Below are 72,089 nucleotides of genomic sequence, written 5' to 3'. Positions count from 1 at the left end.
AAAAACTAAGTCTATTTTGTATTAAAAATTAAACACAGCATTCTGTGGTAGAACAAAAATTCATTCAACTCCTGACCTGCTTCCTCAAATTCTAACATTTGCTTTTAGCTCTTTAGCACATAGTAGCAGCAGACAACACTGCTTCCGTATGTCCAGTTACAAAATAAGGCTTGTGTTATGTCTTTCCCATCCACAAAGGTCTCATGGGACACACGAGTTACATGATTAATGACTGAAAGCTCTTGTGCAAACACAAAATGCTTATTCCAACCTTGTCCAAGTCTGAGCGTGAGTCTTAGAAACTCTAGGCAATGACTATAGGTCTAGGTTTATCTCCCCTGTGAGGGCGATCAGGGCTTTTGTCCTCCTGCCCCACTCCAACCACAAAAGTAACACGACATCTGCCTTCCGGCCAAAGAGGAGCCACCAGCCAGCAGTGTGATCACTGGAGTGTGGATATCATTTTCTACCTTCTGATGCTGAATAGATATTTCCCAAAAGAAGATACACAGAAGGGTCCACAAGTATAGGAAACTGATCAACCATCACAAACTGCTAGGTAAACTAAGTCAGCCTTGCAGAAGTGCTGCATGGAACAATGGTCACTAGAGAGGAGAATGGTCAAGAAGGAAGGGAAAGACAGAAATTAGGAGGGACTTCTAAGGATAGGGAAGAGTGCTGGCAGGGGAACTGGGAAGAAGGGAGATCAAGAATAGAAAAGAGAGCCAGGTGCTGGTGTTCCATGTCTATAATCCTAGCTGAGATCTGAGGATGTGGGTTCAAAGCCAGCCTGGGTGGGAAAGTCCATGGGATTCTTATCTCCAGTTAACCAGTACAAAGCCAGAAATGCAGCTGTGACTCAAGTGGTAGAGCCTTGAGAAAGAGTCAGTGCTCAGGCTCTGAGTTCAAGCCCCAGTACCACTATTATAAAACAAACAAACAAAAGTTAATCGGTTTAGTCAAAAGCATTCCCGATCCCAATCCCCCAGGCTTCTTTTTGGAGAAATCGACAAATCAATTCCATATGACAAAGCAAAGGTCTGAGAAGACTCAGAATCATTTTGGAAAAGCAGGCTCATGTTGAAGAACACACACTCTAGACCTTTTAAGACACGTGGTAAAGCTACAGTAACAGAGAGTGTAGTATTGGTGTTAAAAAAAAAAAAAAGGCCAATAGATCTTTGGAGCGTGTGAGTCTAGAAAAGGATACATGTGGTCAACTGACTTTGACAAAGGAGCGAAGATTATGAAGTACAAAAAAGATGGTGAGTAATTTACATTCATTTGCAAAAAAAAGTGAGCTTTAGTGCCTAACTCCACACCATATGCCAAAAATTAACTCAATATGGATTTTACATCTGCATGAAAATCCTAAAATTACAAAACATCAAGAGTTTGTTTGTTGAGCCATAATACGTAAGTTACAGATATCAGGACAGTTCAGCTCTAAGTACTTCAACGTGTGTTGGAAAAAATGATATTACTTTTTTGTGTCGCTGTTATCATACTCAAAGACCCATTCATGAACATTGTCTAACATGCTATCTGTACTGTAGTTTTCTTAATCCTTCTAGTACATTCTTTTTCTTGATATTTATTTCAATCATAAGGCATAAGTTCAGTTTCCATGTCTTTTTATTTCCTATAAGTGTGTGTGTGTGTGTGTGTGTGTGTGTGTGTGTGTGTGTGTGTGCTGGGACTTGGAGTCAGAGTCTCCAACTCTCACTTGGCTTTTTTTTTTTTTTGCTCAAGGCTGGAGCTCTATCACTTGAGTCACAGCTCCACTTTGGCTTCTTGCTGGTTCATTGGAGATAGTCTCATGGGCTTTTATGTTCAAGTTGCCTTTGAATCATGATCCTCAGATCTCAGCCTGAGTAGCTAGGACTACAGGTGTGAGTTATCAGGGCCCAGGAGGGCAATCTCAACAGTCAGGAAAATATGTAAGTTTGCAGGTACATTTTGGGTTTTCAAGTCTACCTAAAAAAAAGAATAGGAATTACATAATCTCTTTTAAAGAAAAACTTAAGTAGGAAGCACAGATTCTATCTTTAGAGTGGAGGAAAAAAGAATGAATTACAGCACTTCCTGGTCCTTGTCCCTTGTGCTATAGGTGCATCCTGTAAAATAAGCTCTCATTCAGGGATAGGACCCCTAAGGGGAGGCAGCGACATTGAGGGGAGTAAAATGGTCTCTGAGCCCTTATGATTTGATCCTGGAAAGCGAGCCTCTCTCTTCAGGGGCATACAGCTGAGCAGCCTGGCACAGCCAGCCCTCCCCCCTCACCATCAGCATGAGGTATTGCACCTCCCTTGAGGTGCATGGGTTTTTATTTTATGAATGAAATGTTCCTTTCAAAAACATATAAATCAAGTGCTGGTGACCCATACCTGTAATCCTAGCTACTCTGAAGGCTAAGATCTAAGGATCTCAGTTTGAAGCCAGCCCAGGCAGAAAAATCCAACAGACTCTTATCTCCAATTAACTAGCAAAAAGCTGGAAGTAGAGCGGTGGCTCATGTGGCAGATTAATAGTCTTCAATGAAAATGCTAAGAGACAGCACCCAGGGCTTGAGTATAAGCTCCAGTACCACCACCACCCCCCACAGAAATATGTCATTGTCACTTGCTTGACTTTTTTTTTTTTATCAGTTGTGGGTCTTAAACTCAAGGCCTGGGGGCTGTCCCTGAGTTTCCTTTTGTTCAAGGCTAGTGCTCTACCACTTGAGCTACAGCTCCACTTCTGGTTTTTGAGTGATTCTTTGGAGATAATAGCCTCACGGGGACTTCTCTGCTCAGGCTGGCTTCGAACCAAGATCCTCAAATTGCAGCCTCCTGAGTAGCTAGGATTACAAGCATGAGTCATTGGCACCCAGCACTTGACTTAATATCTAGCAGAAAATTAACAGTCACTATCCAAAATGGGTGCCTGAACAGTCTTACTACCCAAAAAGTTGTTGGAATCTTGCATTGTGGATGGTAGCCCTACTCTCCTGATCCATTTCAGAGTGGAAACACCCAAGTGCTCTGGCCTGCAATTACCTCCCCTACATCTCCCTGCCCACCCACCCAAACGCTCAGTCTACTCCAAGGTTTTCTGATGCACTTAACAACATTTCTTCTGGCCTATCAAAATCAAGCTGAAAATATCTCTGGTGAATATTTTATTTAACAACTACAGGGCTGGCAATGTAGCTTAGAGGTAGAGTGCTTGCCTAGTATGCATGAAGCCCTGGATTCGAGTCCTCAGTACCACATACACAGAAAAAGCTAGAAGTGGTGCTGTGGCTCAAGGGGTAGAGTGCTAGCCTTGAGCAAAAGCAGCTCCAGGACTGTGCCCAGGTCCTGAGTTCAAGCCCCAGGACTAGCAAAACAAACAAACAAAAAAGTACTACAGCAACATTTTCAGGGATTATTTTTAAAATAAAAACTCCAATTTTCTGCAGCTTTGCAAAATGAAAGCTGGGCTTCAGATGTTTCAAAATTTCCAATACTGGTGGCGATGGGCTTTCCCCTGTACTCAGTTCAATTCGACAATGATTTCCTGGGGTGAGTGGAAAGGCTCAGAGTTGGGGAGGAAAGATGGAAAGGTGGTTGCTGAGAGCTCTGGGAGAAGCCTGCATCTCAGATGGCTTAAGTTTTCCGGTTGGGTTGGAGGAGACACAGGAGTGTGAGAATTCTATGTAGGAAACGCCAATGCCACGTGCATCTTCTCTGCCTTTTGTTTGTGCCTATGGTGTTTTCTGCCCCATTTCTCCTCTTAGCTTCTCATGAACTAAACAGGATTCTGGCTCTAAATAGATTCCTGGGAAATGGATGACAGCGGCCGGTGTCATGCCAGGGCATGAGAGGCAGTGAGAGAAAGGGTCCGGGGCCTTAGGATGAGGGGAAAGGCTGATAACAGCTGGCTCTGGTTAGCGGCCCTCTGAGGGACCATGGAGCTGGTTCTTTGAGAGTCTTAACTCCTCTGCTCCACACTGTCCTCCAAGCAGTTGAAGCTTACTTCCCTTCCTGAACACATTTCTGGCCTGGGAATTGTCTGTTTCCTCCTCACCCTTGTCATGTGTAAGTGTGTGTAGTTCAAGACTTCTCTCTTATCTCCATGTCTGCCTCAAAACATTCCTGGTTGGATATCGGTGGCTCATGCCTGTAATCCTAACTACTTAGGAGGCTGAGCTCCTGATCATGGTTTGAAGTCAGCTCAAGCAGCCAAGTTCAAGTAACCACAAAGAAGCAGAAGATGTGGCTCGAGTGGTAGAGCACAAGGCTTGAGCCAAACAGCTGAGGTAGAGTCTGAAGCCCTGCGTTCAAGCCCCAGTCTAGCACATGTGCACACACACACACACACACACACACACACACACACACACAGAGACAGAGACAGAGGCAGAGAGAGGAAGAGAGAGAACTTGACAGTAAGTAGGCAGATGATGTAAGCATCAGGCGGAATCTAGAAATGAATTCTATTTTCTTGTTTACAGAAATTAGATTTCCAACCATTTCCATAGAAATGGTTTCTCTTCCCAGGAATGTTCTGTGCTCCCCAGAGGGATTCCGACAAACAGAAAACAAGAGAACATGGAGGAAGAGCAGTCACAGAGATTTATAGAGAAGCATTAGCTGGAACCCCAGGAATAGTCCCATGTAGCCAGAAGTTTATGCGCTCTGGCTTCTAGAGGAAAGAGCAAACCACAAGAAAGCAAGCATGTATCAGAGAATTGAGAAATGTTCCCAGGATTTATCTTAGGCTCACAAAAATCCCTCCACTTTCCCCTCCAATTCCCTACATTGTATATCTTTAAAATACCCACCTCACAATTCTCTCCTGCTCCTTCGCCTGTGTTTGTGTGTTCGTTTAATCATCTTCAACGTGACAGGTTCTCTCCCTAGTCTAAGATGATGAGCTTACCTTCCAGAAGGTGAGCGCCTGGTGAGAAGTTATCTCAGGAATCATCATTTCCCCCCACAGTTACATTGCAAGTTCTTTTCCACACTTGGGTCGTTACATTTCTAGTTCTGAGTTGCAAATTTCCATTAGACATTTCTTTCCCCTTCTATTGTGTTCTTCCTGTTTTGTGCTTTTGGTCAGGGATGGGGTGGAATGGGGGGGGGTGGGGGGTGGGGGGGAGGTTGACCTTTTTGCCAGATAAATTATATTCCATTAGCTGGAGTTGCAACACAGGAGACACACTATCAAACCCAGAGGGGTGAGAGGAGGGAGGATAATTACCTGGCCTCGCCCACATGCCCCACACTGGCACTGATTATCTCGTCAGCTCTTAGGCTAGCAGCTGCCACACACATCATAGCGATTGACAGTAACAGAATAATAGTATAGCTTTTACTCCCCCCACAAAAACAAAACCCCACAAGAACAGAAAGCAAAGTATTTTGGAACCCAAGTAGGCTGAGGCAGAAGAAGCACAATTTGAAGAAAGCTTGGGCCTCCTCGTGATACCTGGTCTCAAAACAAGCTAAAGTGGACTGGGAGTTTGGCTTAGTGGTAGAGTGCTTGCCTAGCATGCGTGAAGACCCAGACTCAATGCCTCGGTGCCACATACATAGAAAAAGCTGGAAGCGGTGTTGTGGCTCAAGTGGCACAAGAAAAGCCCAAGGACAGAGCTCAGGCCCTGAGTTCAAGCCCCACAACTAGCAAAAGAAAAAAAAAAGCTAAAGCATCTGTAGGCCAGGTACTGATGCCTCTCATTCCTGTAATCCTGGCTACTCAGGAGGCTGAAATCTGAGGATCATCATTTGAAGCCAGCCTGGGCAGGAAAGTCCATGAAACTGCTTTCCCCAATTAACCACCAAAAGCTGGACATGGAGCTGTGCCAGTTCAGGGACACGGCCTAGTTCAAGTCTCAAAAACTTTAAAAATATATATGTATATATCTAACCCAAGAATGAAGCTATCTGGGTGTTCTTCGTGCCCTCGGAAGAAGACCCTTGCGTAAGAGATTTGTAGATCAGTGTTTAGTGCTTTCCACTGGCTCACAGTTTCAATGTTGTCTCTCTTTCCTGATCCTAAATTTTCCAGGTACAGATAAATAAAGCAATTTTTTTTTGGCTGAGTACATCTGTCTGGAGTAGTTTTGAAAACAAAGCAAAACCTTGAGGCCCCTTCCCTGTATCTGTGTGTGAGTATCTTCATGGGCGTGGGGCTGCAAGTATGCATAACGTGTGAATGCTCAAATCCCTGTGTCTGTCCTTAATTATCTCCTTTGGGACTCATCATGACCCAGGGACAAGAGCGTGGTCAAGAATTCATGAAATTAAGTAAGGGAAGGTATAGGTTGAAGTGTGTTTGTGTGTGTGTGTGTGTGTGTGTGTGTGTGTGTGTATGGTGTGAGTGTGTGTGTGTGTTTGTATGAATACTGAAGGGGTGACGCAGAGGAAAATAAATTATATTCATAAACTGCTTTGTTAAATGGCAACTCCTTTGTACAACTACTTAGAGGTAATAAAAAATAAGAAATGATTAAGTAAGAAGCTGTAATAATCCTAAATTTGAAATACCAAATGACTTCAAACACACAATGTAGAAATTTTTAAAAAGAAGTACAAGAATTATAACATCAGGCTGGGAGTTTGGCCTGGTGGCAGAGAGCTTGCCTACCATGCACAAAGCTCTGGGTTCCATTCCTTGTTACCACATACACAGAAAAAGCCGGAAGTGGTGCTGTGGCTCAAGTGGTAGAGCACTAGCCATGAGAAAGCTCAAGGACAGTGCTCAAGCCCTGAGTTCAAGCCCCAGGACTGGAAAAAAAAACAAAGCAAAATAAAACTACAACATCACCTCTCTATCTACACTCACTACTGTGCAGGTAAGGAAAAAGAGGAAGCTCAGTGAGTTTCCTGAGACAGGTTATGGGGCTAGTTGAACATGTAGCTCTTCTCTAAGTTCATGCTAAGTTCTATTTATTCAGGGAGGAAAAAGTGAAAATAAAATAGCTGACGGTAATTCTCAGTGGATTTTGAGAAGCCCAAAGGATTGTGGCTGGCTGAAATGGAATTTACTGAGACAGTGAAATTAATATCCTATTTATAGCAGGATGAAAATATCGTTTGATCTTCTTTTGAGAAAGATAGAGATCTAAGCATTATGTATGACTTCCAGTAGTCACCGGCAGGCTGCTAGAACCACATCAGATAGGTACTTTGATAGAAGAAAGCCTAAATAAAAGTGACTCCAGGGAGCTAAGTTTTAGAGCCCTTGCTTAAGTCTTCTCTGTAAAACCTAAACTTGGAAGTAGAAAACCTGTGTATCTCAGTAATAAATTAGCTGGGAGCTGTTTTCTTATATTTAAAATTTTTGTCTTTAAGGAGTGTCCAAAGGGGTCTCAGTGGAACATGTCTGTTTACATAGACCACACATCTTGTTCCATGTCACCTCTTCCTTCGTTCTCCTAAGGAAGATTTAAAACTAGGATGTCTGCAAGGAATGTATAGATCTTGTCTTTAGGGCTGTGCGCACATCTGGAAGGAAAACTCCCCGTATGGGGAGACAAAAAAAAAAAGTGAAATAGTCTCTCAAAAGTTGAACTTTGCTAATTTCAAGAGTTCCTGCTCCTCCATGGAACCAAGACTGAAGAGGCCCCACTTGGAAATGTCCATAACCCTCCCAGGCCCCCAGCCCCAGTTATGGATGTAGTTCTCGATTGCCTTTGAAGACATGCCCTGCTTCTTGCTAACCCCAAACATGTTCGTTTGCAAGGCATTGGTGGCTCATGCCTCTAATTCTAGCTACTACTCAGGAGGATAAGATCTGAGGGTCCAAGTTCAAAGTCAGAGCAGGCAAAAAAAAAATGTCTAAGAGACTCTTACTTCCAATTAACTATTAAAAAACCAGAATTGGAGGCATAGTTCAAGTGGTAGAGCACCAACATTGAGTGAAAAAGCCAAATGAGTATGAGGCCCAGTTTAAATCCCAATACCGGCATGTGCGTGCACATGTGTGCAAGCGCGCACATCTTGTTGTAAAGGAGGAATCACAAATCCTTTAAAAATTATTAGCTTTTAATAGCTGTATAAAGGGATTCAATCCAGCATGTCCGTTTGTGAGTCCAATGCACGCTGATCCATGCCACCACTTTCCTCCTTCTCCCCAATCCTTCCCTACCTCACCCATCCAAGAATTCTTCATCCATGAGAACTATGGACTCACCCTTTCACTAAGAAATTTATTTGAGAACTCTGCATTTACTGTTCACATCCCTTAGCTTCTGCTTCTCCTCCAAGGGGAAGCAACCCTCCAAAGTACAAGCCCTGTCTTCTGAGCATGGTTCTTTCAATGAGATAACTTCCCCTGCTAACATCTTTCCATTTTAGGGATGAAGAGAACAGCACGGCTTGGAGTCCAGGCCAAGGATAAGACTTTATGTGAGACGTCATGCCACATGGTCACTCCCGAACTTGCCTGGCCTTCTTCAGCTTTGTAAAGATCCACTTTAAATGGAGTGCTCAGCCAGGAGTTTGTCTTAGTGGTAGAGTGCTTGCTTAGCAGGCACAAAGATCTGGGTTTGATTCCCCGGTACCGCAAACATAGAAAAAAAGCCAGAAGTGGTGCTGAGGCTCAAGTGGTAGAGCTCTAGCCTTGAGAAAGTCCAAGGACAGTGCTCAGGCCCTGAGCTCAAGCCCAGGACTGGCAAAAAATAAAAAGTAAAATAGAGTGCTCATCTGGAGATTGGACTTTGTTGTTGCTGTGTTACTGTTGTTACTGTTGCTCGTATTTATCATGTGGCTTTGGATAAGATACCATAGTTCCACTATCCATAGTTTCACTAGGAATAAAAAGTGATAAAAATCAAGGTAAGCCAGAGCTAAGAAGCATCACCAAGTCATTTTGCTAACTTTCTGCACATGTTGGGACTCCTAGATAATGTCTCACTCAAGGGCACGATGCCACTGGTAATGGTCTCATTGTGGATCCTTCCTTACTTATTGAGCCTAACATGGCATAGCCTAAGAACTGGAGCTAGGCTCCCATAATCATGCAGAGAAAGGTTTGCTTCTAGCATGGAATCTCTTTCTTGCCATTAGAAAACCCGGTCAGAGTGAACGGGTTGTGCTTCAAGAATATTTTAAACACAACTGCCATCTAGGTGGGGTTTTTTTTTTTTTGTAGCCTGCAAAATTCTTTAAGTGAATAAATGTGTAGGGTAACTCTCCATTACCTTGATCAGTGTCTAATACCAACCTGACACTTAGAATTAAATTAGAGAAACAAAATTGGATACTTTGAGACTTGAGGGCTAATTATCGTACTGGAGCTAAGGGTGGATTTAAACTCTTCCCTTATCTCATTTAAATCTAACTAGGTGTAAAGTCTCCATTACTGAGGAGCGGAGGTGTGTGCTCAGACAGGGAGGGTCCCCTTGATGTCCTCACACAGAGAAATCTAATCCTTTTTTTTTTTTTCTTTTGACACACATGGTTGCAATAGAAACCGTTCTTCAGCTGCCAGTCTGGTTTTAATCTGTTTCTTCTAGCCAGGGAGGATTTGCAGAGAATGTTAAGAAGAGAGCAAAATTACTTGAACTACTATAAAATAAAAGTGTTGATGAGGAATCATTTTGAACCAGTGCTCAGAATTGTAAGCACAGACATATGTTGGCACACAGTACAAGGTATTAAGTGAAGAACTATAAAAGTTTTGCATCTTCAATATAGGTAAAAACTGCTTTTACAATAATACTTCTATCTTGTTCAAGTTCTTTAGCTTACCCAGATGATAGTAAGGGTCAAATCTTGTTGTTGACCATGGTGATGTATCACTTAAACAATGCTGTTAAAGGATTTTATTTCATTGATGAATTTTTCCCAGAATCAAATATACCACTGTATAATATAAATTTTAAAACAGCAGCCACATTTCAAAACTGTATCATGGCTTCTGTTTTTTTGGTGTTTTTTTTTTTGTTGTTGTTGTTTTTTGCCGGTCCCAGGGCTTGAACTCAGGGGCTGAGCACTGTCCTTGGGCTTTCTCAAGGCTTAGTGCTCACCACTTGACCCATAACATCACTTCCAGCTTTTTCTATGTGGTACAAGGAATGAACCCAAGCCTTCGTGCATGCTAGGCAAACACTCTTATCACTAGGCCAAACTCCTAGCTGGCTTCTGCTCTTTAACAATGCAGATGAACATAATTTTTCAGAAGACTCATGGTTACTATTATTAAATAAAAAACAAGCGAAAGAACATGCAATAATGCCTGTTAGAAAATGCATAAGAAGACGGAGGCTTCTTTGCTGTGTTTCTCAATACTATTGTAAAAAAAAAATACAAAAGAAGCCGATTTTCAACAACTCCTGGTTTTCTCAGTTGCTATTTATTTGTTCTTAAAACGTATCAACCTCTAAGTTCCATCATCTGTTAAAATCAAATTTTGTTTTAATGGACGCACTCTGTGTGCAATGGGCTATTCTATACGCTGTGGGAAGTGTGCAGAATTATGTAATTTGTATACAACTGTAAAAAAGCTGCATGATCCTTCTCTAGGAAACAATTCAGCCAGGGAAAACTCAAGGGCAATTCAGTGACCACCATGGTGTGAAAAACAATCAGCATTTAATGAACCTTTTCTAGTGGAACTGTGTCTTGGAAATATCTCCTATGAAGATGATACTCGTGATGAGTCAGCAGAGAGCCAGCTGCTGCTTGAGGAAACCAAATGGACACTTCTGTTGACAGCTTCAGATGCACTGGTCCAGTCACATGTTAGTCACTCTGTTTTTCAGAACTGACACTTGAAATCAGGGCTTTGAGCTTGCTAGGCAGGCACTCTACCATTTGAGCCATGTCTCTAGCTTCATGTTAGATATTACCTTGCATTTTGGCTGTCATGTTATACTAACTCCTTGGGCTACAGAATTTGATTTAAAATGTACCTATAAATTGTTGTACATAAGAGCAATAAGCACTGCCTTTCACAATGGATCTTGCATTCCCCTTCCTCTGGCAAGGCCTCCTTCCTTGGCTTCAGGAATTGACATTCTTGGGACTCTAACTTATATTATTTCTTGTCTGTTTTACCCCCATCACCTGAGTACTTTTAACCCACAGCTTGTTTTTGGTGGTCCCAAAGGTTTCTGTGGCTTCAATTGCCATGTTTTGCAGTCCGAACCTCTCTTCACCTTCACTCAGGTTTATATCTAAATGGGTATCACATTTAGAAGCCACAAAACCAAAACCCAACTTGATTTCCTTAGCTTTCCCTTCTTACATATGATTCTACCTCTGATTACTTCTAATTCCATCACTTGAGCTCCAACATTGTCAATATTTTTACTCAGTTTTGTTTTATGTTAGGTCCACCTGGAAGAAATGACTTGTTCCCTTGGCTCTCTCCCCCTGCACCCTGGAAATCCCCACCCAGCACTTGTAACCCTGGCAACTGGCATACCTGGGGGCAGTGTGAGGTCCCCCAGTCTGAGGTATCTCCCCATCCTCTGAGATCACATCCACTTCCGCTGTCTATACCCCTCCCCCTATATAATCTCTCACTTCCCTCCATAAGCCCTCTTGCTCCACCCAACTCCATCTTGGGCAGCAGGAGGTCTGCTATCTCCTCACACAATAAACCCTTTTCTGCACTGTGTGGAGTTTCCTTCCAGCAGACCTTACATTTGGCGCCTGACTTGAATGGGGAGAGAGGGTTAGGAGTCACTGGATCCCCTCTGTTTCTGCCCCTGCTGGAATGGAGAAAGGAAACTTCAGGGCTGGATCTCTGCCTTTCCCAGGGCTGGCGGTGCATTCTTTACAGTGTTTCCTGTCTGCACCTGATGAGTGACTCCTGTCTACAGGACCTCTTTTTCTGTCTCATTTAACCCACCTCTGTCTAGGGCTCTTTTGGTGTGTCTAGTTTAAAGGCACCCCTAATCTGCTCTGGTGAGACGCCCCTCCCCCCTCCCCCCCTTTACATCCTTATTGACTCCGCCCCTTACGTTCTCACTGACTTCACACCTTGACATCCTCATCCTCACAGACTTCACTTCCTCTTAGTGTTTCTTATTACAATGGGGTCTCATCAGTCTCATCCAAGCCTGGACACCCCCTTGGGATGTCTTTTATGCTCTTTAGATGTTCTTTTATTCAGGGGCTCCATAAAGCCAAAACAGCTCATCTTTTATTGCAATCAAGTCTTGCCAAAGTATAGGCCAGACAACTGGCCCCAAAACAGGACTTTGGATTATAATATTCTCAGGAATTTAGACAGTTTCTGCCAATGCATTGGTAAATGGCCAGAGGTTCTATATGTTCAGGCTTTCTTTGCTTTCTGTGCTTGCCCTTCTCTCTACCAATCCTGCCCAACTTTCCCTATCCTCCTGGCACAGGGGCATCCTGTCCCTGAGAGCCTGGAGCCTCTTCCTAAACCTAAAGTGCCTGATCCCCTACTCAACACTGAAGACTCTGCTCCTCCTCCCCAAGCTGAACCTTTTGTGCCGTCTCTTCCCCCTTCATCTCCTTTTTCCTCACCTCCAGCAGCTCACATCCAATCCTGCACTGGTGGCCCACAGCCTCCAGTAGCCCCTTTATTTCCTTTGCGAGAGGTGGTAGGGGCAACGGCTGTGCCCAGGGAAGAGCCCAAATGGAATTATGAAAATAATGCTCCTGGAAGGGTTAGCAGAAACAGGATGGTAACCTGCCTGGTAGCTGGCCTCCAGAAGGCAGCCCACCATGCAGTCAACTATGATAAACTAAAGGAGGTTACCCAGAGACCCACTGAAAACCCGGCCAAATTTCCTGATCGTCTTACATGGCACTCCAGCGTTATACTAAGCTGAACCCGGAGTCAAAGGAAGGTATAGAGGCCCTTAATACCCATTTTATCTCCCAATTGGCTCCCGATATAGTTAAAAAAAAAAAAAAAAAGATTGAAAAAGGCTGAGGATGGCCCTCACCCCCGCCCCTGCCCCAGCCCCTCAAGGAGATCTGGTGAGCACGGCCTTTAAGGTTTTTAACAACTGGGAGGAACAGAAAAAAAAAAAGCTGATAAGGCTGCCTGTAATAGGAAAAATTGCCAGCTCCTGGCTGCTGCCCTTCGGGCTCCTCAAAGAAGAAGCGCCCAACACACACCACCCAGACCATGCTTCAAGTGTGGCAAGGAAGGCCACTGGGCAAGGGCTTGCCCTACTCTACAACCACCATCTGGATCCCGCCAAAGTGTGGACAGCCGGGACGCTGGGGAGTCGACTATCCCTCCTCCTCTCTACAAGGTGGGAGCCCAACTTATCCATGATACTCAGCTTGGCAATGGAAATGTGATGGTGCCCAGGGCTGCTGGCTCCCACAAGCCTCACAATGGAGGAGTCCAGGGTGTGTCTCCAGGTTGCAAGCACACTACTTGTATCCTTTCTTTTAGATATGGGAGCCAGTCATTCATTGTTACTGGAGCATTCCAGCCTGTCTTTTCCCTCCCAGATCTCAGTGGTGAGTGTGGATGGCCTTGCTCTGCAACTACCCATGTGGAATAGATCACTTTCCTTTTTCACATTCCTTTCTAATCTTATCCCACTGTCCCATATCTAAGGCTCCTTTTGCCCCTCAAAGCCCTTTTTCTTCTCCCCTAATTATGCCTGAGGATCAAGTCTTTCTCAAGACCCTTAATCTGTCAGTTTTACATCCTAAGTGGACAGGCTCTCATTAGGTACTGTCGATTGCTCCCACTACAGTTTAGCACAGTGGTTTCTTCTGTCAAGAGTGAAAAAGGCTCCTGCTCTTACCACTTCTATACCAATGATGACTCCAAGGTATGCCTGCTCGTCTTTTGGACCTACCAAGGTAAAGCATCCCTGAAGATGAGACCCCCCTGCCTATTAAGACTTCTTTTGGATTTCATCCAAAGATGCGTATGCATGCTTACTACCATAGGGCTGTTACTGCTGCCTTCTGGATGGACAGCATCCCTGCCTTCTACCCCACAATGTTGACACTCCTTGTCAGCAGGAAGTAGCCAGAATGAGTCAGCACCCCTTTACAACTATCAGAAGGTGGAAATGTTAGGTCCACCTGGAAGAAATGACTTAGTCCCTTGACTCTCTCCCCGTCCCTGCGCTGCACCTGTAATCCTGGCACCTGGCATATCCGGGTGCAGTGGGAGGTTCCCCCAGTCTGAGATATTTCCCCATCCTCTGAGATCACATCCACTTCTGCTGTGGCCACACCCCTCCTCCTATATAATCTCTCTTCCCTCCGTAAGCCTTCTTGCTCTGCCCTACTCCATCTTGGGTAGCAGGAGGTCTGCTCTCTCCACCCACAATAAACCCTCTTCTGAACCGCGTGGAGTTTCCTTTTGTTAGACCTTACACTATAGATTTAAGATCTTTACTAGTACAAAAAAAATACCCTCTTTTATCTCCTCTACTTGAAATAGCTAATCCCCAATATGTGCTCATTGGGCAAATGTAATGTAGAAAGTACACAAAGGAACTGTGATAAATCCCTTCCACTTATTTTTACCAAAAGATTTCTCTTGGGGGGGAGGGGGAGCAGTGGTAATAAGAGTTTGAACTTGTGGCCCCATTGTAAGCAACCTTTGCTTTTGGATCTTTCGGTGTCTCTGCGTTTTGCCCAGGGGAGTGCCAGAACATGGGTCTCCCTACCTACATCTTCCTGCTAGGACGGGAGAGAAGGGCACCACGCTCGCTCCAGTTATTGACATGTGGGTCTCACTAACATTTTTGCCTGGGCTGGCCTTGAATCACAACCGTCCCTAGTTGGGTCTCCTGGAGTTACGCGCGTGGGACTCTCACGGGTGTGGAGTTCTTCGGGTTCAAGAGGCGCAGAACTGCAATAACGTTTCCTCTAAATCTGGACCCTGAGCCACCGCGTCCGCCAAGTATCCACACCTTCTTCCCGAAGTCATGGCTGGGCCCCTCCACACTTGACCTTGCACTTGTCCTACCCGCCGGGCGCGTGTGCACGGTTTACAGGCGTGCACGGCTCGGCGGGTCCGGCCTTTCCCCCGCGGCGCGGCCCGAAGCGGAATCCGGAGCCCAGCGAGTGGACCTCGGCGCCGCTGCTAAGCAGAGGGAAGGCAAGGCCCCACGTGTGCACCTCCGTACAGCTACGGAGAGATCACTCAGAAAGGGAAAAAAAAATGACGGTAATTTAAAATGAAGAAAACCAAGAAGGCGCAGAGAGAAAAAGCAAAACCCCGCCCAGCTCCGCGTCCGCCGGGAAGACAGCGTGCGCACGCGCAGCAGGCGAAAGGCGGGCCCAGCGCCCGGCGGATGACGTCATGTCATCGAAGGCCGGACGGCCCCGCCCTCCTCACAATGGCGCTGCACTCAACGCGGAAGGTTCCAGGATGCTGGCGCTTCATCCGGGCACTTCACAAAGGACCCGAAGCGGCTCCCGTTCCCCAGGTAACAGAATCCGGCCCTTCTCCCCGGTAGCTTCCCATCCCGCAAGCTCGCTCTGGTCCCCATTCCCTCCCTGCGTGTCTCTCTTCCTGCTTCCTCCGGAGAGTTGCCCCTCCTGAGGTCCGCTCGCCTTGAACTGACCTCTTATCCGCGAGCGTGAGGACCTTGTACGTGATGACGTGCACGGATCCGCGGCGTGGCGGCGGGCTGTTTCCGGGTGATGCCGCCCCGCCGTTGCTAGGCAACGCGGGACGCCGGCTGGGGGCGGGACGCCGGCTGGGGGCGGGATGCTGGGGGCGCCTGCGTTGCTGCCCGCGGCTCACCGGCGCAACCTTGGTTCTCTTTCCCCACCTGTCCCTCACAGCCAGCCAGGGATTCGGCAGCGAAGTCAGAGGGATGCCGTCCTGGCCCGGGGAGCGGGTGGGTGGTCTTTCTCCCGGGCCCTCCTCCTGCTGCCCGGACCGCCCGCCCGCCCGCACCCTGCGGGTCCTGGGAAGTCACCGGAATTCCTGACCGAATGGGCCGGGGAGCAGGATTCAGTCACGGGGGCTTTCCTGAGGGTCCTCCCGGCGCCGTCCGAGGACCGAGGCGCCTGGGGCGACCGGAGGAAAGGCGGCGAGCCCCGCGGGGTGCGGGCCCCGAGGTCCGGGCCTTTCCTGCCACCTGCTAGCTGTGTTACGGCCTTACTGTCCCCAGCAAAGCGGGCGGATGGGGAAAGCGAGTGTAACTGGCGCGCACTGTGCTTTCAAACTGCAGTGTGGTTATGAAGGCAAACGCAGCCAGAGAGAGTGTTTGCAAGGACTTAATATTATTTCATATGTAAAGAAACAATGGGAAGTGGCAGTGTGGCTCGAATGGTGGAGCGCTAGACTTGGACTGAAGAGCTCAGAGACAGCGCCCAGGCCCAGAGGTCAAGCCCCACGACCAGCAAAAGAAAGAAAGAAAGAAATTGATTCCAATTTATAGAATCGAACACTCTGAAGTTTATGGGTTTGTTTTTTTTTCAAACCAGAATTAATTACATTTTTTATAGAACAGCATATTAAAATGTGCACTCCTAAAATTATTAAGCCTTAGACACAAACTTCCCTTCCTTCCAAAGAATTCCTGACGCCATGAGAATAGATAGTAAAGAAATAGGAAAACCAAAGTAGCGCCTGGTAATGACTGCCCAGGACACTAAATCATTATAAAGGGGAAAAAATATATTGAAAAAATTCAAACCTCACATGTTCTAGGGCATTATGATTGTTATTTTTAAAGTCGATGAACTTTAAATGTGAATGGTTATTGTAAATTGGTTTAAGGTATAGAATTTCTAGAATGGATTAGTATTTCAAAATCCAAAATGTAGCTCTTAGAGTAAAAATTACATGTTAAACTGGTGCGTGCGTGTGTGTGTGTACTGGGGCTTGAACTCGGGTCTTTGCAGTCTCACCTGGCATTTTCACTCAAGAATTGCACTCTACCACTTGAGTCATTCCTTTACTTGTGGATTTTTGCTAGTTGAGTAGAGATAAAAAAGTCTCTTGGATTTGTGAGATTCTCAGATCTCACCTTCCTGAGTAACTAGGATTACAGAAGTGAGCCACCAGCATCCAACTGTGAGACTTCTCCTCCCCAGGTATAAAATCCTATATTATTTTAGTCATTAAGGTGAACGCTTGAAAAACTAATGAAATCTTTCTAAAGATTAAGGGAAAAGGATAAAAATTGTATGATTGGGGGCTGAGAGTTTGGCCTAGTGGTAAGAGTGCTTGCCTAGCATGCACAAAGACCAGGGTTCGATTCCTCAGTACCACATGTATAGGAAAAAGCCAGAAGTGGTGTTGTGGCTCAAGTGGTAGAGCTCTGTCTGGCCTTGAGAAAGTCCAAGGACAGGGCTCAGGCCATGAGCTCAAGCCTGTGTATATATATATGAATATATATATATATATACATATATATTCATGTGTTTATATGCACAGGGAAAAAGGCCTGGAATGAAAGAAGCATTCTTTTTTTGTTGGATTTTGTACTGAGTTGTGGATTAAAAGCAATGTTTTCTTTAAGCATTATTTTTCACGTTTTAAATAGAAGATTTATCACTTTTATAACCAGTAAAAAAGAAAGCATAAATCTCCATACATGCCTGTAATCATTGATACTATTTGTGGCATTTTAGGTCTCTGAGAGAGATACTTGTCCTATATTGCCATTATTAAAATGACCTTAGAAGGACTATTAAAAATTTATGGCCACTTTTCCTGTGTGTATCTTCTCTTTCTCTTGAAAAGCTTCCTTTGAAGTCAAAGGGATTTTGTGAACAGATGCAGAAATATGTGAAGGAAGAATTGGATTCCTACTCCAGATGCATTAGACATTTTTATGAGATCTCATAACCTTTGTAGAACACAAAAATGATTTTTATAGGAGTGTATTGTAGTAGAAAGAAATGTATATTTATCATATGGATGATTTTTATCATAACCAAGAAATCGCGAGTTTCTTGTTACTGGTTCTGGCTGTGTACTTAGCGTCTGAGGTGAAAAGAAAAGTGGAAGGAGAGGAAGAGCCACAGCAGGTCTCTGTTAGCAGTTACTGGTGGAGAACTTAACACCTAAGTTGTTTTAATGCTTAACAATTTTTCCTTTTTTTAAGCATTGGGAATCCTTACTTATCTCAGATTCGGAGTTTTGCTTCTCAAGGCTAGATGTAAACGTAAGCTGAAAATAGAAAAGTTTTAGGGGTGTATCACAGTGGTGGGGCACTTGTATGGAGTGGGGAGGCCCTGGGTGCAGGATGATTGAGGGAGGGGCAGGCACCAGCCTAGCAAGACTTCACATTATACTCATTGGGGGATGTCTCCAATTTGTGTGAAGCTGGTTTATTTTGCCAGGTGTTGTTTGACAGAAAACTGTTGAAGTCTGATGAGATGAGCGTAGTCACAGAGTCAGAGGAATGAAAGTCTGACATGTTATTGTTTAAATGCTGATAGTATTAGGTAAATTTAAGCCTGTCATCATTAACTAAATACAGAATCCACGACTGTATCATACAAAGAGGGAATACTGTTGGTTAGACTTTTGCAAGCATATTTAGCAAGAACATTTATTCTTATACAGTTGAAATGTAAAAATGTGGACACTTCAATGCAGTTGAACAACATGCTTCATTATTCACCATGCTCAGCATAGGTTTAGCCAATATTGATGTTCTGTTTCTGCTGTTCTAGTAATCACTAGAAATAGACACTAGATGAATAGACACTAATAAATACAGTAAGTAAATAAATAAATAGTAGGAACCATTGTGTTAAATTTCTGATCCTGTATTTAGTTTTCAATATGAGGTTTTTTTATGTTTATTTTCAAATAACTTCAGACTTTTCAGGGGATATATATATATATATATATATATATATATAACCTCACCAAACTTTATCTATGGATTCCTGAGTTATCAAAACTAGTCTTTGGGGCTGGAGCTGTAGCTCACTGATAAAGCACTTGCCTAACAATATATGAGGCCCTAGTTGCTACAACAGCAAAAAAAAAAAAAGATATGTGTGTAGTACTGTTAGTACTACTGAATTGGTTCAGATTGCATGAGTTTCTCTACTAGCCATTCTCCTGGTTTATCATTAAAGCCAGTACCCCACATTGCATTCAGTTACTGTGTGTTCTCCAATCTGTGACATTTTTTCAGTCCCCTGTGTGTGTGCGTAATGGTTTGAACTTGGGGCCTGGGTGCTGTCTCTTTTTTACTCAAGGCTAGTACTCTTTATCATTTGAGCTACAGCTCTATTTCTGGCTTCTTATTGGTTATTAATTGGAGCTAAGAGTCTCATGGACTTGCCTTTCCTAGGCTAGCTTTGAACTCTTGCTTCTCAGATCTCATCCTGCTGAGTAGCTAGGATTGTAGGCATGAACCACCAGTACTCAGCTCCAAGTTCTTTTTGAATTTATCTTTTTTACATAATGGTACATTGTAGGACTGTCTGCAAAAATTACTGATTGTATCTGAAGGACAAGGAACTGACATATAGGTGATGCTTGTTACAAAGTGTGATGGTCTATACGCCATGCATATTTTCTCATATCTCTCCCTGCAGTTTTATAAACATTGTTCTACCCGTGTATAAAAGAGAAGACTCACATTAGGTCATTTCTCCAAGTTGCAGAAATAGTAAAGAGCATTACCAGGATTCGAACCCAGCTCTATCTCTGCTTTTGTCTCTTGAGGATTTCTAGTCAATGAAATGAAATTGAAATCTTGCATGGATCTCTGTTAGATAAAGGAAAGCAAAGTTTTTATGACTTAAGAAGTACCCCCCCCCTTGGGCTGGTAGTGTGGCCTAGTGGTAGAGTGCTTGCCTTGCATGAATGAAGCCCTGGGTTTGATTCTTCACACACACACACACACACACACACACACACACACGCGCGCCAGAAGTAGTACTGGGGCTCAGATGGTAGAGTGCTAGCCCTGAGTTCAAGCCCCAGGACTGACAGAGAAAAATACTCCCTTGTTTGATCTCTCCCCCACTCTCTTGCCACTCATACAACCCAGGGGCCCCTGAAACAGTGCCACACAGTTTTAGATTTCATTGGTAGTTTCCTTTGTATGATTTTAAAGAAAGTTCCCTTTAAATGAGTGGTTTTGGACTATTTGCTTTGATATGCATGCATTTATTCTGTGCTGATATTTAGACTTGAACTAAGGACCTTATGCTTTTGCTTGTTTTTTGTTTTTCACTCACAGCTGGCACTCTACCACTTGAGCCACACCTCTGCTATACATGTATGTTACAACTAAAGTATAATGTGCAGTTTATCTTCAGCTACACATGCACATGAAATAATAGCTTTCCCCCCTTCTCTCTCTTCTGTCCACTTATTTTCATACACCATTTGATGTTTGTGTACAGAGGCATGCTGTGTGTTCATTCTCAAATGGTGCATGTCACCTGCCCTCCAGCCTTCTCACAAAGAGCCCTTGTCCACTTCTGCTCCTGAATCTCATCCGCCACTGGGACTTTGGGAGTTTCTCTTCTAAAGACTGCTGCGTGAAGCCCAAGTCTTCCTCCTTGGTTTCCAAGGAGAAATGTCCTCCTTTAGGATGCTCTGCCACAGTGAGGTGCAGAGATTATTTATAGGCCCAGAGATGATGCACCGACTCGAACTTCATTTCACTCTGTATAGGCATGTACAGTTTTCCATCTGGATCATTCCTTAGTAAGACCCTATCTTCTATCCAATCCCTGCCTTGTGAGCCAAACTAGGTCTTCTCAAGGTGATTGTACTGCCCCCTGGCCAAAGTCCATAACTCGAGTTTCCCTGTCTCTCCTAACTCCTCCTCCATGTCCATTTGAGCTCACTCCTGGTTGCCTGACGGACAGCCTTTGTGACTTCCCCCCTCCCCCAAAGGCAGTCAAGCCAACTGGATGCCTAAGCCAGGTGTCTCACCGCTTCTGCTTGTCACACCTTCTCTGGGACCATCTCATTCTCCTTTACTTTCTTCCTCGGTTCCTGTCCCCCTGTCCCCCTTCCCCACCCCCACCCTGAGATCTGGGTCATCTGTCCTGGGCCCCTGACATGATTATCATAGATGTTTTCAACAAGACAGACTGGAAAGAGAAATAATAACAAATCACACCTTGTCACATTTTTCAGTGACATTTGTTCTCTTCATAAATACAATCATGTTTTAATATAACGTACTTTTCAAAGAAGTTTATGTATTCTCATTAAATCTTGAGCATAACGTACAAGGTTCCCCTAACTATAACTATTTATTCCAAGCTTTTCTTCACTGATAAAAAGCTTATTGTAACACCTCTCCTCTCTTTTTTGTTCCCCTTTCTGTCTTTGCTCTTTTTTCTCTGCCTGTTCAGTAATGGTAAGTCAATAGCAGTGTTCTTTCCAGTTAAAGTTCAATGGGTACTATCCTGTATATATTTTTAAAAATTAGTTTAATGTTTAGGAACTGGAGGCATGGCTCAAGTGGCACAACACCAGTCCTGGTAGTGGGAAGTTAAGGGAGAGTGCAAGATCATGAGTTGAAGTGCCATTACCAGCACCAAAAATAAAAGTAAAAATTAGCTTAATGTTTAACTCATTATGAACCCTAATCTGATAGGCCTCTGATAGTTTCAGCTGTTAGTAAACATGATGGTATACAGGATATCGTATTAGGATAATGTTGTGCCCATAAGTGCTAAGCACTCATGGTTCCAATTATTGATGAGCCTTTACCTATTCCATGGTCAGACCTCCATGATGTAAATGTTCATATTATTCCCATGGCGTGAATGAGGATGTGGGGAGAGGAAGCAGGCCATGTAGTTAGCAAGAGTCAGGGCCCAAGCCAGGTGCTGGGCTATAAACCTCGCCTCTCACGTAGGAAGCTGATATTTGAGGATCACACTTCAAAGCCAAGGCAGAAAGTCTGTGAGATTCTTTTCATCAGCTAACCACCAAAAAGCCAGAAGTGGAGATGTGGCTCAAGTAGTAGAGTACCACCCTTGAGCAAGAAAGCTAAGGGGCAGCTTAGCTGAGTTCAAGCCCCAGGACCAACACACATACACACACACACACCAAATGAGGTCTAAACTCAGATATTCTTATTCTGAACAGTGTACATTCACAATAAAATAGTGGCAAGTTCTGAAACATTATATATGCAAATATGATAAATGTCCTGCAACTTTAAAATCTATCCCTGAAAGTCACTTGCATACTTTGCCATAGTGGCATGCAAAGTCAGGATTATAAATCATTTTTTGTTGTTGCTGTTCCTATGGTCTTGTCTGGATGAATTATGAGAAGGGAGTAAGGCAGTCTTGTAAATTTATCTCTATGTCTCTATTTGGCTACTGTACTGAGAGTATCTGGATAAAATAAGGGCTTTTAACACATGAGTCCCAAGGTGCACTGTAGGAAGGTCTGTCTCAGATTTGTCTACCTGGGCTGGCTTTGAACCATAATCCTCAGATCTCAGCTTCCTGAATATTGAAAATTACAGGCAGCAGCCACAGGCACCCAGCTAAAGAAGTTTATTCTCAAGGATTTTCATTGGCAAGAGTTCTTTTTCTTCTTTTCTTTTTCTTTTTGTCCTGGGGCTTGAACTCTGGGCTTGGGCACTGTCCAGCTCAAAGCTACTACCCTACCCCTAAGCCACAGTGCCACTTCTGGTTTTCTGGTGATTAATTGGAGATGAGAGTCTCACGCATAGACTTCTGTGCCAAGCTGGCTTTGAACTGCAGTCTTTAGATCTCAGCCTCCTGAGTAGCTAGGATTACAGGCGTGAGCCACCAGTGCCCAGCTGGAAAGAGTCATTAAAGAGACCAGTAATTCATTAATTACAGAGTATTAAAGTGGCTCATTCTTAGTGACTGCGTTAATTAGGATGTTGATGAGGCTATAAAACTAGCACCGTTGAGCAGAGTTAATTTTATACACCAAATGAGGGGCTCCTTGTGAAGATGTTGGATAAACCATTCCTCCTCACTCAGGCCCACACTTCACTCCCTGTAGTACTTTGCACCTGCTTTACAAAGCATGAAGATATAATAGAGACATGGAAGTGTTTGGTCAAAGCCCTGATTTGAATTCCTATCCTTCTTCTGGGAAAAATAGTCTAAACTGGCAGTTCAAAAGATTGTGTCTCAGGCTGGGAGTTTGGCCTAGTGCACAAAGACCGGGGTTCCATTCCTTGGTACCACATACATAGAAAAAAAGCTGGAAGTGGTGCTGTGGCTTAAGTGGTAGAGCTCAATCCTTGAGAAAGCCCAAGGACTGTGCTCAGGCACCTAGTTCAAGCCTCAGGACTGGCAAAGCAAACAAAACCATTGTGTGTGTTTGTGGGGGCAGGGTAGGGGGGACTGGGGTTTGAACTCAGGGCCTGAGTGCTGTCCTTTAACTTTAAAAAAAAACAAAAACTCAAGGCTAGTGCTCTACCACTTGATCCATACCTGTACTCCGGCTTTTTACTATTTAATTGAAGCATCTCATGGATTTTCTACCCAGGCTCACTTTGAACCTTGATTTTCAGATCTCAGCGTCTGGAGTATATAGAATTACTGATGTGAGCCACCAGCACCCAGCACAAAAAGAGAATAGATTTCTCAAGGGTAAATGTACAGTTTGAAGGTAGATTCACAAGAGAGATACAAAGGCTGAGACTGTGTGGATCTCTTTGTCAGTTCTGGAGAGAGACAGGCGTGTCCCTATGTGCATACTACTTGCCTGGCCATTTTGGTCAAAAAAGGAAAATCCCCTCTCTGCGGACAGTGCAGTCTGCTCTAGTAGCTAGCAAGTTTTCAACCACGTGGTGCTGTCTAGACACAGTGTCTTTGAGAAGCAAACATGAGGTTAGATGTGCACACAGGCAAAACAGTGTCATCTTAAGTCACCTGACTCCTCATGAAGAGGAGTGTGAGATGAGGAAGATGCTTGGTTATTTGGGTAAGACAAACCAGGCTCCATCACATGCTACCTGTGCGATGCCAGGCCTGTGTGATCTCATCAAACTTCAAGCTGTCTCATCAGCAAAGTGTTAATATCTACACTATGAACATTTTGTGTAGATTTTGCCTCCTGCCATACAAACCAAGTCCCATTGCAAATGTTTGGCACCTGGGAGGGAGAGTTCCCTGCTTGGTGAGACTACTTCAATATTATGGACAACAGTAAGTGACCAAACTTGACCTTGAATTCTAGCCTAAGGACAAAAAGGAAAAAAAAAACCACAAAGTAAAAAAAAAAAAAAAACAGAAAACACATTTTATTTTTAAGGCACTTGGCCTTTTCTTAATTGTTCAGGGAAGTTTTATTGCTATTCTTGCTTACTGATATGGTATCATTTACATGTTTAATAACAGCTTAAATCAACCTAGGGTAATAGAATTTTTGCAGAATATCATACCTGCTAAAATAGATTGTAGTATTTTCCTGATAAATCTGTGTCCTCTGTTGGGGATCCTATAAGACTATCCTTGTCTGGGAAGCTTAAACCACAAACACTTGTTTTTTACAGTTCTAGAGAGACTGAGAAATCCAAGATCTAGGTGGTTGCAATTTTTTTTTTTTGATTGGTCATAGGGCTTGAACTCAGGGCCTGGGTGCTGTATCTGAACTTTTTCACTCAAGGCTAGTGTTCTACCACCTTGAGCCATGGCGCAGCTTCCCATTTTCTGGTGGTTAATTGGATATAAGAGTCTTGTGGTCTCTTCCTGTCCAAGCTCACTTCTATCTTTGATCCTCAGCTTCTAGCCTCCTGAGTAGCTAATATTACAGGCATGAGCTACCAATGCCTGGTAGTGTGTGCAAATTCTTTGCCTGATGAGGGCCTCCTTCCTAGTTTATGCATGTCTGTCTTCTCCCTGCAGTCTCACACAATGGAAGACGCAAGAGAGTTCTCCAGGTTCATTTATAGGAGCTCTTATTCTTGATAATAACCTGATCATCTCCCAAAGCCACACTTCCAAATATTATCATATTGGAGTATTCAATATAGGAATTGAAGAGGGGCACACAAACATTTTCTGTTTCAGTCTGTGACTTTTAGTGGCCAAGTATCTTCTAAAATCCAGGACCAGTTCCCATAAATCTTTTAAAATGTGTTGGAAATTCCAGTGTTTCAGCATCTATATGACATTTAACACTTTTTTTCCACATTCTAAAATAGAGCAGAAATTCTTTGGTGGACCATGTGTCCTTAATTTTGATTGGGAATATATTAACATATCTATGGCTCAAATAGAGACAGAGCTTGCACTCTAGTCTTTTTTCTTTCCTAACAGGAAAACATTTTCTATTAAGTTTCCCTGATTCTTGTCTTAAAAGTCACATATCCATCTTTAGATCAAACATGTGAAAATAGAGTTATCAGATTTCTAATGGATCACTTCTTAGAAGGAATGAGGAGAGAAGTGAATCTTTAGCTAATCAGAAGGCTGAGATCTGAGGATTGGGGTTCAAGGCCAACACGGGCAGAGAAATCTGAAAGATTCTTATTTCCATTCTTATAGTTAGTTAAAAGCTGAAAGTGGAGGTATGGCTCAAGTGGTAGAGTGGCAGCTTGAGTAAAAAAAACCAAATGAGAGTGCTAGGCCTTGAGTTCAAGCCTTAGTTCTGGTACACACACACACACACACAGGTCTTTTAGCTGACATGTCTCTGTTTTATGGAACACTTCACGGGGCGGGGTGGGGGGGCAGGGTGGCATGGTGAAGGTAGCAACCCCTTCTGTTCACAGTTCTCTCTTTCTGCTCTTGCTAACTGGCCCTGTGATCAGCTCTCCAGGACTTGCCTGAGTGACGAGGTAGTTCTCATCAGTAAGTCAATCCTCTTCTCTGGAGAGCAAGGTGGGCCTTCTCCTCACATTCCTCCATATACAAATGGCTTTCTAGTGTGCTTCCCATAGCCCCAGTGTCTCATGCTCACCTTAGCCAATGCTGAAACTCAGCCTTCAGTGTGAGACTCTTATTAGCAGATGTGGTGATGTCACACATGTGCACATTGGCACATGCGTGTGACTAAAGTTTTGAAGGAAACAGAAAATGTAAACATATTTGCCTGAGGGGAATTTAAAACAAAAAGGGCTTTCTGGAATATTAATAGATCCAACAGATCTTCACAGAAGGTATCATATGATTGTCAGTGATTACAAGGGATCAGATACTTGGCTGTCTTTTTCAAATAGAAGATGAACCTGACTGACATATCCATTGTTTAGTTGAGAGAGACAGAAGAGAAAGGGAGAGGGGGAGAGAGCCAGACAGACAGACAGAGAAATATAATTATTTGTCTCGGTTCAAAGACCCTTTTTTCTTTCCTTTGTATCGGAGATCCCTAAAACAGCTAGGAGAGAAGCCAGACTTTCACATCCATTAAGGTCAGCCCTGAAACTGTTGAATTTGATCTCTTCCATTTGCCATCTGGATACATTAGAGAAAAAGCTATTCTGCATTGGGTTACTGGACACTATCCAGAAAATAATGTCAGGGCATCAAAAGCTTGAGGCCCTCGGTCCAGTCTGTCTAATGATCACAGGCAAGGTCTGCTCTGCTCTCCAGTTTTGTACCTAAGTTTTATTTTCTTGCAGTGACAATATATATCCCAGTAAAATAGATCACAAGGGTTACTGCCAACTTGTCAAAGCCAAGATTCTTCCATCAGAGACTTCAAAAAAGGCTTAAATTATAATTGTGCCAAGGTCATCCCAATCTGTTTCCTTGCTTATGAACAGGGCTTACTGTAAGAATCATTTTATTTTGTGGATTGTTACATTCCATGCCCAAGTACCAAATTTTATATCTTCTTAAGACTGGCTCTATTTAAATTGGTATTCATTGTCCTCTTTGTAAGAGGGTCTCAAATCTGGGCAGTTAATAACTGTGTTGGCAGTATTCCAGGAATCTGACAACCGAATCTCATTATTCACACCAACTGGAGCCAATTGTGGCTGGATCTTTTTTTTTTTTTCCCCTCCTTCTTCTTCTGTTTCTTTAAAATGAGGGTAGGAAGTAAGAGCAGTGGCATGTCCTCTCATCTCCTCTGGGATTGAGGAGACTTGCATAATAGGACTTAGACTATAGAGGAGCATATGGCTGTGTTTTAGGGTAGCTGGGGGCCATCTAACACTGAGCCCTGATACAGCAGGTGCTGGTTTGGATTCTGGCAGAATGTACTTCGCAATGACTTTCTAGCTTTGATGGTGGTAGAATTGTTGAGAATTGCCATGGTGTCACTTATCCTGAAAATGAGATAGCAGGAGAAGTTGCCAAACTCTAACCATGAAAAGCACATGTTTGATAATAGGATTGACCCTCAAGCTGCAGCCCAAATGCTAGGCAATCTCTAAATCTGACTGAGGAGGCCAGGGACACTTTTGCTAAACTCTGGCCAAGATTCTAAACACTGTGCCATATAACGCATGCCCTTGAAGGGCCACTGGGACTCAGTCTTCTCCTGCCCTGTGTGTCCCAGCCGTAGCTCCATGATGTATCCGGTCACCACAGGCCCAAAGCACAAGGCTAAGTGCCAGGAACCACTTGACCCCTGAGTCAGCATTAGTCCTTTCCCTTACTAACTTCATTATTTGTCCCAGTATGAAAAAGCAGTGAAACATAGATTAATTATGCATACCTTGGCCAAGTATTGCACAGGATATCTTGAACTTTTTCTTAGTTAATGTTCCCAAAGAAATCTGGAGTTCTCCTGAGAGAATTCTAATGAGTGGCAAGCAGGGAGGTCCTTAAAATGTACATAATTCCCTCAGTGCTCATATATGAAAATAGAACCTTAAGTAGGGATTGCCTACATTGTAAGAAGAGTTAAGTAACTTTCTAAGAGAGGTATAAGGGTAGCTGGCCAGGTGTTGGTGGCTTATGTTTGTCAGTCTAACTAAGGAAGCTGAGAACTAAGGATCACAGTTCAAAGCCAGCCCAGGTAGAAAAGTCCGTGGGACTTTCATGAACTCCAGTAAACCACTAAATAGCTAGAAGTGGAGCTGCAGCTCAAGTGGTAGAGCACCAGCCTTGAGCCGAAGGCCTAGGGGATAGCATCCAGGCCTTGAGTTTAAACCCCAATATTGGCACAAGAAAAGGAAAGAAAAAAGAAAAAAAATGCCTTTGTTTAGTTAAATGATTGGTAAAGGAAAGACTGTCTAAAGAATACTGTACACTTTTTTTGGGTCAGTAAGACTGGCGGGTAGGGAAGCTTTTTTCTGTCAACGACTATTTGGATATTTATAGCATCATTCACAGACTGTACACAGTTGTCAGTACAGGTAGATGGACCACAAGAGGTATAAAAGAAGCATGTATGTCTGTCTTGTTGAGCACCCTGTCCTTTCCTGGGCCTCTATGGACCATGGGCTCTCCCCACTCCTCAGAGCAACGTAGACTTACTTTACATGCGCACACACACACACACTTCAGAGTGAAAGCAAATTGAAATCAGCATGGTGCCACTGAGCACAATAGAAATGCGTGTGGCGGCAGAGTTTTAGAGGAAGAGCTAAATACTTGCATGTGTTAGGTTCTAAGGTTTATTAGTAAATCTGAGGATTCAAAAACTTTGTAATGTGTCCGATCCTGACACTTCTTTGATAACAGCCTCCCTTCATCTGTACATAGATTGCCAGATTTTATTGTCTCAAAACTTTTTATCCAAAGATGCAACCTCCAGGAAGTGATCTGGCATGTCAAAGCTAGATTGAACTATTTATTCTCTTAATATTATGGCCTGTCATTGAGAGCCCCCAGAGATTGTTGACCTATTCTTTTGAACATGAAGAAGGAGGGGGATGATCAGCTGGCACTCATTTGCAAATTTGATTTTTTTCTTCTTTTTCTCCCAAAGTTTATTAATTACATACAGTGTTTTAAGAATTCTTTCAAAAGAGCTTCAAAGAAAAATCATAGACATGTGTACTTGCTTCTCAAAAGGAATAAAAATACTTCATTTTATTTTCTAAGAAAACCTATATCTCCAAGCCAGTTAGGCTGGGATGGCAATGCCAGAATGCAATCTATTAAAATTTCAAAGATAAAAAAAAAAAAACATTGAACAAATACAGCAGTGACATTCACTAGACACCATGTTGAAAATATACTATACAATTCGTTTGGGAGGGTGGCCAGGAGGGAAAAAATAGGGGGGTGGGGTGGGGTGACACCATTCAAAAAGAACTGTATTCATTACCTGACTTATGTAACTTTAACCCCTCTGTACATCACCTTTACAATAACAATAGGAAATGTATTGTAAATATATTTTTTAAAGGTCATATCATAGAAGAGCATTTTGCAAATGCTATCCTGCTCAATAAAATATGAAATAGTCTTTTTTAAAGACTACCGTTAGAGGGCCGGGAGTTTGGCCTAGTGGTAGCATGCTTGCCTAGCATGCACGAAGACCTGGGTTTGATTCCTCAGTACCACATATATAGGGGGAAAAAGCTGGAAATGGTGCTGTGTAGCGCTCTGGCCTTAAGAAAAGTCCAAGGGCAGTGCTCAGGCCCTGAGCTCAAGCCCAGGACTGGTGGAAAAAAAAAAAATACTGTTGGGTTGGGAATGTGGCTTAGTTTTAGAGTGCTAGCCTAGCATGCATAAGGCCCTGAGTTCTGTTCCTCTGTACTACAAAACAATAATGTTTTAAAGTACAACATAAAATAATTTTTAAAAAATTAAAACAAAAAATTCTCCCAGAGAAAAACAGTAGATTATGGTAGTTCAAACACTGCATGTTATGTGACTTCATCATGAAAAAAAGTGATATGATCAATATTTTTTTCACCATAGGATATTGTATTTGCTAGGTCCACATCTGCATTTTTCCTGGATTCTGGTGAAATGGAAATTTCAGTTGATAAAAATAAATAACCATTGAGTCAATGAAGATATGGCCCTAGACCTTTGAATGGATCCCAGAATGGAATCTCAGCACCTTCATTATGATTGTACCTTTGATGATCTGGGCTGTTGTTGGTTGTTTGCCTTGGTCTAACCAATAATGTTTCCTGCAGCGCAGCACAATACCCATGGGCAGTTATGCTTGTCACCAGTCACAGTGATTGGTGTAGAGTTTGTATCCTACTCTACATTACACAACATGGGCTTGAGCCCACTAGAAGACAGCTCAGTGACCTGGCCGAGGACTGTTGAGCAGGAGTGATAATAGTTTGGCTATAGACCATGTTAATAGTCCATAGACCATGTTAACAGTCCCTATGTCAGTTCTGTCATTAGCCAAGTGTATTCATTTCCAAAGGCTGCCATGACAAAAATGTACCTCAAACTGGGTGGCTTCAGATGACAGAAGTTTATGTTGTCATGGTTCTGGAATGTAGGAATCTGAAGTCAGGGTGTTGGTTCCCTCTGAAGGTCCTCAGGAAGAGGCCTTCCCTGCCTGTTCCTAACTTCTGGTAGCTCCTGGCAGCACTTGGCATTCTTTAACTTGTAGCTGAATCATCCATTCGCTTCCTCCACCCCTATGGCCTTCTTCTCTTTGTAGCCCTATGTTGTCCCTTCTTATGAAGAAACTAAATACTGAATTTAAACCTCACTCTAATCCAATGTTGCATTATAACTGAATCTAATATTTCATTATAACTGATTACATCTGCAAAGATCTTCTTTAAAATAAGATCACATTCTAAAATTCAGGAAAAGGTTAATTTGGGGGTGTATATATACATAATTAAGCCACTACACCAGGCAATTGAAATATTTTAAGTTTCATCTTACTTAGAAAAATAAATTGTTATATACTTTTTCCATTTGGGACAGATCCTAAAGATAACTGATTATTCTTAGGGTGTTTCTGAACATGATACTAACTAGTGCAGGGGTATAAAATTATAAATCTAAAAAAAAAAACAGCCAGATGCTCTGGATCATGCCTAGTTACTCAAGAGGCTGAGATCTGAAGATCATGGTTCAAAGCCAGCCTGCGCAGAAAAGTTCATGAGACTCTTAACTCCAGTTAAACAGCTAGGAGCCAGAATTGGAGGTGTGGACTCAAGTGCTAGAGTACCTGCCTTGAGCAAAAGAAGCCAAGTGAGAGAACAAGGCCTTGAATTCAAGCCTCAGTACAGGCACAAAAACCAATATGTCAAAACAGTAAACAACAATTTCTCCTGAGACTTTTTTACTTGTTTAATTAACATCAATTCATGGAGATTCTTGCCTCTGCCATGTTCCATTATTTATTTATTTATTTATTTATTTTTGCCAGTCCTAGGTCTTGAACTCAGGGTCTGAGTGTGTCCTCCGGCTTTCCCAAAGCTACTGCCCTACCACTTGAGCCACAGTACCACTTCTGGCTTTTTCTGTGTATATGGTACCCAAGGCTTCGTGCCTACTCTGCCATGTTTTAGTAAAGTGTGAAATCAGATTGTGAGGGATATGTACAGTATATTTAGAGGTTGGCCTTAAACCTATAGGAGAGGAGGAACCAGTGGAGACTTTTTTTTCTTTTCTTTTGTCAGTCCTGGGGCTTGAACTCAGGGCCTGAGCACTGTCCTTGGGCTTTCTCAAGGCTAGAGCTCTACCACTTGAGCCACAGTACCACTTCCATCTTTTTCTATATATGTGGTACTGAGGACCAGTGGAGAATTCTTACGTTGAGAAGATAGTTGTGCTGTTGTTGTAGAGGGTATAAGGCCCATCGCTATTGAAGCAGCACATGTGAGTGATGGGTGTAGACCACTTGCTAGAGATGGGGTAGGGAAAACATGCCTGTTGGCTTTGTAATTGATGAGATGATAGATACAATAATAGATAATATTTCTTGAGCATTTCCCATGTAGGGTCTATTTTGAGCCCTTGTTACATACTAATGGCCCATGAAGTAGTGTTATTCCATTTTTAATTCCAGATGAGTAAATCAGGAGCCAAATACCTGTAAAGATCCCACAGCCAGATGTGAACTCGTAGAATGAGAAGGCAAGGAGCGGGGGTGGAGACTGGCTGGCTGGTTGGGTCATTCCAGACTGGGAATCCAGAGGCAGGGTGGGCCTGGGAATTGCTCACCAGGTCACTGGGTTTGAATGTGGTATTAGGCATGCAGAGTCAATGGTGGGAAAGCTAAATGGAGATTTCCCATTGGTCTCTGTAGAGTTGGGACACATTTTTTTTGTGTTAACACTTACCTTCTGTGTGTGCTTTTTTAATTTAATGTATACATTATGGAAGTACAATGGAAGATGAACAGTTAGTCCTGTCTTCTAGTTCTAAAAAGAAGAGTTCTTCTAAAAGAGTGAAAATCTTTGTGATAAAGCATTCCCATGTCCCTTGTCCATTAATTAGGTGATCTTCCAGCCAATCAGAGTAGAAGGATGTTGTAACAGAGTTGCACCCAGATGATCATAAGTGAATTTATTACAGCCTGCATCCTTTCTACTTCACACTTTGCACGAAGTGCACTCCTGCATTGCTGTAACCACAGAGCATTTCACTTCAGACCTGGCAGTTGATGGGAACTGCTTTTGCTGAAATCATTAAAGAAAGGAAAGCCTGTGACTTCTCTACCCGGAGCACTGCCTGTGTTCGGTGTCATTCTGGCCTCATTAATCAGCCTTGCAGCAAGGCGGACACTGTGCTGTGTATTTTACTGTCCCCAGCACAGCAGCTCCTACATCTCTGCCCCCCAGGCTGGGTGCACTGGGGAAAGAGAGAAAGGGAAACCATCAATCTTCCTCGTTGCTCATGTCAGCGGCCATTCCTTCCCCCCTTCCTGTTGGCTGTCTCTCTCACCACCTGTGTTTAGAATTAGCCCTGAAGCTGCTGCCCAGATGAATAAGAACCACTGTCCTTGTCACCTGCACTGGTATGGCCCATCACTTCCCAATGGAAGCAGCACCCCAAGCTGTTACCCCCAGTGGAAGCCATGTAGAAGGGAGACACAGAGAGTCAGACATTCCTGAGGAATTATCAGCACATAAGATTTAAGTCCATTTTCTGTCATACCCTCGAGAAGGTGGTTGTCACTTAGTGTATGGAAGGGGTGAAAGGAAATACTGTCTTGAGTGCTAGGGCTCCACTTCTCCTGATCACCTTTGGAACCACATGGCTGATGTCAGTCTACTTGGGCTCAACTCTTTATTATTAGTTTTGTGCCTGTACTGGGGCTTGAACTCAGGGCTTGATGCTGTTCCTTAGCTTTCTTGTTCAAGGTTGGTGTTTTACTATTTGAGCCACAGCTCCACTTCTGGCTTTTTGCTGATTCATTGGAGATGAGAGTCTCACAAGCTTTCTTGTCTAGGCTGGCTTTGAACCTCAGTCCTCAGATCTGAGCCTCCTAAAAAGCTAGGGTTAAAGGCCTAATTCCCAGTGCCCAGAGGTCTGCCTGTCCCCTCCTCTAATTGCTTTTCCTGCAATACTCACTTTACCTCTTTAGGCTTCAGTCTTCTCGCTTGTGAAACAAGGATGATACTACTAGAGTTTTGCAAAGTCTAAGTGAGAGAATGCATTCACTGCTCTGACTGTAGTGCTTCCTACAGAGTAGAAGGCGCAGATGAGCAATGGATAACTGGTATGTGGGAAGAGTAGAAGGAATTTGACCTTAATGTCCTGTGATCCCAGAAAGTGTATATCCTTTAGATTATACTTAATTTTGATTTAACATAGAAAATGAATAAGTAAAAAAGACTTTTTCCTATCACACTTATAATCCTAGCTATTCAAGTGGTGAGATCTGAGGATCAAAGTTCATAGCCAGACTGAGCAGAAAAGTCCATGAGGCTCTTAGCTCCCATTAACTAGCAAAAAGGAGGAAGTAGAGTGATGGCTCAAGTGGTAGAGCCCTAGTCTTGAGCAAAAAAGCCAAATGAGAGTGTAAGGCTCTGAATTCAAGCCCCAGTACCACCATAAAAAATAACTATCTAAATAAATAACACATCACATGCAAGCTTTATAAATAATTTCACTTTGCCTTTTTTTTGGCCATTAGCTGAAATGGGCATAGTAATGCCCTACATTTCTGTTAATAGAAGACTTTTATAGTTACATGCCAATTAATTTTTCTGTATGCAGAAAAAGTAGGCCAGGTTTTAAAATTTGGTGACCAAAAATGTTTACCCTTGAAAAACAAATGACACTGTCCAGTGTCAAAAAGTAAGATACTGGCTACCTTTCTCCAATAGCCAATAGTACCAGGATCCTGCTTTTTCCTAACCATGGCTAATAACAAACTAGTTATCATGGTCATATTTTTCTGCCTGACTTTTTCTGGTATACTCTGAAGTCTGAGCTGACAGGACTGCCTGAACATACATGAGTGCTTAGGACGGTTCCAGCCTGTAAGGAATGATGGCTGCGACCAGCCAGAAAGTTAGACTGACCAAGGCAGGTGGGGGGGGCGGGGAGAGGCGGGTACAGTGTTGGCTCATGCCAGTAATCCTCACTATCCAGAAGGCTGATATCTGAGAATCATGGTTCAAAGCCAGCTCAGGCAGGAAAAGTCTGTGAAACTTTAATCTCCGATTAACCACAAAATGCCAGAAGTGGAGCTGTGGTTAAAGTGGTAGAGTGCTAGCTTTGAGTGCAGACTTCCCAGGAATCATGCTTAGACTCTGAGCTCAAGCCCCAGGACAAACACATGTGAGAGGGAGGGCAGGAGGGAGGGAAGGAATGGGGGGAGAGAGAAACAATGAAAGAGAAAGAAAGAGAAGGAAAGAATGCAGTCAGGCAGATGGGTAGGAGGTAGGTTGATTCAAGTTCCAGGACCAACACATACACAAGAAAGAGAGAAAGAACAAAAGGAAAGGAGGAAAGAAGGAAGGAGAGACTGATTTCCGCTGGTAGAAGTGCACATGGGCAGAAAAACTATTTTAAAACCATTTTAAAAATCTTTTTCTTCATACTATTGCTCGTAAGAAACTCACATTGTCTCTCTCTCCCAAAGATTCAGAATGCTTAAGATAGTTTTGCTATTATTTAGCGTATTTAGTATAAGAATGTTAGGCATGTCAGCTTGGCTTGGCTAAGCCATGTGTTATTAGTGTAGATTTTGGTCTGTTACTGTCTAAGTAGTAACCGCCCCTCTTCACTGTATTCTTTGCTGGGAGAAAACCAGGAGACAGGCAGAGAAGAATATCACAGAGAAAATATTTCTCTTGTCCCTTGAAATTGTGTTGTTTGGAAATATTTTAGTGGGATTATTTTCTTGATGAATTCCAGGCTGTGTTTTCTGAACCCCTGGGTCATATGGATTAGAGTTAGGTGAGTCTGCCTAGCTCTTGAGTGCTGGCTTGCTCATCAGGATGTCTTCCCTCACCAATCAAGGCTATAGCCACAATCTTCACACTCCTGGCTTTCATGGCTGGTTAAGTGTGGTAGGCGGTATCTGAACTTCCTTGAGCCAAAGTGGCTTTTTTTTTTTTTTGTCATTGTGGGGCTTGGACTTTAGGCCTAGGTGCTGTCCCTAAGCTCTTCAGCTAAAGGCTACTGCCCTACCCCTTAAGCCGTAGCACCACCTCCAGTTTTCTAGTGGATAATTGGAGATAAGAGTCTCAAGGTCTTTTGGTGCCTGGGCTGGCTTTGAACCCGAGTCTTCAGATCTCAGTCTCCTGAGTAGCTAGGATTCCAGGCGTGAGCCACCACACCCAGCTAAGTGGCTTCTGACTATACAGTAATGAAGAATTGTCTCGGTGATTGAAATGAAAAATAATAAGCAAGTGAACTTATACTTCCATCTTTTTGTTAGTCTTTTTAGTGCGTGCGTGTGTGTGTGTGTGTGTGTGTGTGTGTGTGTGTGTGCACATGTAGGAGGTTTTCCATGTTTCCTAGTGGGCTGGATGCTTTGGAAAATAATGATGTAACTGTTCACTTTGAGTTCTGGTCATTCCATTTGGGCCTCATTGGAATCACTGAGGAGCTCTCAAACTTCCCAGAGCTTCTGACAAATCCTACACAGATTAAACCAAAACCTCTGGGTGGTGGGACCTAGACATGAGTCTTCTTCCTCTTCTTTTTTTTTTTTTGTCTTTAAGCTCTGGGTTCCTGCGCAGCTGAGATTCAAAACTGTACATCTGGAAGTTAGCGCCTCTCTTTTGTGCATAGAGTTCTCATCTGCGCCTCATTTTATGCAGTTGCAGTGAGTTTTAAAAACAGATTGTTGATTTCTAAAGCCTTTCTTTTTTTTTTTTTGTGACAGTCCCAGGGCTTGAACTCAGGACCTTGGGCTTTCTCAAAAGACTAGAGCTCTACCACTTGAGCCAGAGCACCACTTCCAACTTTTTCTATGTATGTGATACTGAGGAATCGAACCCAGATCTTTGTGCTAGGCAAGCATTCTACTACTAGGCTAAATTCCTGGCCCTCTAAAGCTCCTCTTTAGTGCGCATTAGAAGCACCTGAAAGCACAGATTGCATAACTTTCCCACGGCTTCAACTGTTAAAATTCCTGGGTTAGGTAGGCGTGGGCCCAAGTCATGATGATATTGCTGGTACAGAAAATTCACTTTGAAGACCTCCGGTCTAATCTCCATCTTCCTTTTTGTTCAGCCAGAGCATCTGTCTCCTCATTCCATAGTGGAATATCCAGTGGAACAAGATGGTAGGTGCTGGAGAAGACTCTTACATGTTGCCACTCCCACTCCATTAATCAAATGAACATTTTCCTTTTTCTGTACAAGCAAACTCTTCTTCATATGAAATTGTCCCCTGCAAGTTTCTTCCTTCAGAATCAGAGCCAAGGCTATATAGATTCCTCCTGCCTCCATGTGGAACTCGATTTTGAGTTCAATTTCTCACCAAATTCATGAATATCTGGGTACAGTCTGCGGTTAGAACCACATTCTCTGGTAGTGTTGTGGGCTGGACACAGCTTCCGTGCACCCTGTTTTGAAGAACTAAGTTTCAGAGTTTCAGAAAATCCACTTTTAAACCAACTCTCTGAACAACATTTGTTTAACAACTGCCTCTCACTGGAGCCTCTGGTTCATTTTGTTTGTAGTTATTTTGCTCTTTTCACTGGGAGCCCAAGTTGGGGAGGAAAGATTTGTCATGCATTCAACTAATGCTCATTAGGGACCCACTGTGGATCTGGCACTGAGCTGTTTACTTGGATCTAAAGATGAAAAGCCCTAGAGGGGCTCTGAGTCAAGGTGGAAAAATATTTACTAAGCAAATAAGAAAATATTTACCAAGTTACCAGTGTAATAGGTACAAGAAAGAAAAAATCGATAAAAGCAAGATCTGTTCTGTGTTTGGATGTGGGGGTGCCAGTGAGGTTGGGTATATGCGTGAGTGCACTTGGTATGGAAAAGGGGGTGGCGTTTGGTGGGGGTGGGGAATCAGGGAGAGATTGCTGGGAGTTGAAGAACACCAGTTTTCCAGGCAGAAAAGGTACAGACTATGGTGAGAAAGGAGTTTAATGCACACAGGACTAATGCAAGAGAGGCTCATGCCTGTTATCCTAGCTTGAGATGCAAAGATCATGTGTCAAAGCCAGCCCAAGCCGGACGTCTGTGAGACTCTTACCTCTAGTCAACTAGCAAAAACCTTGAAGTAGAAATGTGGTTCACTGGAGATTTTCTAGCCTGAGCTGGCTTCAAACTGTGATCCTCAGATCTCAGCTTCCTGAGTAGGATATAGTAATGAGCTATCAGCACTCAATGGTGGTTGCTGCCTGCTCATTTTCCTCCTCCTCTGCTTCCCCTTCCCTCCCCCTCCTTCCTCCTCCCCTTCCCCTCCCCCACCTCCTTCTCTTCCTGAACTAGCAATGTACATTAAGTCCTTTCCATCAAAGTTTGCAGTGAACTCACGATCTCATGGTTTAATCTCATTTTTCTTTCTTTTTACAAGTAATTAACAAAACTTCTGCCCCACATATTATTCTTCATTTGGGAGTGATATAAGATGTACTTTCTCTCTAACTGAGATTCACAATTTTTGATTCCCAGGTCTGAGTGTCTGTTTCTATCCAAGTAGTCATGAGACCACTTTTCTTGGAGCTCAGGGAATGTTTCTCAACAGACCATGGCTCTCCACATTCTTCCTGGGGGACAGAACACTATGCTGAACTGCGACCCAATATTCCAGGGAGCCCCTGGCTCCTCCCAAGAGTAAAATGCTTTTTCCCACGCTGGTTCTCCTAGTTCCCACTCTCTGTTACCTGAATTGGTAATTGAGGTGTTCTTAATAAAATGCTGAAGAAGTATTTCGGGTACCTGAAGCTTGACCTGTGTGAGAATACTAGTAAAGATATACGCAGTAGTAATTTTGAATGGCATTTTCGGTTTCTGAGCAATTATAAAAAGAAATGGACCTATGGAGATGTCTATCTTAATTAGCTGGTATCGATTATTGATTACTTTCTTGATTGCAGTTTGTGATAAAATGCTATTCTTGGAACCAAGAAGACAAGGTGGTTGTCAGCCATGTTTTTAGTTTACCTTTGACTGTAGTTTTTTTTTAAAAAGCAAAAAAACGAAACGGGATGCTGGTGGCTCATGCCTGTATTCCTAGTTACTCTGGAGGCTAAGATCTGAGGATTGAGATTTGAAGTCAGGCAGGAAAGTCCATGAGACTATTATCTCCAGTCAATAGCTGGAAGTGGAGCTGTCACTCAAGTGTCAGAGGGTAGCTTTGAGCAAAGAAGCTAAGGGACAGCTCCCAGGCCCTGAGTTCAAGACCCACCACTGGCACAAAAAAAAAAAAGAAATTTTTTTAGCCAATGTACCTTACACAGGTATAGTTTCAGCTGCATTTGTGAAATTCATAAGTTAATGGGTTTGAACACCCATCCTGTTTTGGAGTTTATAAAATCCCAGGTCTAAAACAGCCCTCTGGCAGAGTGGGTTCTTAAATGGGCCAGTGTGTGCATTGGCAGGACATGACAAATGTTGAGGAAATGTGCCCATGGTACAAAAACCTGTTGACACTCCCTGCCTCCCGCCCACTACTAGGCGTCCTACGCCAGCCTTCACTCCCTGGGTGCTCGCCTGGGATGAGTTGTGAAGCTATTTGCTTTGTGGTTTGCCTCCAGTTCACTGAGACCTCAGGGTTTTTTTTCTTTTCTTTCATTTTCATTCTTCTCCATCTCTGGTACTTTTGAACACAGAACCCCCATCCTCCCACCACCTAAACTCCACATTCCATCCCCGTGATCTCATGGTACCAGGCGTGTTTCCCCTGCCATGCCGGCAGGCCACCCGCGGACTCTTGCAAAAGAATAGACAGGAACATAAACTCACTGCAGTGAAGCGGCTTGCTCTCTGTATATTTTTAAGACCAGGGATCCAGATCCCACTTTTGAGGCTGTATTTTTTTTTTCTTAAATAGCTTCTTGCTATATTTCTTGATGCTATCCTTCCCTCTGCATGGATGGACAGAATCTCAGGATCTAAGGAATGGAGATTTATTCAGTCGTGTCTAGTCCTTTCCCGCCTTTTCCTACAGCTTATGGGTCTTTTATTCCCACAGTGTCTCTTCTGGTATTTTTCTCTCAAGAATTTGTTTTCTCTATTTCTCCTGGGGAATAACATCTTTGTTTGACCATAGAAGAATTTATGTAGACATATCCCTATTCTTTTTTTTTCTTTTTTTTCAGCTTAATTTTCTTTGTCTTCATAATCCTTTACATTACCAGAAATATCGTCTCATCTTCCTAGGTCAAGTATTTCTGGATGGATTTTTCTCCTTCCTTCCCATTTATTAAGAGTTTGTTTTTCTGCTTTGCTTTCTCTCTTCATCAATCAGCCCTAAAAGCCATTAATCATTTTCTACTGTACTGAAAATTCTTTTGCTTATTCCCATATCAGGAATCCAGAGCTTGGTGAAAACCAGTACTGGAGGGAAACTTCCTAAACTAGTTTGCACTTATTCTCTGTCTCTCTCTGATTCTCTCTCACGCTCTGTTTTTCTTCAAACTTCAAATGGAAACTTTTAAAAATACTATTTCTAAACTATGTATATGCACAGGAATGCATATATATGATCCTGTGTGGTTAGATGGTGTTTGTTGTCAGTTACTCTTTTTCGGTCTTTTGTTTTGGTCCTGGGACTTGAAATTAGGGCCTGAGTGCTCACTCTGAGCCTCTTTGGCTGAGGGCTGGTACTTTACGGCTGGATCCACAGCTTTACTTGTGGCTTTTTTTTTGCTAGTTTTCTGGAGATAAGAGTGTCACAGACTTTCCTGTCCGGGCTGGCTTTGAACCACAATCCTGAAATCTCAGCCTCTCAATAACTAGTATTACAGGTGTGAGCCACTGGTGCTCAGCTGTTCTCACACGTTTGAATGATATTTTTTCATATTTTCGGAGCAAGGAGTCTTTTGTATTTCTTCCTGAGGATTTTAGATCCAGTTCCGGCAGTACCCTTGGAACTATGATATGGCATTCTACTTATGAGCTTTTATCTTATGAATAGAGAAAAGAAATAAGCTATTATTTGTAGAAGTTGTAGAATTTGGAAAAAGATTTAACTAGCCTTGATACTCACTTGTTTAAAGTAGGTTAGTAGATGTCAGTGTTAGGTAGAAGGACTAAAGCCTTAACATGCCTTATGGTTTCCTGGATGGGACAGTTCAATATAGTTCAGTGCAATCCCAATCAAAAACAGTCTCAAGCCCTCCCCCCTCCATCTTAAGGGCTTGACTAAACTGTATTGAGAAGTATGGGTAAGACATTCTTTTTTTTTTTTTTTTGAAGGGTGGGGATCATGGGGCTTGAACTCTGCCCTGGGTGCTGTCCCTGAGCTCTTCAGCTCAAGGCTACCACCCTACCCTTGAGTCACAGCCCCATTTCCCTAGTGATTAATTGAAGAGAAGAGTCTCTTGGCTTTGTATTTCCTGGGCTGGCTTTGAACCTCTGTCCTCAGATGTCAGCCCCCTCAGTAGCTAGAATTACAGGTGTGAGCCACCACGCCTGGCTTGCTTGCTCTTTCTTTCTTTCTTTCTTTCTTTCTTTCTTTCTTTCTTTCTTTCTTTCTTATTTTAAATTGTTCTTATATTTTCTTTTTTTCAAATTGGTTTATACCAGTTATATGAGGGAAGGGACTTCCAGTGTTACATTCCCACACATGTTTATACTGTATTTCAGTCATTTCACCCTCCCTCTACCATAACTTCTAAGAAATGTTGTCCCTAACAGATTTCCTTTTTGGGTAAGATGGTACTTTTAAATGAGAGAGCGGGGGGGGGGGGGCAGGAGGGAGGGAAGGAGAGAGAGATCTGGGATCTTCTGGATGCCAGTGGCACACTCCTGTAATCCTAGCTACTCAGAAGGCTGAGATCTGAGGATTATGCTTCAAATCCAAGAAATGGTTATGTCCAATTAATCAGCAAAAACAAAAACAAAAGTGGAGTGCAGATCAAGTGGTAGAGTGCCAGGCTTTAATGAAGAAGTCAAGTACAAGTGGGAGGCCTTGAGTTTAAGCACCAGTACCAGCATACACATAAAAAAAGATGGATTAACTTGATCTGCCTGGTCCCAATATTTATTTATCAAGCAATGTGGTGCTAGCAAAGATAAGGACAAGTAGATGAATAGACAAAATGAAATACCAGGAAGTGGCGTTGTGGCTCAAGTGATAGAGTACTAGCCTTGAGCTTAGAAGCTCAGATGCAGCACCCAGGCCCCAAGTTCAAGCCCCAGGACTGATACACACAAAAAAATTTAAAGCAGGCTAGGTGGTAGAATGATTGCCTAGCATGCGTGAAGCCCTGGTTTCAATTCTTTGGTACCATACATACAGAAAAAGCTGGAAGTGGTGCTGTGTCTCAAGGAGTAGAACGCTAGCCTTGAGAAAGCCCAAGGACAGTGAAAGAAAGAAAGAAAACAAAGAAAATTACAATTCAAGTTTGAGTCCTAGTCTCAGACATAAAAAAAGAGAGAGAGAGAGAGAAAGAAAGAAATTAACCAACCTTTTAGTGGTTGGAGGTGTGGCTCAGTTAGAGTGCTAGACAGTGAGCATCAGGTACTGAGTTCAAGTCCTAGTCTTAGACTTTAAAACACAAACCAAACAACAGACACAATTCTTTCTAGATTCTCACACAGGGATCTGTGACAAGAGGCAGCATGTCAGGACAATGGAGGGAAACAATCTTTAGATATCCATGTTGGGAACACAATGCCTACCTCATGCCATTTGCAGAAAAATCCAAATCTTAGTTGAGATCCTAGGATGGAGATTAGAAGCCAGCCAGGACAGAAAAATCTGAGAAACTCTCATTTCCAATTAACCAGCAAAAAATTGAGTGCTTAGAGTATATCATTTCCTCTTAATGAGGGACTCATAATCCTTTCTTATTTTTAAATACAGCTTTGGGAGATATACCCTCTTCTTCTCTGAAGGCACCCTATGCATAGGAACACAGCAGAATGTGACTATGACATAACATCTGCTGATTAATTCTTCCCCGTCTTGTTTTCTCCCTACTTTCCTCTACCCTGATCACTTGTTATTCTACTCCCAACTTCTGTGAGATCTTTTATTTTTTTTCTTTTGGTAGTCCTAGGGTTTGAACTCAGTGCCTGCACTTGCCAGGCAGGCACCCTACTACTTAACTTCCAACCCCACCATTGACTAGCCATGTGACCATGGGAAACTTATTAAGGTGAGACGCTCTCACCTGTCAACCGAAAGTGACAATTAGGTTCTGTGAGGATTAAATCCATGGATGCATATCAGGCACTGAACATAGCGACTGGCTTGGCATAATTCAGTAGGTATGAAATAAATATGTGTGATGATGGCTATCTATAGGATTGCCGTTTACAGAAACAGAACTAGCTATTATAGAGAGCTACACGTGAGAGCAAGATTCATGGCCCAGGACTCAAGAGGCATATGTGTTGGTTTTTCTTCATTCCAGAAAGGCAGCGTGAAGCGAGTGTTTTCTGGCATTCAGCCTACAGGAATCCCTCACCTGGGAAATTACCTGGGCGCCATTGAAACCTGGGTGAAATTACAGGACCAGTTTGACTCGGTGTTGTACAGCATCGTTGACCTGCACTCCATCACCATCCCACAAGACCCCGCCGTCCTCCGGCAGAGCATCCTGGACATGACTGCGGCTCTTCTCGCCTGTGGCATAAACCCAGAGAAAAGCATTCTCTTCCAGCAGTCTCAGGTCAGCCTCCAGATGACATGTACTGTGCTTTACTGGTTATACAGAGAATGGTGCAGTTGCTTGGAACAACTAGCTCACAGTTGAACAAAACAAATACCAAGAAGCTGAAACTGTTATGCAGCGCGCGTGTGCGCGCGTGTGTGTGTGTGTGTGTGTGTGTGTGTGTGTGTGTGTGTGTGAAATGGAACCAGGGGGTGGATGGGATTAGGAGGCAGGGAGAAGATGGGAGTGGTGTGACATTAATCAGGATGCGTTGTACTCATAACCTGACAGTGGAATCGAAACTATGTGCAACTATTGGCCTGATATTTTTGTTTGTTTATTTTGTGCCAGTCCTGGGACTCTGGGCCTGGGCTCTGTCCCTTGATTTCTTTTGCTCGAGGGTAGCATTCTACTGTTCATACCACAGCACCATTTCCTGCGTAACAATTTAAAAACTCAAATCTGGGGCCAGGAGTTTGGCCTAGTGGTTAAAGTGCTTGCCTAGCATGCATGAAGACCCGGGTTCGATTCCTCGGTACCACATACATAGAAAAAAGCTGGAAGTGGTGCTGAGGCTCAAGTGGTAGAGCTCTAGCCTTGAGAAAGTCCAAGGACAGAGCTCAGGCCCTGAGCTCAAGCCCAGGACTGGCAAAAAATAAATAAATAAATAAAAAATAAAAACTCAAATCTATGATGAAATCATGGGATGCTATGTTAATGCCACTGGGCATTTCCCCTTTAAAGAAAATCCAAATTACAACTGAGAACACTTTTATTTTCAGAGTATTTAGGCAAAGATTTGAATGGTTCCTGTAGCTCCATTGGTGTTTTTGTTTTATTTTGTTTTTAATTTTTCAAGAGTAAATTGGTCAAATACCATTTGAGTTTAGGGTTTTGCCTATATTCGGGGTGTGTGTGTGTGTGTGTGTGTGTGTGTGTGTGTGTGTGTGTGTGTGTTTATGTGTGTGTTTGTATGTCCTGGGGCTTGAGCTCAGGGTCTGGGCACTGTCTTTGAGGATTTTTTTTTTTTGCTTAAGGCTAGCACTATACCACTTGAGCCACAGCTTCACTTCCAGGTTTTTGGTGGTTACTTGAAGATTAGAGTCTCACAGACTTTCCTGCCCAGTCTGGCTTCAGACTGTGATCCTTAGATTTCAGCCTCCTGAGTATCTAGGATTACAGGTGGTAAGCCACCAGTGCCTAGCTGTTTTGTCCATATTTTTATCCTTAAGTATCCTTATATTTCAGTCATATTTTTTCAAGTTCTTTCCCATGAGGTAGATTTGTAGTCCTTCATTTACCAAAAAGTCCTATCTCATCAATACTTCTGGCCTGAGAGTTGTTTTTCTCTGCTGGGTTACATGCAAACAGATGACTTCGTACTGCTGAATCATCTCCCAAGGAGTAGGGAGAATGCTTTCCTACACATGGTTTCATGTAATTCCATTGTTGCTTTCTTGGCTCCTGCATTTGGAAAGCCTGCTAATAATTCTCATTGTTCAGTCTTTGTAAAATAGCTTTTGAGAAGACTTGATAAAACAAGATGGGAAATTGGAAGACAAAATCCCAGTGTCTTATTTCCAAGCCAAAAAAAGCTTTCAGAACAAAGCCAAGATATTTGAGTCTTAGCCTCACAATGAATACATTGGTCTATTCCTGGATAAGCAGATAACCTGGCCCAGAAACAGGGCAAAGGAGATAAAAATTGTGATATGGTCATGCCTTTGTTATATATCTGCTTTAAGCTACAGCAAAATCCAGCCAATAAATGACAATGCCTTGGTCAAAGCTTTTATTATGATATTAATATATGTTTTGATACCTATGGAACTTACCATAATGGCTCATACAGAACCAAAAAATATATAGATATAGTAGGCTGGTGCCGGTGGCTCACTCCTGTAATTCTAGCTGCCTAGGAGGCTGAGACCAAAGCCAGCTTGGGCAAGAAAGTCCCTGAGACTTTTATCTCCAATTAGCTGAAGAGCTCAGGGATAGCGCCCAGGCCCAGGGGTAGGGCAGTAGCCTTGAGCTGAAGAGCTCAGGGACAGTGGCCAGGCCCAGTTCAAGCCCCATGACCAACAAAGAAAAAAATATATTATGTGTATATATATATATATATATATATATATGTATTTACACACACACGCAATTGAACTGGAGGTATGGTTCAGTGGTAGAATGTTTACAAGTATGTGCAAGGCCATAAGTGAAATCCTCAGTGCCATAAAGAAAAAAGAAGACACATACATACACACACACACACACACACACACACACACACACACACACACACACACACACCTTCAAGCTGGGTACTGACGCCCATACCTATAATCTTAGCTACTTAGGAGGCTAAAATCTGAAGGACCAAGGTGTACTTCCTGTACAGTGTGGTGACTGTCGCTAATAACCACATCTTCACTGTTTTAGCTTTCTAATATTCTTTTTGTTAAACTGCCTGTTCATATTCAAAGAGGTTATAGCGTAGGATCTCACTCCTGCATATACCCTGCTTTAGTCTTAACCCCTTGAGACTATACAGCAGTGGGTGACAAGACACCTGTCCATCTGTTCATCCTTGTACCCCCTCCCCCAGTACCATTTTTGGTGCCTTTGTGGTAAGAGACTTAATTCTTCCCCTACCTGCTCACCCTTCTCATGCCCTTGCTTCCGGAGTAGCTGGCCCAGGGGTAGTGGGAGCCAGAACATGCTCAGTGTCCTCATTTTCTCTTGCCTGGACAACTGTATTACCATTCTCTCCTTTCCTCATCTCCCAAAGTGGTGGTTCAGATGCCTTTCTGCATCACAATACTCTATTAAATCTACAAATTGCACCTGGCTTTTGCCCTCAGATAAAAAGTCCAACCTCAATTTAGCTTAGGCCTTGGAAATCTTCAGCCATGAGGTCCCAGAAAGCTTGAAGTTGGCCTTTCTTTCATACTGTGAAACTTCTTATCATTAATTTTTTCCATGATCCCATGGTTTGATTTACTCTTACCAGATACTCTTTGCTGAAGAACATTTAGTTTTATTGTGACAAAATTTAATAAGTCAATTATTAACTTACAAGACAGATAATTTAGCCAGGTTCAAGACTATCATCCTAACTACTCAGGAGGCTGAGATCTGAGAGCCAACCTGGAAAAAAAAAGTCAGAGAGCTATCTCTAATTAACCACCAAGAACCCACAAGTGGAGATGAGGCTCAAATGGTAGCGCTCCAACCTTGAGCGAAATGAAAGTATGAGGACCTGAGTACAAGTCCCAGTACCAGCACAAAAACAAAAAATCATCTAAACACCAAGAATGTAAAATTAGTAATTTCTGAAATTGTGAGCAAAACTATCCTTTTTAAAAAAATAAATATATCCCTCTGTTAAAGTATAAAGATAGTTTTCCCATGTGTTATCATTGTACATCAGAAAAAGACTCCTTATAATGAGTTGAAATAGGGAAAGAGTTTTGCTATCTCCTGACACTGATTTTACCAATAAGTTTCATCTCCAGTCTTTAACATTCTTTCTCAGCAGTTTGGAGCAATTGAAGTTTTTTTTTTTTTTTTCTTATTTTCTTTTTCTTTTTCTCCCACTGGCTTGTAGATATGGTGCTTCCTTGAAAATATGTTTGCCATATGTGGGGAATTTTTCAGATCCTTGCTTCTGAAAGGTGCGTGTGTGTGTGTGTGTGTGTGTGTGTGTGTGTGTGTGTGTGTACATTTGTGCATGCATACACGTGTGTGTGAGAGAGAGAAAGCATTCCTGTATATTTGGCATAAGTTTTCTGAATGCCAAAGTCAATGATCTTTTATTTCCAGCGAGCTGAAGTGTAGATTCTGTGTAGATTCTGTATACAGCTAAGGGCTAGGTCCTGGAATCTTCCCTTGTTGCTTTCCTTGCAACCTAATCACCCTGCAAATGGGAGGTAGAGGGGGATCCAAAGTCTTCAGCACTGGCTCTCTGCCAAGGCCACGTAAGCTTGGACAGTTTAAAGCATCAGACATGGAGTCGCAGAAGTCCAGAGCGGTCCAGGGAAAGTCAAGGGAGCAGAATGGAATCCCCAGCTTTGGGATGAGGACTTACTTACTCTCTGATCAGAGTTTTGTTTTGTTTCCCAGGAAACAGAAATCAATGATAATAAATAAAAGAGGACCCTAGGGGAATGTGTTTCTGAATAAAGGCTGTAGGAACTGCCCATATGAATCTTAGTTCACAGTGCACAAACAAAAGCCTGACCTTTGTGAAAACAAGGCTTAAAATCAGACGGTTTCTGTTGCCTTCTTTCATCCTGGTACTTTGGAAACATACTTGAGTATAGATTGTGTGTGTGTGTGTGTGTGTGTGTGTGTGTGTGTGTGTGTGTGTGTGCGCATTGGGGCTTGAACTTCGGGACAGGGCATTCTCCCGTAACTTCTCTGCTCAAACTGGTGCTTTACCACTTGATCCACAGCTCCATTTCTGGCTTTTGCTGGTTGATTGGAGATAAGAATCTCAGTGATTTACCAGTTCTGGGCAGGCTTCAAATCTTAATCCTCAGATCTCAGCCTCCTTCCTGAGTTGCTAGGATTACAGGCATGAGGTGCCCACATCTGATCTTATAAGCAGGTACATAAGGTCCCATTTTATTTAAATAAAATTATTTGCCATATATGTGTGTGTGTGTGTATGTGTGTATATATGTTCTTTCACCCCACATCATCATGTTCCTTGACATGGAGGATTTATATAAGGGTAAAATAGGATTAGAAGAAAAATGGTAGGTTTATGGCACTGATTCTTTTTATCCTCAATAAAATATTTTCAGAAGAGTTTCTTGTTTAAGGTTTTTTTTTTCTTTCCTTTTACAAAGGTAGGGTGAGGTTTTTTAAGAAATATTGCTGCCACTCAGAAAAGTATGAAGATGGATGACTGCCTTTTGAAATGCTAACCTTTTGGCAATACTTGCTTACGTTCAAAAAAAATTTTGGAAATAAAACATTACAAATATAATAGAAACTTTCTGTATTGCTCACACAATTCCCATTCTACTCTCTGATCCCCAGAGGGTGTAACCACCATATCTATTTGATATTTATCATTCCTACATATGTGTTTAAATCTTTATTACATACAATGTGGCTATAAATCATCTGTGTTGTTTCTTTTTTATACTTTTTGTGTGTTTTGGTACTTAGGCTTGAGCTCAGGGCCTGAGCTCACTTGGCTTTTTTGCTGAAGGCTGGTGCTCTGCTCCTTGAACTATACCTCCACTTCATAGACTTCTGTTTGTAATTTTGACTGCCTTTATGAAATGGAAGCACTATTCTGAGATACAGCCCTCAAGCCAGTTGCTGGCCGCTCTGTGGAAGTGTCCCCTGTGCTGAGTGACTGGCAGACTAATGTGGGGGATTTCCCACAGAGTCACTTAGCCAATGGGAAGTGAGGGCCATGATAACATTGAAAGTTATCTCCTTCCTTCCTTCCTTTCTTTCTTTCTTTCTTTCTTTCTTCCTTCCTTCCTTCCTTCCTTCCTTCCTTCCTTCCTTCCTTCCTTTCTTTCTTTCTTTCTTTCTTTTTCTAGTCCTGGACTTGAGCTCAGGGTCTGAGCACTGCCCTTGGACTTTCTCAAAGCTAGAGCTCTACCACTTGAGCCTCAGCACTACTTCTGGCTTGTTTTTCCTATGTATGCGGTACTAAGGAATCGAACCCAGGTCTTCGTGCATGCTAGAAAAGCACTCTACCACTAGGCCAAACTCCCGGCCCTGAAAGTTATTTTCTCAGATGTACACTCCACCTGCTCATCTGAGGTACCATGTGCATGGAATAGCTTCTGATGTTTTGCTTTGGGCTGGATATGTCCTTACAGCCAATGTGGGTCTCCTGTTAGCCGTATAAAGTTAGATCTTGCTTTTCATTTTTAAATCCATTCTACCATTCTGTCTTTTGATTAGAGAATTTAGTCATTTCCATTCAAGATTAGGATTGGTAAATGTGGACATATCTATGCTACCATTTAGTTATTTGTCTTCTGAATGTTTTATAGTTCTTAGTTTCTTTCTGTTGTCTACTCCAGTGATTCAATGTTTGTTTATTTGCTTGTTTTTTGTGCTAATCTTGAGGTTTGAACTCAGGGCCTGGGCACTGTCCCTGAGCTTTTTTTTTTTTTCCTTGCCAGTACTAGGGCTTGAACTCAGGGCCTAAGCACTGTCCTTGGCCTTTCTCAAGGCTAGAACTCTACCACTGAGCCACAGCACCACTTCTGACCTTTTTCTATGTTTGTGGTACCAAGGAATCGAACCCTGGTCTTTGTACATGCTAGGCAAGCACTCTACCACTAGGCTAAACTCCTGCCCCCCCCCTTTTTTTCTTCCTTGAGGCTAGTGTTCTATCACTTGAGACACACTCCTACTTGTTTCTGGCGTTTTGTCAGTTAATTTGAGATAAGAGTCTCACAGATTTTCCTGCCTGAGCTGACTTCAAACCACAATCCTCAGATCTCAGCTTCCTGGGTAGCTAGGATTACAGGAAAGAGCCACTGACACCTCGTAATTTGATGGTTTCTGTAGTTCCAGATTCAATTCCTTATCATTTTTATATCTGTTTTATTTTGTATTTATGAGGATAATCTTTTTATTGTATTTTAATGTCAGGATAACATATAGAGGGGTTACAGTTACATTTATCAGGCAGTGGGTATATTACTTCTTGAACATTGATACCTCTTCTCATGTTTTTCTCTCACTTTTCCTCCTCCCATCCCTTCCTAATCAACTTGTTTTTTCCCCTTCTCTCCCTACGTTTGTGTATGTGAAGTAGAGAATAATCTTTAAAAGGCTATTTCATGGGGCCGGGAGTTTGGCCTAGTGGTAGAGTGCTTGCCTAGCATGCACGAAGACCCGGGTTCAATTCCTTGGTACCACATACATAGAAAAAAGCCGGAAGTGGTGCTGAGGCTCAAGTGGTAGAGCTGTAGCCTTGAGAAAGTCCAAGGACAGTGCTCAGGCCCTGAGCTCAAGCCCAGGACTGGAAGAAAAGAAAAAAAAAAGGCTATTTCATGTTTGATTTAGCACTCTTGTTCTTTCTCCTCTGTCATGAAAATAGAGTATACCAGAAAGGGGCTACTCTTTCACTTTAGATGCTGGAATTAAAAGATGGGTAAATGCAAGGAAAAGCTAATCTGTAGATGAATATGAAGTGTGAATAGAAAAGAAACCATTTCCTTAAACCACTTAAATCTTGGGGCTATTTGTTACCCAGCATGGCCTAACATAAGCTGACAGGTATAATGGGATAGTAACAAAGAATGCATACCCTGACACCTCAGATAATCTATAGAATTCAGGTGGAGGTGGCTAAAGCTGGTTCAATATTGGACATAGACTTTAGGGAACCCAGGTGTGCCCAGACATTCACGTCTTGATAGGAGGCAGGCCAGTTGAGGAGAGTGAGAGTGTATCATTGATACAGATCTCTTAATTAAAATCAGATCCTCAAACAAGGTTCTTGTTAAAGGATTTGTCATGGGGATGATATGAGTCTAATAAAAATAACTCAGCGTGAAATTGCTAGTTTCCTAGAGGAAGCAATAAAGGGGAACTTGTGAGTCTGAAGCGTCTTCCCAGTGTCTTAACTAAAACTCACAGGACCAGATTCCTGGGAAGATAATGAGGGTACAGAAACAGTAGGATTCTAGAGGATGTGGCCAGTACCTTAGAGATTTAATCTAGCCATTCAGTGGACAGGTAACTGTGGACCTCATGGCTAGCAGCTATGTATTTTGGAGTCATGCTTTCCTATACTTCTTTTCTGAATTAAAATACTTTTAGCGGGGGTGGGGGGGACTGGGAGTTGACCTAGTGGTAGAGTGCTTGCCTAGCATGCATGAAGACCCGGGTTCGATTCCTCAGTACCACATGCATAGAAAAAAAGCCGGAAGTGGTGCTGAGGTTCAAGCCCTAGCCTTGAGAAAGTCCAAGGACAGTGCTCAAGTACTTTTTGGAAAAAAAATTATAGGTAATGACATAATTAACATTCATGTTCCCAACACCAAGGATGAATTATTAGCTTTTCATATTCACTTTGGTTTCCTTATTTATTTTTTTAAAGAAACTGAATATGAAGGGGCTTAACCCTTTCCATTGCCTAGAGCCTTTATCTTTCCTCTTCCTGCCCTTTCCTCTAATCCTAGGCTAACCCTGGGCAGCCAAACTCTTGGACTTGCTATGATCAACCTAACTTGTATATATACATATCCTTATATTTTACACTGACCATTAAAAAGCAAAATCACGAAGCATATTAGAAGTTGATAAAGCAGATGGGAAAATACTAAGGAGAGTTGGGAGCTGGGTTGAACAGATTGGTATGGCCTAGCAAGGTGTAGTGTGGTAAATTGTGGAACTCCCCAGCAGTACAGACTATGGGTCACTTCTCTGTCATTCATAAAGACACCCACCAGCATGCAGACTCCCTGTCAAACCCAGAAGCTGATTGTAACATATTTCTAACCCCATTTGTGTATGTGTGTGTGTGTGTGTGTGTGTGTGTGTGTGTTAAACTTAAAGCCTTGTATTTTTAGCTTTCCTGCTCACAGCTGGTGATTAACCATTTGACCTATTCCTCCCATCCAGCGTTTTGCTGATCAATTGGAAATATAATCTTGAAGACTTTTCTTCCCAGGCTGGCACTGAATCTCTGGCCTCTACATCCTAGACTCCTCAGTAGCTAAGATTCGAGGTGTGAGCCTCGAGTGCCTGGGTCCAGCATCTGTGCTTTCACCTGTGTTGGGTGCATTCCTTTTCTTCCTTCAGGAATACTGAATACTGATTTTTCCATTCTGCCCTATATTCAATGATTCTCCTCCTGCATGGTGCATATGGCATGGTTTAGCCTACCTTAACTTTTTTTCTCTCTTTTGCTCCTCCCCATTACCCCATCTCTATTCTTAAAAAAACAAATGTCTTACACATGTGATTAAACTGCATAAAGCCAAACATTTCTGCATAATGAGTACATGCAAAACTGGAGAACTCTAAATAGGATATGCAGAATAATATCCTGTTAGAATATGGTTATACTAGACATTGCTAGGGAGAAAAACTGAGTGAAGGATATATGAACTCCCAGTGTCATTTCTTACAATTACAGGCAAATCTATAATTACCTCCAAACAAAAGGCTTAAGTATTCTTTAAAAGTATCAGTGAAGGGCCGGGAGTTTGGCCTAGTGGTTAAAGTGCTTGCCTAGCATGCATGAAGACCGGGGTTCGATTCCTCGGTACCACATACATAGAAAAAAGCCAGAAGTGGTGCTGAGGCTCAAGTGGTAGAGCTCTTGAGAAAGTCCAAGGACAGTGTTCAGGCCCTGAGCTCAAGCCCAGGACTGGCCAAAAAAAAAAGTATCAGTGAATACTGTTTACAGTGTGTTAGGTACCATGCTAACACTGTGGTTCATCTCATTGTATATTTTGAAAAACAGACATAGAAAGGTTAAGTCCCTTACTCTGGACTACTAAGCCAGTAGGTGAGAACTAGCAGATCTAGCATTTAAATCCTAGCAGCCACCACCTCAAGATACCAGTCTGCTCAGCCTATGGTATGTCTGTCTTCATATCTCTTTATAAATTTAGCATCTAATCCAATCACTTGAAATTGCTTTGGTCAGAATCAGTTGCCAGTTCTAACTGTCCTTTTCTGTATCCTTTGCCAGAGTTCCTGCCTAGCAAACGCTTTCGGAGTGTGTGCAGTGTGCTAGGCTGTGCTCCACCGCAGTGAACGAGACAAAGAAAACTTCAGTAACTGAGGAACACACGTAGGCCAGAAATGGAGCTGTGGCTCAAGTGGTAGAGTGTTATATTCAGTGCAAGAGCTCAAGGACAGTGCTAGGCCCTGAGTTTAAACCCCAAACAAGCAAACAAACAAACAAAAAGCCACAAGCCTTCACTCATTACCACAATTGCAGACCTTCAACTCATTTCTCCTTACCACTCCTGAGCTGTCTGTGGATGGTCAGTAAGCCCACTCTGCTTTTGTCTGTGACTTCACAACACAGGAATATATTATTTTTAGATATCTAACACTTGTTTTGGGCTTTGTATTTGGGCTTGAACTCAGGGTTTGGGTACTGTCCTTTAGCTTTTTCACTCAAGGCTGATGTTCTACCACTTGAGCCATACTTCTACTCTGGGGCTTTGCTGGTTAATTGTAGATAAGTAACTCCTGGACTTTACTGTCGAGGCTGTTTTCAAATCTCCATCCTTAGATCTCAGGCTCCAGAGTAGCTAGGACAACCGGCATCCGTCATGCCTCATAATTTTGCTTTTTCTTCCCATAGATGCCTGAATCCTTCCATGTACTTGTCATGAATCTGAAGAAAAACCAAATCCTGAAATAGTACTTTTCTTATGTAGCTATTAAAAATGAATTGGGGGGTGGGAGGAGAAGATCAATTGCCTTTGACCCACTACCTACTTTCTCTATATGATAATTTGAATTATTTTGATGCTTTCTAATTTGGAAACACCAGGAATATCTGTGCAGAATATGAGGTTTCATTCCACATGTCCAAATGAAAAGCAGCTCCAAGGAAACTGCTTGCGTTATGGCGACACGGGGCTAGCTTTTGCATAGCACCAAAGCCAAGCATTTGAAGCAGTTTGAGTGGGAGATGTCTTGTCTCTTTCCACATGTCTGTGTTTTCATTCCATTCCTCCACCTCAGGAAAGAGGAAGAAGCATTCTTTCACACTTCTTCCTGCCCAGATACAGCTCTGTATTCATTCTACTGGGAATGGGTTTTGCCTGGTAATTGAAAGCAACTCTAATCCTCTTGCTTACATCCTGGGTGACTGATTGTGTCTGATAACTGTTTATGAATAGCAGAAATAGGTAATTTTCTTGGAAAGTGCTGTCAAAATCATCGTCTTCAATGAAACCCAAATGCATCTTGAACAAACGATGGGAGATTTGACCCAGTGACTTGAGGCGTTAAAAGTGATTCCTTGTCAAATGCATGAAAAACAACTCTTCCTTTTTCATAACTTGAGGGAGGAAAAGGAGAGAGAGAGGGAGAGAGAGAGAGAAAGAGAGAGAGAGAGAGGGAGAGGAACAATCTTACACCAGATGGCAATTCTTTGCTAGTAAAATAGGGTTGGACTCGTTCAGCTCCATTCCTTTATGTTCCTTTTGCAAAACCCACAAAGAACACATTTGGGGCCACTTTGTAGAGTTGGCAACAGTCTCTGCTTTTTAAGGAAATCATATGGACACAAAGAAGCCACAGTTGATGAAGGGCTGGGAATCCCCAGGGCTCCAAGTGGGATGGGAGGACTTAAATTTAGGTCATCAGAATGTGGCCTGGGTCCAAGATTAGTCCCATTTTTACCAAGTTTGGTTACTTGATTAGACTCGATTCAAACAAAAACAAATAGAGGGAACAAATAGAGGGAAGCTTATATTTTCTTGTTAACTAGACTTCTTTACAGGATGAGAGAGAGAGAGAGAGAGAGAGAGAGAGAGAGAGAGAGAGAGAGAGAGAGAGAGAGAGAGAGAGAGAGAGAGAGGAGATAAAGGAAGAAGAAAAGGGAAGGGAAGAAGGGAAGGAAAAAAAGGAGATAGAGAAGGAACTAGCAATAATAAAATTGCCCTTTGGATGATGGGAAGATGAAACGATTCCTAACTTCTAAATCATTCTTAATGCAGAAAATTTAAGCCTTAATATGATGTTTAGTGTCTTTTTCTACTAGTCACATATAAGGTATGGCTATTTAAGTGATTCAGAAAGGACTTTGAACCTGTGTGTATATGTGTCTGTGTGTGAGAGAGGGAGAGAGGCAGGGGAGAGATGGAAGAGAAAGAAAGAAAGAGAGAGAAAAAGAGTTGGGCTCTAGTCACTCATGCCTTATAGATGCTCAGGAAGCTGAGCTCTGAGGATCAGGGTTGAAAGTCAATCTAGGCAGAAAAGTTCCTGATTCTTATCTTCAATTAACCAGCAAAAAACTGAAACTAGAAATTTGTCTCAAGTGGTATAGCACCAGCCTTGAGCACAAAACTAAGAGACAGCACTCAGGCTCTGAGTTTAAGCCCTAGTACCTAAATAAGGAGACAGGCAGTGAGGGGAGGAAGGGGATGGAATGGGAGCCCAGGACATGAAGAAACCTTATCAGTAAAGATATTAAAGACTGGTCAGTTCTAGCTAAGGATTTTTCTGAAGAGAAATTAGAATATTACATTTTCTGGTGTCAATGGCTTGTGTCTATAAGAGCTACTAGCTACTCTAGGGAAGGAGACCTGAAGGATCACAATTTGAAACTGGGCATAAAGTTCATGAGACTCTAGTTAACCGGCAAAATACTGGACTCTTGGTTTGGCTCAAGTATTAGAATGCCAGTCTTGAGCAAGAGCCAAGTCCTGAGTTCAAGCCCCATAGTGGTACCAAAAAAGAATCAGTGATATAGGTATTCGTATCAGTTGGCTTTTATGATTGCTTTAATTTTGAGGCATTTTCAATCATTTAAGATAACACTTGCTGTCAATTTACCTTTGCTTATTTGTAAGAAAATATGAGCGAGCCATCTTTGCTAACATTCTTTTATTTCTGCAGGTATCTGAGCACACACAATTAAGTTGGATCCTTACCTGCATGGTCAGATTACCTCGATTACAACACTTACACCAGTGGAAGGTAAAGGCCCACGATCTTAATAACCAGAATCCTCCCTGGTCTGGCACTTGACATTGGTGTCTTTTATCTCTCTGCTCTGGGTATGAAATCATGAACATGCTTCCTGACTCTCAATTCCTGCTCCTTTTCTTCTGTGTTGTATATATTTGATAATGATTTTGAATTCACCATGTTATAATTGACAAAAAGAATCACCATTTCCAGATGACTAAGACCCTAAAGTCTCCTATTCCAACAAACTGGCAGAAGAGACAACATACTAAATTTAAACAAGTTGAGCTCAAGCAACAGTTCAAACCCACAGTGGGTTGAACTGAGAAATATAAATTGGATAATTCTTAATACTTTACTTCCATTTCTAACTGCAATTGGATAACTGCAGCGTAGGCAATCCCTGCCTGTGTCAACACTAATTTCAGTTTCAAGCCTCTTTTGAGGCTGTTTTCAGGGCTATTGATTTCCACTCCTGTTGGTCTTCAAAGCCTTCACAAGGCACTGCAGAAAGTAGCAGATGTTTTCATCACTGTATATTAATTGTACAAAGAGGCTTCACCATGGTATTTCACACAAGCATACATTGTACTTGGAGCAGATTAACCCCCTCTATTGCTTTCTCTTTCCCCATAGATTCTACCTATAAGAGAAATGGTGGGATCTTTGAATTTGGCTTCTTTCACTTAACACGATGTTCTCCAGTTCTAACCATTTTCCTACAAATGACATGATTGCATTCCTTATTATTATTTTTTTGTACTGATGATGGAACCTTGCCTTCTCACTTACTTTTCCACTCAAGGCTGTTGCTCTGCTACTTGAGTTATATCTTCATGTCTAGCTTTTTGGTGGTTAACTGGAGATTAAAGTCTCATTGTCTTTTCTATCCAGGCTGGCTTCAGACCTCAATCCTCAGGTCTCAGCCTCCTGGATTACACACATAAATCATCATCTGGCAAAACTGAGTTTTTTTTTTCCTCTTTGCTGGTTTCCTATTAAAAGCTTATTATTTTTCCTAGTGATAATGAGCTCTTATCATGGACACTGCAACAGGGCATGCTAACTCATACTACTTCTGGAGATTTAATTTCATAATCCTTTCTGACATTATTTGAAAACCTGAAGTGTATTTGATTTTGGATCCTAATATATGTCTTTGTCTTTTTAATGAAGTAAAGAACAGATAGTTGCCAGGGGTCGGCTGGGTGGTATAGTACATGCTTACTATGTTATGAGGGAGGCCCTTAGTCTTCAATGCCAAGTGTAAATTAAATAAATAAGCTACAGGGATATGTGCACTGGTAGTTCATGCCTATAATCCTAGCTACTCAGGAGGCTGAGATCTGAAGATCATGGTTCAAAGCCAGCTCAGCAGAAAAGTCTATGAGACTATCTCCCATTAACCAGCAAAAAGCTAAAAATGGAGCTGTAGCTCAAGAGGTAGAGCTAAGGGAGAACTCCAAGGCCCTGAGTTCAAGCCCCAGTACCAGCACAAACAAACAAACAAATTTACCTTATTTTTGCCTAAACTTAAATAATGAACATGAGTTTTCAGAAGATGGCTAAAATTTCTAGAAAGGAATTGAAATATCGTATGATTGATTACACATGGGCCAGATCATAATTTGCTTGCTTTTAAAATGTCTTGCAGAAGTGATGCTGTAGCTCAAGTGGTAGAGCACTAGCCTTGTGCTGAAGAGCTCAGGGATAGGGCCCAGGCCCAGAGTTCAAGCCCCATGACCAACCAGAAAAAAAATGTTAATAAAATGTCTTGAGTCATATAATGAGATCAAATTTTTCCCATCTTCTCATCTCCCACAGACTAAGAGTGCCCAGCAGCAGCGGGAAGGAACAATGGGTCTGCTTACCTACCCAGTGCTCCAGGCAGCAGACATTCTGTCCTACAGGTAAGGACAGACACTCATGGTAATAGTAGAATGGTTTTTATTGGGCTGTTTATTTGTTTTCCAGTACCGGGGTTTGAACTCAGGGCCTTGTGTGGACGAGTTTTCTTGTTCAGCTGATGCTCTGCTATGTGAGCCATGGCTTTAGCCCAGCATTTTATCAGTTGTTTTGGAGATGGACTCTCAGACCTTTCTGTGTGAGCTGCCTTGAAACCATTAGCTTCTACATCTCAGCCACCTGAAAACTTTTTCTAAGAAGTTGAACTGAGAACAGTAAATTTGATCAACTGCAGTACTTTACCTCCATTTATTCCTCCCAAGGAAGACCTCGTGGATATTCCACTAGTATTTTCCTAGCCCCTTCTCCCAGTGCTGGGCTCTGGTTCTTCCGTAGGTGAGCTAGAGCTCTTCACCTGTAAATCCCATAGCATGGGGATGATGTTATCTGGTACATTCCCAGACCATTACGAAGGAATTATGTGAAAGAGAAGCTGCTTAGCTTCTGACCGTGGATATGCATGAGTATCTCGTGTTCATTCATGAGCTGGAATCTTGGTAACATTTATTATGTTTAATACACTTTCCACTTCTCTTGGGAAATCTAGATTACTTTTCTCTAATAGGTAGCAAGAGAAAAATCTAATAATACAGTCCTAGAGAAGTGGGGTTCTGGCATAAAAAGATTCCATAAAGAATCTTAACTTTTTTTTTAACCTGTAAAATGTGAATTCTTATTCTGTACCAGGGTTATTTGAAGATTAAAGTGAAATATGGACCACACAGCATGGAAACTGGGATGCTACTTGTATATGGTTAAGCATATGATTGACAATATTGATTATTGTGTCAAGTGGTTATTTTTATGTCTAATTTTCCTTTCAAACGCTACTTGGTGTATGTGTGCCTTGAACTCAGGGTTGGGGAGCTGCCCCTTAGCTCCTTTGCTCAAGGCTGGTGCTCTACCACTTAAGTCACATCTCCACTTTAGGCTTTCTGGTGGGCATTGGAGGTAAAAGTCTCATGGCCTTTCCTACCTGATCTGGCTTGGAACTGTGATCCTCAGATTTGTCTCCTGAGTAGCTAGGTTTACGGGCATGGTACACCAGCATCACCAGTTTAATTGTTCTACTCTTTCGAGTTTAAATCACAACAGGAAAACTTACACAAAAGGTTTTTTTTCCTTCTGCATAATTTCTCAGATAGAAGATTGGTCTTTACGCTGGAGCTTAGCAATTCAGCATATAAGTATTTTTCCTTCTCTTCGAATTGAAAGCTTTTGCATTATTATTATTATTATTTAATGCAGAACACTCCTCTGTGGTATGTGAGAATTTCCAGCATCACTCCCCTTCAGCTTTAGGGCCATTATCAAGTAAAAAAGTATATCTTGAACTACAAAACTATTGATTTGGTCACTCAGACAACTACCAAGGGAAGGACTGGCTGGTTCTGTGTACAGCATTCATGTGTCAGGCAGAGGGTTGATTCCTGGCTGACTAGGACAGATGGGTGGTGGGTTAGGGAGGGATTATAGAATGCCCTGAATATTAAAATGTAATGTTTATTTCTAAAATACTTAATGTTTTTGCTTTGTTTTACATCATGGTTAACCCCCCCCCCGCCGCCAAATAAGTGAAACTTCAGTAATTAAAACTGGATATGGGAGAATATCAACTTTCCAAAATCATACTGGCAGAATGTGAAAAGATTCTTTTAGTCTATCATGCAAATTTATAGGACCTAACTCTGGGCTATTAAGCAATTTAGATATTAATTGATATCACCTGGGATAAACTCAGTAGAAAAATGTTAAAATACAAAAGGAAGCTTTTAAAATGCTGGCATTGGCAAAAGCAGCATCTTAAGATCTCAAAACCTGTTTTATGTGCTGCCCTTTTTAAAACCAAGGCAGAGGTTTTAAATATCCTTTTATCTTGTACAAAAAACATAAGTATTTCAGACATGGGAGGTAAACCTTAAGAGTATTCTGATGGCTTCTTGTCTGTCTGGCTGCCACTTCAATATCAGCAGGATTCTCACATAAAAATATTTCATGCTTCTAACAGTGGACCTTCCTATTTTGGTCTGAGTTATCTCCCAGCCTACCTTAGGAGCAAATTCCCACACTTAACTTTTACGGATCGAGTTATTCTAAGAAATTCTCATAGAAAAGGAGGAGAATAAAGAGAGGATCTTACCTGCCTCCATCTGCATGCTGGTGTTTAAGTTTACTCAGAAAAAATAGCTAAGAATGAATTTCCTAGCTAGGCACATGCCTGTAAACATAGGTCATGCTTCTAATCCTAGCTACCTGGAGGCTGAGATCTGAGGGTCACAATTCGAAACTAACCTGGACAAGAAAGTCTGGGAGATTACTATCTCGATTAACCACCAAAAGGAAGCTGGAAGTGGAACTGTGGCTCAAGTGGTACAGCGCCAGCCTTGAGCAGAAAAAGCTAAAGGACAGTACTCAGGCTCAGAGTTCAATCCCTGTGCTGGGGGGTCCAAGAGAAGGAAGGAAGGGAGGGAGGGAGAGAAGGAGGAAGGAAGTCAGTCAGTCATTGTATGTCCAGTAACAACATAGACAATGCCAAGCCCCTTTCCCAAACAAGAGAGTGAATAGTGAAAGAAGAAGAACGGAAAGAAAGAGAAGAGGGGAAGGGAGGAGAAAGGAGGAAAAGGAGAGAAGTGGGGGGATTATTTATTTAGACACTAATCCTGCCAGAGGGTCGGAGTGAGTGTCAAGGAATAGCTGCTATGAGGAACTAAGCAAAAGAAAAATGGTTTAGTCACTAAAGAAGAAGATCAGACGCATTATTACGTGACAGGAGTTATAACAATCAAAATTATGAAAGACTTTTGTTTTATGTTGTGTTGAAGAAAGCACAGCCAGGGTAAAAGAGGGGTGGGAAAAAAAGAAAGAAAGAAAAGGGAGGAAAAGGGTGGCTGTATTAATATGGCTATCATTATGTAGGGTATAAATTTTAGCAGAGCAGCACTAAATTATTTGAAGGGAAAGGAGGCGCAGGAGAAGCCAGGCTGGGAACGTGCAGAGAATCAACCCTGCAAGTGAGTGGGGATCAAAGACGGGCTGAATTAATGTGAAGTGTAAACTCCATGGCTGAGAAGTTGAAGGCCAGGATAAATTATAGAAGGCGAAAGGAGCAGGAGGGGAGGCACCGAGGGAGCAAAACCCGAAACAAACAAACTAAAGTCAGATGCACACAGTCACCTGGAACAACTGCACAGGTGAAAACCATTAACGTGTTTTAATCCTTTAAAGTAAGAAAGCAATCCAATAATCCAATCCCCAAAACTGTTAAAAAAAAAAAAAAACAAGAAGAAAAAAGAATGGATATAAGGCAGAAATGTATTCAGCGCCATTGCGAAAACGCCAATGTGTTTTGTGTTTCGTTCGGTCGCCGTGTGAATCTGGAACCATTTTGACATGTGGAAATATTCATTTTGATGTGCTTAAAGTGTATTGATTATGGTAATTGTTTTCTCTGTGTTCCTTGCAGTCCTTTGTGATTTCCTTTGGGCTACTGTAATTGCTTTTTAAGCTGCCCTGTTGGCTAATTTGGTGTGGGAAGTCCAGTGACCTGTGCACACGAGCCTCAGTGGAATTACCCAACAGCAGCTAAGTCCACTCGGACCAGGAGTCGATGGAGGTGTGGGTACCGCGAAGCTCTGGAGGGGAGCCCAGTGCAGTGCGGTGTTTTCATAGTTTTGCTGTTCCCGACTCTGTGGAGGTGGCCCTTCTGGTCACCTTTGAGTTTCCTCCACCGATGGACTGGCCTTAGAAGAAGGGAGGATTCTGCCCCTCCACAGCCTTGGTCCTTGTATTGTGCTTTGACTCCGTTTTCCTGAAGAGCTCTCCTGTGATCCTGCTCCATCATTCCTGGGCATGCACCCAAAGGAATCCACGTCAGTAATCTTAGAGATGGCCTCCTACCCCTGGCTGTGGCAGCGCGGCCACAGTAACCACGAGATGGGCGTGGAGACATGTGCTCTGTATCTGTGAGGGAGTATTACTCAGCTGTAAAGAAGCATGAGATGGGCTGGGAGTTTGGCCTAGTGGTAGAGTGCTTGACTTGCATGCACGAAGACCCCGGTTCGATTCCTTGGTACCACATACATAGAAAAAAGCCAGAAATGGTGCTGAGGCTCAAGTGGTAGAGCTCTAGCCTTGAGAAAGTCCAAGGACAGTGCTCAGGCCCTGAGCTCAAGCCCAGGACTGGAAAAAAAAAAAAAAAGAAGAAGAAGAAGCATGAGATTGGGCTGGTAGAGACAGGGGAGAATGATGGGAAGTATGACGTGGATCAAGATTCATTGTACTCTTCACCTGACATGTTGAATTGAAACCCCTTGTACAACTATTTGAACATCATAAAATGAGGAAAAGGAAAAATGAAAGTGTTATGAACAGGAAAATGGATGGAAATGGAGAACATCAAATTACACAAACATAAAGATAAACAGCACATGTTACTCTTGCCTATGTGGAATCTAGATTTAAACAAAAAGGCAGGAAGGAAAGGAGAAACAAGGTCAGGGAGAGATGGAAGTGGGATACAGTAGGTGGGAGAATGTAGTCAATATAGAGTGTATGTATGAAAATGTGAGTTGTTGGAGGGAGATGAGAGGGAAGGGGGAATCATCTGTCTTCTCTCTGTGTCCTGATTTGGATGACAGTTACAGTACTTTATAATATTTAATTTTACCTTTGATATCTGTGCATTTTGTTTCATATGTATGATACTTCAGTATTTGTTAAGTACTGGGAAAAAACAAGCTAATATATTCATAATATTTTAAAAAAGAAAATGTGAGTTGTTTAGAGTAATAATTTTTTTTTTGCCAGTCCTGGGCTTGAACTCAGGGCCTGAGCACTGTCCTTGGATTTTTCTCAAGGCTAGAGCTCTACCACTTGAGCCTCAGCACCACTTCGGCTTTTTTTTTTTTCTATGTACGGGGTACCTAGGAATCGAACCCGGGTCTTCGTGCATGCTAGGCAAACACTCTACTACTAGGCCAAACTCCCAGCCCCAAGAGTAATAATTTTTAAGAGTCTTCAGAGCCAGGTACTGGTGGCCCATGCCTGTAATCCTAGCTACTCAGGAGGCTGAGATCTGAGAGGTCTGAAGCCAGCCTGGGCAGGAAAAGTCCATGAGACCATCTCCAGTTAAATACCAAATAGACTGCAAGTGGCACTGTGGCTCAAGTGGTAGAGTGCCATACTTGAGCTAAAAAGCTCAGGGACAACATCCAGGCCGAGTTCAGACCCCAGAATCCCCACAACACAATCTTTTTTATATTTGGGGATCACCCGATCCACTGTGTAAATTAGTTAGATAGAAATCAAAAAGAAAAAAAAAATTGCCAGTCCTGGGGCTTGAACTCAGGGCTTGAGCACTGTCTTTGGGCTTTCTCTAGACTAGAGAGATCTAACATTTGAGCCACAGCACCATTTCTGGTTTTTCTATGTATATGGTGTCGAAGAATCAAACCTGGGTCTTCCTGCATGCTAGGTGAGCACTCTACCACTAGGCCAAACTCCCAGACCCAAGAAGAATAATCTTACAGGAGAAAAAAAGGCATGCATGTTCTACAACTAAGTCTTTCATAGAATCTTTTTTCCTCTCATACTGATACCAGAGTTTGAACTCAGAGCTTGGGTGCTGTCCATTCGTTTTTTCACTCAAGGCTGGCCCTCTGCTACTTGAGTTGTGTCCCAGCCCCTTTTTGCATTGGTGATTTTTGAGGTAGATTTCTGTGCTGTGCCTGGGCTGGTCTAGGCTATGATTCTCTTCTTCTTCTTGTGCTTCCCTCTGTCTCTGGGATGGCACTACTGTGCCCAGCCATTATTTTTCCTCTCATACCTGGGCTCAGAGATATATGCTGTTAAACCCAGCCAAATAGTTTGTTTGTGCTTGGTCATCGGACTTGAACTATGAGCCTGGGTGCTGTCCCTGAGCTCTTCAGCTCAAGGCTACTGCCCTACCACTTGAGCCACAGTACTGCTTCCGGTTTTCTGGTGGTTAATTGGAAATAAGAGTCTCATGGACTTTAGTGCCAGGCTGGCTTTGAACCATGATCTTCAGATCTCAGCCTACTGAGTAGCAAGGATTACAGGCGTGAGCCACCATGTCTGGCTTCATTTTTTTTTTTTTGCTAGTCCTGGGGCTTGAACTCAGGGCCTGAGCACTGACCTTGGGCTTTCTCAAAGCTAGAGCTCTACCACTTGAGCCACAGCACCACTTCTGGCTTTTTCTGTGTATGTGGTGCTGAAGAATGGAACCAGGGTCTTTGTGCATGCTATGCAAGTACTCTACCACTAGGCCAAACTCGTGGCCATGTTTTTTTTAATAAAATAAAATTAACAGATCAAATTTAGATCTCTTTTGTTCCTTTCTTTAGACCTGTCTCCTTTCCTCTTATTTTAGAAACAGTCATAATTGTAATCACAAATTTGGAGAAACACATTCAGCATTTCTTTTTCAGCATTGAGGTTTGATCTCAGGGCCTGTGTTTGCTAGGTAGGCACTCTACCACTTAAGCCACATCTCCATCCCTTTTTTGCTTGTATTTTTTAAATAGGGTTCTTCTCCCTCCTCTCCATTCTAACCTGCACCACAATCCTGTTATTTCCTTTCCACATAGCTGGAATGACAAGCCTGTGCCACCGCGCCCAACCTTTCACTAACTGAAATGGGGTCTCCTTAACTTTTTGCCTGGGTTGGCCTCAAACCTCAATTCTTCCTATCGCAGCCTCCCAAGCAGCTAGGATTAGGTATGCATCAGGGCACCTGGCTGTTATTTTTGTGTTTATTTTGTTTTATTGAACACAGGGCCTAACTTACACATAGTAGGCAATTTCTCAGAACCGCACCCAGCCTTCAGGATGTTTTATATTTAGAATTCCAGATCTATGCATCTATAAACAATATGTAGTATGTGCAGATATGCTTTTCTGATTTACATGTCGGTGGATCCTGTGTTGTGTTGCAAGTTGCTTTTTTCATTTAGAGACTTGTGTGCATTGCACTTAGAGATATCTTTCATTGAATGTACCTCCAGCAGATGATTTATCCTGTGATTGCCATGTACTTGCATAGTGCTGAAAGATCTTGAATCACTCCCCTTTGGTGAGGAGAAAAACTCTTGCCCGAAGAGCGTTTTCTGTGTCTGATATGCAGAGTGGGGTAGGGCATCTTTCAAGCATGGGCCATGGAGCCTTAGGTACTAGCATCTGGCTGGGGCTGTGCTTATCCTCAGTGAGTTGGAGGGGGAGGGCTGGGTGGTGGGACAGCCCAATGGTGCATGCGCCATGGGGGCGTCTCCCCTCCCCCCCTAGGCCCTGTCATGGGGAAGGCCCTGGGGGGGGGGGGACAAGCGTGCCCTTGGGATGTCTGATGCCCAGATAAACACACATGTCTCCACGCCCCCTCTACGCCCCCTCCATACCTGGCAAACATTTGCTGAACATCAGTAATGAAGAAAACAGGAAATACAGGCATTTGTAATATGGATTCCAGCTAGGAAGGAGCAGTGCTGACTGAGTCTGTGTGTCTGTCTTTTATTAAAGGTCCACACACGTTCCTGTTGGGGAAGACCAAATCCAGCACATGGAGCTAGTTCAGGATATCGCACGGGGTTTCAACAAGAAGTATGGACAGTTCTTCCCGGTGCCCGAAGCTGTTCTAAGTAAGAAACGCGATGGGTGGACTGGGCACTGGGATACTGGTCAGTGAACGACCAGGGGACATGATGAGTGGACTGGGAATGTGGAGTCTGCTGGCCAGTTTGCTGAGGCTTGGGGCCTCTGTGGGACTGAACTTGGAAGGCTGCAGGATGTGTCGCAAAACCCTCATTTATTTGGGTTTTTTTTCTATCCTAAAGGACTGGGATCACTTATTAGACTATTTTGGAAAAGATAACTCAAAATATTTGAAAAACATGGGCGAAACTAAAGAATTTTAAATTATAATGGAATACTTTATAATTTAATTCATTGGCACATTTTATGAATGTTACGTGTTTGTGTGTGTCTGTGATTGCCAGTTCTGGGGCTTGAACTCAGGGCCCGGGCATTGTCCTTGGGCTTCTCTGTGCTCAAGGCTAGTGCTCTACCACTTGAGCCACAGTGCCACTTCTATCCTTTTCTGGGTAGTTTATTGAAGATAGGAGTCTCACGGACTTTCCTGCCCTGGCTGACTTCAAACTGGGATGCTTAGATCTCAGCCTCCTGAGTAGCTAGGATTACATGTGTGAAACACCTGCATTTTTTTAATATAAGGAAAATAATATTTCTCCTGTATGTCCCTAAAGAAATCAAGTCTTGACAAGGTTCACTGTGGATTTTGTGGGCTTGAGGGGGAGGGCAGTTCTGGGTTTTAATCCTCAGGGCTCCCTCCTTGCTCTGCATCTTGAACCATACCTCCAGCCACTTTTTGGTCTGGTTACTTTTGAGATTGGATTTCAAGTTTTGCCCATCCTGACCTGGACTGTATTATCTTCCAGTTTATGCTTTTCATATGGCTAGGATGACAGACACACAACACTACCCTCGACTTTTTCTGTTGAGATGGGGGCTTATCAATGTTTTTGCCTGGCTTGGCCTGGACCCTCAGCCCTCCTGAGTAGCTAAGATTAGAGGTGAGAGCCACTGGTATCTGTTGGCAGAGTTTGCCTAAGTAGTGGCAGACCCGGCTGTGTAAAGTCTTCTGATGCCAAAGCCAGTATAACTTGCCTTTCTGAATACATACAATAAAAAGAAAAGGCTTCAGTGAGAATTACTGAATCTTGGGACTTGGGACTTGGCGTTTGGCCTAGTGGTAGAGTGCTTGCCTAGCATGCACGAAGACCCGGTTCGATTCCTCAGTACCACATACATAGAAAAAGCCAGAAATGGTGCTGTCGCTCAAGTGGTAGAGCTCTAGCCTTAAGAAAGTCCAAGGACAGTGCTCAGGCCCTGAGTTCAAGTCCCAGGACTGGCAAAAAAAAAAAAAAGTAAGAGAATTATTGAATCTTAATCCAGATAAAAACAAGAGGGAAATTCTAGGCCAATTACTGGTGGCTCACACCTGTAATCTTAGTTACTCAGGAGGCTGAGATCTGAGGATCATTGTTCAAAGCCAGCTGGAGCAGGAAAGCCCTTGAGATTCTGATCTCCAGTTAGCCAGCAAAAAGCCAAAAGAGGAGCTGTGCCTCAAGTGGTAGAAAGCCAGCCTTGAGCTTTTTGATAAAGCTAAGGGACAGCACCCAGGCCCTGAGTTCAAGCCCCAGTACTAGCACAAAAAGAAAAAAAAAATGTATGCACACACACACACACACACACACACACACACACACACATACACTAACACTTGTGGTGATTTCTTTGTTTTGGCATGTGTGTGTTGCTGTTTTTACCCAGCTTCCATGAAGAAAGTGAAATCTCTACGTGATCCTTCATCTAAAATGTCCAAATCGGACTCTGATAAACTGGCCACGGTCAGAATAACAGACAGCCCGGAGGAGATTGTGCTGAAGTTCCGCAAGGCGGTAACAGACTTCACATCTGAAGTCACCTACGACCCCGTGGGCCGTCCAGGCGTCTCCAACCTGGTGGCCATCCACGCAGCTGTGACCGGGCTTTCGGTGGAGGAGGTAGTCCACCTGAGCGCGGGCCTGGACACTGCCCGCTACAAATTGCAGGTGGCAGACGCTGTCATTGAGAAATTAGCGCCAATTAAGAGTGAAATTGAAAAACTGAAGACAGACCGGGACCATTTACAGAAGGTTTTAACAGCCGGATCTGCAAAAGCCAAAGAGCTAGCCTCTCCTGTGTGCCAGGAGGTGAAGACACGGCTTGGCCTGTGCTAGGAAGTTTTCTTTTTTTGTTCTACAGATTACCTCCAGGCAAAGTGAGAGGGTGGGGAAATGTCATTTTATAGAGTTGATTCTTAGCTTTCTTGGACGAAGATTGTTTTGTAGCCTTCATATAGAATAATGACCCAAATCTCATCTATAAAGTACTGAAATTAGAAGAAAAACAAATTAAAGAAGGTGTGGTCGTCCACATCTGTGCATGCAAATGGGCCCGTGGTGAGTGGTGATATGGGTGTGGGCGCGTGTGCACGTGTGCACTCTGATTTCAGTGTGCTGACTGCCAGGAAAAATTTACTTTGTGAACATTGCCAGTGGTCACCAATGGCTCCTATCTAAAATCCTAGTTACTCAGGAAGTTGGGATCTGGGGAGGTCAACGTTTAAAGCCAGCTTGGGCAGAAAAGTCCTAGAGAGTCTTATTTCCAATTACCAGCAACAACAACAACAACAACAAAAGCTAGAGACTTGGCTCAAGTGGTAGAGCATTAGCTGTGAGTAAGCAAGCTGAGCAAATGCAAGGCTTTGAGTTCAAGCCCTGGTATGGTGGTGCCTGTCTGTCAATCCAGCTTCTTGGGAAGTAAATGGAAGACCATTGTAGTCTGAGGGCTGCTGGGAAAAAGTAGGGTGTGAGGTTCAAGTTGTAGAGTTGCAGGGGTTCTCAGTGCAGTCTCCAGTACCAAAAGAAAACAACAAAGCTGTGTGTGGCGATTGAGGCTCCTCCATGGCCAAGGGGGATGAAGGGAATGAGGCTTCTCCTTAGTGTGAGTGCCAGTTGATTCAGTACGTGCTCCCACTACATGGTGGTGGGCTGCTCATAATAAAGTACGTCTCCACTCGTGGGTGTGCCTTCGTGTGTGTGTGTGTGTGTGTGTGTGTGTGTGTGTGTGTGTGTGTAAGCTGTTCAGCGGGTTCCCCTGGAGTGGCCTCTTGGAACCCTGACTGTTGCAGGAAATATTTATGTTCTTTATTTCATACATATATGCTATTGTCCTCTGAAAGCACAGAACTATTTCAACTTCATATATTTATTATACAGTACAAGAGTCCAAGTCCCTGAATTCTGATTGTAAGAAGCACTTTTTTTTTTTTACATTTAGCTCAGCTTGTCTCACCAACCTCCTGAAATATATATAGGAAAGAGTTTGGCCTCTCTTTTTTCTGTCTGTCTCTGTCTGGCTCTGGCTCTCTCTCTCTCTTTCTCTCTCTCTCTCTCTCTCTCTTTCTCTCTCTCCCCCCCTCTCTCTCCCCCTCTCTCTTGTGCTCCCTTCTTTCTTTCTCATTTTTATTAACTTATGTATTATATGTTGGTACTAGAGCTTGAACTCAGGGCCTGGGCATTGTCCCTTACCAAGGCTTGCTCTCTGTTAAGCCACAGCTCCACTCCTGCTTTTTGATGGTTAACTGCAGGTAAGAGTCACCCAATTTTCCTGTCTGGGCTGGCTTTGAACTTTGGTCCTCAGATCTCAGCCTCCTGAGCAGCTAGGATGATAGGCTGAGCAGAGCCTGGCTCCTTCTTCATTCTGAAGTTTAGCAGAGTGCAGAGCCTTCAGGAGACCCTACACATCCCAGCCTTAATGGGGACAAGTTCAGAAGTGATATGTGCTATGTGACAGTCACATCTCCTCTAGAGAATCTACTTCTCCTTACCTCAAGCCCATCAATGGGAATTACAAGGGAATTACATGGAAGGGTTGACCTCCCAGCCTGGGTATCCAAACTTGACAAACTATATTGCCTTTTTTTCCAGGACTACCCCACTGCCTTTTTATGACAGATAACTTTGGTCATGTTTAATTCACTTCCTTGGGCTTTCATTCATTTTATAGTATCTTGGCTACTGAAATTGGGTTCTCAGATCCCAGACTCCAGATCTCACACCCCAGGAGTCCCACGTGAGGTCCAGCCCCCACAGGCCACATAAAGAGACATAGTGAATCGCGGAGAAAGGAGATTTTCTCCAGGGCAGCTGTGGGAAGACGGCTCACACAGCATCCCAGTCTTCCAGGTGCAGACACTGGGCCCAGGCTGAGTGGGGAGATGGGGCGGGTGAGAAAGGCCTGCAGGGTTCACACAGTCCCGGGTCACCATGAGGTCTGCTGGTCCCTGAACTCTGCCAGTTCTTGGAAGAATTCTGGAGAAGTCCTCGAGGGGCTGCTGGACAGAACAGAAGCAGGGGTCTTCTGCCATGCTGGCTGTTGGGCGTTAAGATGATCAGAAGAAGGCCCGGCCTGTGAGGGGCGGTTTGCCTTCCACCCGAGATGCTCATCTGCACCTTCTCTTTCCTTCTACAACAAAGTGACTGGGAGGGGACTGCAGCAGAGACAGCTCAGATGGCAGACACAAATGTGGAGTTGGGGATTTGAGTTCATTCACAGGGCCCAATAACACCATCTTTTATGTTATTCCTTACCCACTCCTCCAGCATCTGCTTGCCCCTGTTGTTTCATGGCTCCCCTCCAGCAGTGAGCATCAATCTAGTATAGCCAGCCTTTTGTGAGAGCCTTCTGGCTATCGAGGCATTGTCCTCTGCCATCCCCAGACTAGCAGCACTGGTCAGCCAGGCCCACCATGGACAAGCTGATCCCCAGGCTCCGCCCCTCTGGCCACCATCCAATGAGTTAGTTAGATTTAGCTATTGGTGTTAACCTTCAGGGGATAAATGTCCAGATGTTTGAGAACAACTGTGGGTGGGGAGGGGGTGAGGGAGAGAAAACGAATAAAAATGAGTCTCCTCAACAACTTGCATAGAAGAGAGACAGTGGTACAGAAGAGAGTCAGTCATAAAAGCATCATTATTATCTTGACTTGTTGTTTTTTGTCTGTTCCCCCTTTCTCATCAGGTTAACTCTATATAATTGAGCGTAAGGTGTTTTGTTTATGGGGAGCCCAACATTTTAAGTCATTTCAGTCTATTCAAAACCTAAAAGGGGAAATGATTGATTACATCTGTCCATAGAGCAAGCAGAGACTTGATCACAATAATAGAATTTGTGTAGCTTTCCTGAAGCCAAGAGAGACAAATGAGAAGGGGTAGTGATTTTACACAGTGTGTAGTAAAATTACAGTACTTAATACCCTGTAAAGCATTATATGGCCCAGAAATAAAAACAGCTGAGCATGGATTAAATTTATGAGTGAAAAAGACATAAAATTGCATTAAATACAAGTTAGGAATGTTCAAATGATTTCAGAGAGTGTCTGACATCAGTGGCATAGGAGGGAGCTGCTACCTTTTCTGTCAATGCCTCTTACTCATCAGCTTCAGCACTCAGAACCGTCAGCTCATCCAGACTTAGACCTGTGTAAGGATTGGTGATGGACTGTGAGTAGACTGTGACAGTAAAGGTTCATGGACTTAGTGTATCTCATATAAATGTCTCTGCATCCTTTATAGGCAATGGATGATAAAGGCAGAGGAAATTCTTGGAGATAAAAACGTAACTACATAGACATAAAAATCTATGATGGGATATATGCTCTATAGACATAAAGTTATATAGATTGATTTGTATCTGTGACATAGAAACCCTCAGCTTAATTATAAGTATGTTCTAAAATGTATGTGCCAGTGATTGCATATAGAGATTCCCTTCTTGAATATTTGTTTGTTAAACATAGTATTTGAAATATGATGTAAAAATTAGTGTTAATAAAGTCTTTCCAAAAAAAGGCAGAGGAAATGAGGGGGATGATGGATACAATTCATAAAAGTTTTAAGATTGGAGATTAAAGCCAGCATGCCATTATTCTCATGGGCAAAGGGGAAAACAAAATTAAAATCTGCAGATAATCCTATGGTTTTATGTGTGTGTGTTTGGTTTTGTTCTACCATTCCTGGAGCTTGAACTCAGGGCCTGGGCACTGTCCCTGAGCTTCTTGTGCTCAAGGCTAGCACTCTACCCCTTGAGCCACAGCACCATTTCTGGATTTTTCTGTTTATGTGGTACTGTATAATTGAACCCAGGGCTTCATGCATGCTAGGCAGGCAGTCTACCACTAAGCCACATTTCCAGCCCCAATCTGATAGGTTTTTTTGAAAAGTGTCTTCAAAGACTTAGGAGTTGAAGGCTTGATCCCCAGGCCTGGTAGATCCCCTGGGTCTGTAGAACCTTTAAGAGGTGGAGCCTAATGAGAGGTCTTTTGGCCATTGGGGGCATACTCCTGAAGAGGACAGGGAAAGCCATCCTATCCTTTTCCTCTTCTGTCCTCTAGCTTGAGCTTCACAGCATCCATTGGCCAGATGTGCTGTCAGCAGAATTACAAGCAGTAAGTCCATGACTTATTTCTAAAACTTCTTGAGACTAAGTTGAAATCAATCTACTTTCTTTGTAAGTTGATTGTCACCGTATTTTGTTATGGTAAAAGAAAACAAACACAGGGGCTGGGAGTTTGGCCTAGTGGTAGAGTGCTTGCTTAGCATGCACAACGACCTGGGTTCAATTCCTTGGTACCACATACACTGAAAAAAGCCAGAAGTGGTGCTGTGGCTCAAGTGGTAGAGCTCTAGCCTTGAGAAAGCCCAAGGATTGTGCTCAGGCCCTGAGCTCAAACCCCAGGACTGGCAAAAAAAAAAAAACACAGTTTGAAACTTAACCCAGTAAACTAGCAAACTGACCCTTTATCTCTGGCATAAGAGCTAAAAACTTTGGATACTGTCAACATATGGAAGTGTTTGGGGTGTCCGAATCCTGGCCAAACTCAGGACATCAAAATGAGGAGAGAAGAAATAGTGTTTCTCAGCTTCCTCAAAATGATG

The 72,089-nt window shown here is 42.9% G+C and overlaps 1 protein-coding gene across 1 annotated transcript; it reads left to right on the top strand.

Annotated features, from left to right (window-relative positions):
• Positions 1-15,242: 15,242 nt before the first annotated feature.
• Wars2 (tryptophanyl tRNA synthetase 2, mitochondrial) lies at positions 15,243-67,540 on the top strand. Its single transcript, XM_090334108.1, has 6 exons — positions 15,243-15,361; positions 42,667-42,924; positions 55,483-55,563; positions 57,379-57,464; positions 65,050-65,168; positions 66,880-67,540. Exons 1-6 carry the CDS (start codon positions 15,272-15,274, stop codon positions 67,326-67,328), a joined length of 1,083 nt encoding a protein of 360 aa, XP_090190234.1. The 5' UTR covers positions 15,243-15,271; the 3' UTR covers positions 67,329-67,540.
• The last annotated feature ends 4,549 nt before the right edge of the window (positions 67,541-72,089 follow it).

The sequence above is a fragment of the Megascapheus bottae genome, chromosome 6 (genome assembly GCF_031878675.1).
Source record: "Megascapheus bottae isolate mThoBot1 chromosome 6, mThoBot2.hap1, whole genome shotgun sequence".
Lineage (NCBI taxonomy): Eukaryota > Metazoa > Chordata > Mammalia > Rodentia > Geomyidae > Megascapheus > Megascapheus bottae.
This window is presented reverse-complemented; position numbering and strand designations above follow the sequence as displayed.

Coding starts and splice junctions, on each gene's coding strand:
- Wars2 (XM_090334108.1), top strand. CDS start 15,272: ATGGCGCTGCACTCAACGCGGAAGGTTCCAGGATGCTGGCGCTTCATC. Junction 42,925..55,482: donor TTCTCTTCCAGCAGTCTCAG/GTCAGCCTCCAG, acceptor TTATTTCTGCAG/GTATCTGAGCACACACAATT. Junction 55,564..57,378: donor AACACTTACACCAGTGGAAG/GTAAAGGCCCAC, acceptor CATCTCCCACAG/ACTAAGAGTGCCCAGCAGCA.